Raw genomic sequence first — 72,089 nt, 5'->3', positions numbered from 1 at the left:
TGGGTGGAGTGGAAAACCCAGTCCGCGGAGGAAGTGGGGGAGAAATACTACCCTCTCATGGGGCCTTGGGGTGGGGAGAAGCTGCCCCTCTTCGGGAAGCCGGTGCGTGATGTCCTTGGACAGGTATCCGACCTTCCTTAGCTTCTTGACTTTACCCTCCGCGACGGAGGAGACCATCCACTTGCCTCCTGCTCCGGACATCGCTGGAGAATGTTGAGGTGGGAAGTGCGGGCTTGGGCGCTGGAGCTCGGGTGCGCATGAGATGGATAGGTAAAGGAGGAAGAAGGCGTAGGTAAAAAGGTGGATCCTTGTCCCGTTATATGGGCGGATGCGGTTGTGCGTCCCCACCTGCCTAGTAAAACTCGCTTGCCTCCCAAGCGCCGTGATAAGTGGCGCGGTTGGGTTACCCACGTCCGTATTGATGAGAATCCCGTAAATGGGGGGGGGGGGGTACACGATCTCTGCTTTGACAAGACGTGCCAAGGAAACCTCCTCGCAAAACACGCTGAGGTGGAAAAGTGAAAACGATTCGAGTGAAGGACTTGGTTGTAGTGTGATGACGCACTGCGGAATACGTCAGCAGATTTGATTTGTGTTAATATTATTCTCTCTATGGCAATGTGTGGAAGCTTATTTTGCAGAGCCGGACACTACTCTTGGTGTTTACAATCTTCTATGAAGGACTTGGAGGAGGAACCCGCCTTGGAATGCCGAAGACAATTTGCGCGCCGGACTCGTCGTCATTGAAGCCTGGTTCAGGAGCTACTGAGGGAGTCCTGGATTAGGGGGTGTTCGGTTAGCCGGGCTATACCTTCAGCCGAACTCCTGTACTATGAAGATACAAAATTGAAGACTTCGTCCTGTGTCCGGATGGGACTTTCCTTGGCGTGGAAGGCAAGCTTGGCGATGCAGATATTCAAGATCTCCTACCATTGTAACCAACTCTATGTAACCCTAACCCTATCCGGTGTCTATATAAACCGGAGGGTGGTAGTCCGTAAGCAATCAACTCCATATACAACAATCATACCATAGGTTAGCTTCTAGGGTTTAGCCTCCTTGATCTCGTGGTAGATCTACTCTTGTACTACCCATATCATCAATATTAATCAAGCAGGACGTAGGGTTTTACCTCCATCAAGAGGGCCCGAACCTAGGTAAAACATCGTGTTCCCTGTCTCCTGTTACCATCCGGCCTAGACGCACAGTTCGGGACCCACTACCCGAGATCCGCCGGTTTTGACACCGACAGCCACCTCTAAGGCTATCTTCCCCACTGGGTATGCGGACTTACCAGGCACCACACCATGAAAAACTGTATTTGACGGTTTAAGATTCTTATGTGTCAACCCCATTCGGCGGAATGTATCATAATACAGAATGTTGATACTACTTCCTCCATCCATGAGCACTTTAGTGAACTTATATCCCCCAACTTGAGGGGCCACCACTAGGGCCAAGTGACCCGGATTGTCAACCCGGGGTGGGTGATCCTCTTTGCTGCATAAAATGGGTTGGTCAGACTAGCGTAGATACTGAGGCACTGCCAGTTCAACAGAGTTTACTGCCCTCTTGTGAAGCTTCTGATCACGCTTACACAAGCTAGTAGTGAAGACATGATATTGCCCACTATTTAACTGCTTAGGATGGCTCTGATAACCTGACTGTTGCTGTTGCTGGTGGTACCCCTGATGGTTGTAACCTCCCTGGTTGCCTTGGTGCCCTTGATTGATGTGACCGGTTTGATTACCTTGAAATCTTGAACCAGAACTGCTACCTCCGTAACCCGGCCCGTGGAAACCACCTCCTGAACCGCTGGGCGGGCCATTATCATACTGGAACATATTGGATTTCTTAAAATCCCGCATGATGTAATAGTCCTTCCAAAGATGCGATGTTGGCTTCTCCTTTTATCCATGCTTTGGACAGGGCTGATTTAACAGGCGCTCCAAATTGGGGCCTGAACCTCCGCCCCTCTGGGGCTGCTTTCCCTTGCGGGGCTGGCCGTTCTCCTGAGCATTGGTGTTAGCGACAAAGTCCAAGCTGCTGTCGGCCTTGCGCTTACCATTGTTCCCATGGCCTGCCGGATTAGGCAGCTAACCCTTGGCGTTGTCGTTCTTCTTCCCTTTCCCCGGTTTGTCCTCCTGTGAGTCCAGGACCTTGGTATTATCTGAATCGGCGTACTTAACCAAAGCGGCCATGAGCGTTGACATATCATTGTAGTGACGTTTGAGCCTTCCTAACTTTTGTTTAAGCGGCAGAAAACGGTAATTGCCCTCTGACGTTAGTACTGCGGTATCTGCATTGATACGATCCGATGAATGCAAAATCGCTGAGACCCGCTTGACCCAATGGGTCGTGGACTCCCCCTCCTCCTGGACACAAGCGGCCAGATCCATGATTGACATGGGCTACTTACAAGTATCTTTGAAGTTCTGGATAAACCGGTGCTTCAACTCAGCCCATGATTCGACAGAATTAACTGGTAAGCTCTTTAACCAAGTACGAGTTGTTCCCTCCAACATCATGGTGAAGTATTTAGCACATACCGCTTCATCCACATCCAGCATCTCCATTGCCATCTCGTAACTTTCAACCCACGCCTCTGGTTGCAAATTGGCGGTGTAATTGGGCACCTTACGAGGCCCTTTGAAATCCTTAGGCAGCCTCACGTTACGCAAAGTGGGGGTGAGACACGGCACCCCTAAGGAACTGAACACCACCCCTGGTTCTACTGAGGAGGTAGGGTGAACCGGAGTATGTTGACTCGCCCCGTGTTGAGCTACTAACTCGGCCTCCCGACGCGCACAACCATGATCTACAACATCGTGTGCATTAGCACCTCCCCCTGTCGGGTTGTGTCCTCGCGGCGAATTACGGCGACGTGCGCTGCTTGACACAAATTGTTCATCCTCCACATGTCTGCTAGTTCCTTCTCGGATGAGGAGTGGAATGAATCCTCACACGACTGTGTGAGTATGCCTGCTGCTGATTTAGTGTCGTCTGATGGAGATCTCTGGCCCGACGTGCCTTAATCGCAACTGCTGTCTCGCCGTCGGTTGGGAGGGCTGCCAAGCGTGAAGCGGCGGCCACGATATTGTCCAACGGGTTGGAATAATGCCCGGGAGGTGTTGGTACATATTGTGGCACAACGTTGTTCTAACGAGGCGGGTCCATCATGCGCGGCTGAACCGGCGCTCCCGTTCCTGGTGCCTCCGCCCGGTTCAGTATTGGCTGGTGACTAGCTCCTGCTCCTGGTGTGTTGAAGAGATTTCGTGCCTCATAAACCGACGGGAGATGCGATCGGTACCTTCTTCTCATGACTTCTTCAGAAGCGTTCTGATATAGTCTAATCCGGTAGGCCTGTGCTTCCAGCTCGGCCCATTCTGTAGCCATCCTAGCGTTCTCTACCGCTAGGTCTGCTTTAGCCTGAGCTATTTGATCTTTCACCTTCACAATCTCCGCATTGTGCTGTTCCCGGGCTGCTGCATCCACCTCTACAGCCATCAATGTTGCCAAAGCGTCAAACAGGTCAGACATGACCTGAGCCAGTGGCGGCGCAGAGCCTCCTGCCCTTGCCGGCGTTGCTGTTGTTGAACCAGAGAGCATTGCTGCAGCAGTTGATGAGTGAGGCGCTGACTGTGTCCCGGCCATGAAGATAGCGGCACGTTTGGTAGATCAGGGGGGTTCGGAATACTGTTGCCCTTGGATCCCCCACCAATCCGGCCATCTTGTAACTGATAGAGCGATTCGGTCTCTCCAGAAGACTCGTCGTCGGAACAGACAACGGTTTCTCCATCGGATGCCGGTCTATCTTCATATTCTGCTCCATGGATGACACCTACGAAAACAAGCTTCGTCACGGGCTGAACCGGCGAAGAACTTGCACGCCGAGCCGTCTCGATGATGTCGGTGCAGATGCCCGGCTCAGGGGCCGGTTCGCCGATCTTGCTGATGAAGATGTGAATCCCACCAAAGGGGACACGGTACCCATATTCGATTGAATCGGCCTCGGGACCCCATCCTGTGTTGTCGATGTAGAGCTTGCCACGACGACTCTTCGTCATCCGGCCCACAGTGTATCCCTTGAGTCCATCAAAGCTGCCCTTCAAGAACTCGAAACCATTGTGTGATAGCCCCACGGTGGGCGCCAACTGTCATGGGTTTGTCACGGCAGATGTCCTTGTGAAAGGACTTAGTTGTAGAGCCATCGCAACGGGTTAACTTAAAGGGTTTAAACCGGACAAGGGGACACGGAGAGTTTATACTAGTTCAGCCCCTTCGATGAAGGTAAAAGCCTACGTCTAGTTGTGATTGGTATTTCTTAGGTTTCGAAGGCCAGGGAGTGAATCCGCTTTGTCTGGCTCTCGAGTTGTTGTCTGTCCCCTGAACCGCTGCCAGGTCGTCCCCTTATACACATGGGTGGCGCCCGTCGGTTTATAGAGTCCCGAAGCCGGATGATAAATGTTTCCGGTTCGATCTCTACACTTCCTATCTTACAAAGCAAATTACATGATTAAGTCGGTTTACATCTACAGGCCTTAACTCACTTCTGGGCCTTGGGCCTTCGTAAAGTGTCATCATCTTCACATCTTCATAAAGTTATTCCGGCTACTCCTGGACGGTTTACGTCCAATAGTAATATCCCCAATAGGGATTCTTCCTAGAGCTTCCATTGCCGTTTCCATTCTTTGATTCAGGACATTCGGTGGCGCAGTGTCCAGTCTTCCTGCACTTGAAACAAGTAATGTGACTTAGATCCTTCCTGGCAAGTGTTTCTCGGTTGGAATGGTTCTGTCTGTTGTTTCCTCCATTCCCATTCCCATTCTTAGGGCCACTATGGTTATGTGTGCTTTCTCCGTTATGAATATGGCCTCCATGGTTATGGGTGTAACCTCCCGAGTTAGGGGTAAAATGAGGCTTCTACTGAGCTCCAGAATTGTACTTCCCCTGTCCATACTTCCTTTTGCTACTTGCCTTCAATCATAAGTGCCCTATCTACCAATTCCTGGTAGTTATTGAATGTTGCCACCATCAACTGCATACTCAGCTCATCATTCAGCCCTTCCATAAACTTCTCCTGCGTCGCGGCATCTGTGGCCACATCATCTGGGGCATAGCAAGCTAACTTATTAAACTCATCCATGTACTTCCCCATAGTACGATTTCCTTGGCGTAAGTTGCGAAACTCACGCTTCTTCATACTCTTAGCTCTAGTTGAGACATGGGTTGTTTGGAAAGCTTGTTGAAACTGATCCCATGTGACATTGGCTATGGGAAAAGTGGCTGTGTAATTCTCCCACCCTGAGGTTGCGGGTCCATCCAATTGATGTGCAGCAAACGCACCTTCTCAGCATCTGTGCAACCTGCGGTGGTCAGTTCCCTTCCAATCCCGTGGAGCCAGTCATCAGCAACAATCGGCTCGGTGCTGCTAGAAAACACCGGCAGATTCAACCTCAGAAAACAGGATAAGTTGTCAACTGGCGGTGGTGGCGGTGGGTAGTTTTTGTTGCCCTGGTTCTGGACTATTAGCTACATCAAGGCATTCTGCTGTTGGATCAACTGAGTGAGCTCCGGTGGGAAGACAAATTCGGGGTCACGTCTCGGAGGCATTTGATAGGTTTCGAGGGGAGAGAATAGAATTGAGTGAGGTCTAAAGAGGAATCACTACCCATATGCACATGAGACAAACACATTCATGTCACACCACTCAATTTCAAACAAGGGCATACAATCGATCTAACTACCGTTACAAAATACTCGGACTACTACTATATACATAGGGGAAATACTACTGATAATTTGGTGGTCGACTAGAAATTTTGATCGGAAGAAGACTCCATGATATCTGCTCCAGCTTCGTCTTCATAATCATCATCACTGTCGGGGTCGGAGTCGGTGTCGTCGATGATGATGTAGTCTTCGGGGTGGTTGTCCTCTCCTGGTGCGGGGTCTCCCATGAATATTCCTAGCTTCTTCTTCAGGTCTTCATTCTTCTCCAGTAGTACTGCAATCTCCTCTTCATAACCATCGCGTGTAGACTTGAGTTCCTCTTCTAGCTCCATGTTCTAGGTCTTCACCTTCTTCATGTCTATCATGCTGGCGCACATCCTGTTCTCCCGATGATGAATGAGTTGGTTCAACTCCTGGATGTAGGATGCAATGGACTTGTCCCTCCTGGTGCAAATCATCTCCCATTGTTCATCTCGGCGTCCACATATCTGGTAGATGGTGTCCTTAAGATCCTTGTGGTAAACTTCGCCGATGCGTCCCATGGCGATGTGAGCCGCCATGTTATTTCCTCGACTCCAGGTTGGTGCATGAAAGCAAAACTCTATAGGCTCAGTAACTGGTGTGAATGTCCTTCCTGGAACATGTACTCGAATTGTCCAGCGCTCTTCTCCAGGTATAGTGGCGGTGTAGATCCCCGTGAAGCTTTGTAGTTCGATGCTCAGGTACTTAGTGGCTTCGTTCAAGTGTCGTCCGAAAGGGGTGTCTTCATCCGGTTGAGCAAACTTGTTCCTTGGGTCCACCATTTATAGAGTGGAAAGTAGAGATGAGTCAGAAATGAGTAGAGAAGAGGGTCCTATGGCTTATCTTAGTGGTCACGTCCTATAGTCAGCGTGTGCTCTGATACCATCTTGTAGCGATCCGACCTCAAATGATCAAGTCTGTTTCTAATTGTCATCCCTGGATCGGTAATGCTGACACGCACAATACTCGAGGATTTATAATAGAGTTCAATCACACACTTATTACATCGAGTGTCTCAAAAGAGAACTTATTACAATAATATGGCTGAAGGCCATCTAAATAAGATAAATGTGGAAGCTTGAAGGGTAAATGAGTCCATCAACTCCAACGGCATAGCTGAGTGCATGAAAACGGCCTAGCGCATCTTACTCTTCGTCTGAAAACTCTGCAACATAATACGTTGCATCCTATGTAGGTCAGCACATGGAATATGCTGGCAAAATAACACAGTAGAGCAATGAACATGTAACAACTATAACTATGTGCATATTTGGCTGGTGGAGGCTCTATGGTAATTTTTGTAGAAAGCAAGTTTTTCCCTACAACAAAGGAAAAGATTTTATTTAACTACAAAGTTTGTTGAACACATTGAGTAGGTTCCTCCAACTCAATCCCAAATTAATAATCATCAACCCAACAAATTAATTAAGTAGAGTGATGAGATCAAGTCAATAATTCAAGTACCAGACACTCAAGATGTCCATAGCCAGGGACACGACTAACCATGATTAGTTTATACACTCTGGAGAGGTTTGCGCACTTTTCCCCACAAGACTCGATCTCCTCCGTTGTATTTCTCGCACTGCTTGGTGTTTGAGAAACGGATGACCGAGACACAGTCTTTCAGAAGCATTCACTCTTTACTCTGGGTAGATAGTACCACCTACATCCCCTACATCTGCTAGCCTACCACTGAAAGAGGTCACAGAACTTACTCAACTATGCCAGAGCCCATAATGGCTTGTGTGATGAGGACATGACTACCTTGGATATGACCAAAAATATTGCATATATGCATATTTGTTAGGTGATTTCTAGTGCAAACTATTCAATAATCTATTTATGTTATCCAGAACAAAAATACTTCACACACTTTTGTGTTTTGTCTAATTGCAGGTGTATGGGACATTTGTACAATCCACATATGAAGATAAGGAAGAAAGAGATGTTTATTTGCTGTCCAAAAAGTTCTCTCACGTCACTTTTGGCCCAAGAGAAGATAGAGTCCAAGTCTCTCACGTTCTGGATTCAGATTCGGACTGCACAGACATACCTGACTCAAAACGCACACAAGTTTTTCATACGGACTCCGAATTGGGTGATTCTTTTTTTGTTGGAAACTAGATTTCGTGTACTTTCCAACCCAATTGGAATCACCTTCAAATTCGTCCGGAGCGTTGAGTTGAGAACGAAACAATCTGATGCTGCAGCAGAATCCGAGTCAAACTACAAGTCCAAAGGTGTTACATCACCTCCACTTGGGCCCATTGGCCTTGTACGACCTAGATTTAGTTTTAGGCTGCCTTGGGACGTCCTCCCACCTCCTTGGCCGCCACCCCTTGCTCCTATATAAGTAGATCCATCTAGTAGCTTTTCCTTGGGATTTGTTTAGTTAAAAGTTAGCCATTGCAACTTCGTGTACTTCGTTTGTGTCCAACGACCAGACCAAGACCGCTTACGGATCCCCACCTTTATCAATACTTCATATATATTCGCAATATTCAGATTGCTTTTATCATATTCTTGCTCGTTCTTCGATTGCTTGCAGGAATAGACCTTCGTGGTCAGGTTGATCGAGCTCCGGCGTGGTCAATAACCTCAGGAGATTGGTTTAGCGATTGCTAAGGCGCAACGTCGTGCATGTTTGTAGTCGGATCGTCAAAGTCGTCTCCACCAAATCGGTAGTATCATCTCATCGAAAGATCGGGACACCCCGCCTCTATCAAGTGGTATCAGTTTTCAGGTTGCTCGGTGAGAATTTCCAGTTTTCCTAGATTAGATTTATTTTCTTACCTATTGTCCAAGAAAAAGCCACAAAAAAGAGTTAGATCTATTCATCCTTGGTCCAAGCCAGTCTGAGCCTTTGCAATTTTCTTTTCATTGCTTGCATAGTTGAATTATCGGTTGCATCATCGTGTCGAGTTGCTGGTCTTAGTGTCTAGTTCCTTTAGAGTTTCGAGTTCTGTTCACATTAGTCACGCCGCCGCTGCATCATTATCCATTCCGCTGTCCACCATCCCATCTATTAATTTCCACCACGTGCTATGCACTGTTCATTGTCATAATCATAGTTGAGGTCATTCACATCTTCGCCTGATCCAATCTGCATCTTATCTAGTTTGTCTTGGAAAGAGGGAGAAAAAAAAGATAGAGAAAAAAAAGAGAAAAAAAGGAAAGAAAAAGAGAGAGAAGAAAAAAAAAAGCGTGAGAAAAAAAAGAGAAGAAAAAAATTGGATCTATCTAGAATCAATCTCGTACCTGAATTCGGATTGGAATCTGTTTTGCGCACTGTTCAGTAAAACAGGTGTATCTTCCTCGTACGAAGTCCATTTTGGCTCCGTGAGTACTCAAATTGAAGATAGCGACGAGCCGCATCTAAATAGTTGCAGAAGCTAGTTCAATATTTGACACCTCAAAATCGGCTTCTAAATAGGACTTTTTGCCCTCCGAAGTTCGTGAATACAGCTTGTTCCAATTTTTCAGGCCAGTTTTAGAATTCTTTGACTCCTCATATCAACTCGGAATTGAGTGATTCTTTTTGCATTGGAAAGCTTGATTTAGTAGCATTCTTTGAAAGAATTTATCAGAAAATTGTCTCAAACTTTTCAAGAGGAAAGTTGGAGAGAGAGTTGTTGTATATCCTGCTTGGCAGTTGTTTTTCATCATTATCTTCACTGCCGTTGTGATCTTCACTTATATCTTGCTGTCAAGAGCTACTTAGTATCCTTCATTGATGCTAGTTGTGCTACGCCGTGACCTCATTAGTGTTCTAGGCTCGCGTCTCTAGTCCGGTCTAGCCTAGGACCAGCACAGTACCGTCGTTGAGCGTTTATTCAACATTGCATCTTTGAGTTGATTATTGCTAATCTTTTGCTACCATATATAGCCAACCCAGCTCCACATATTTCTACACCGTGTATACGTACGCTCCCCTGGCAATCGCTTTACTCAATATTCGGAGTTACTTGACACCGCTGGTTGCCGATCACCGCCTGCTGCATGGTAAGAACGTGTAAGACATTGATATTTGCTTTACTGTGAGCGTTTTACCACCACATCCTAGTAGTTATAGGAACATTATTTTTGGGTTTTGTTTCTTGTTCTACTAATCATGACAGGATCCAGAGTCAATTCATGGGCTTCGTCGATCGCGGGAGACGTGCCACCACCTTTGCAAATACCACAACCGTCACGAGAGGTGCACAAATATCCAAATGCACATGATCAGGTTAATGTATCTATACCACCATTTAATGGCCGTTTTAAACCTGCTTTATATATTGAATGGGAGTTCGACATAAAAAATATATTTGCTTCCCATAATTTCAATGAACATAAAAAGGTTAAGGTTGCGGTTGGTTCTTTCACTGGTTATGCTTTGGTTTGGTGGAGTGAATATTGTCGGTTACACCCTGATTATATACCTACTACTTGGGATGATTTGAAACTTGCCATGCGACATACTTTCGTCCCTGCTTATTATACTCGTGACATGATTAAGAAGTTGCAACACTTAAAACAAGGTAGTGAAACTGTAACAAAATATTATGATGATTTACAAACTACCTTGTTGCATTCCTTTTTAGAAGAAAGTGAAGATGATTTTATGGATAGATTTTGGGGAGGATTAAACCGTGATATTCAAGAGATACTAATTCATGAAGAGTGTTATCCTATGGACCATTTGTTTCATCTTGCTTGCAAAGCTGAACAGGAAATAAAACGACGTGTTGGCCACGAGGAGAACAAGCGCACGGTGCACATTCCAAGAGTTGATATGATTGTTCCTTCAACTACTAGGCATACTATGACAACCACATCCGTTGTTGTCAGGACTACATCACCTCCACCATGTGACACATCGCCCCCGAGAGTGGCTACATCATCTGAGTTGATCATAAGAGGTAATGACAAAGGTACTGATCTTCCATCTCTACATGAGAATGATGAATGCTTTGTCAATTTGAATGCACCATCTGATGAGCTACCCACTACTTTGATCACACCACCTATTTTAGAGGACTACGTTGATAATTTGACTTTGCCATGTGATCAAACAACTGAAATACCAACAATTTTGAGTGCGCCCATTGAATTAACTATTGATGCAAAAGAACCAATGTTTAATCATTTTGATATGACCTCTAATCTTGGTGATGATTCTGTGTTGAATGACTTATTGCATGTTTGCTTATTTAAGCATGTTGTAGCATATAAATTTGATGCAAGTAAGGTTTATTCACCAATGTTGGGATGGTTTAATGATGAACATTGTCAATCTTTTGAAATGAATAAGAGCTTCACTTATATGTGCAAACTGAGTTGCAATATTTTCATGCCTTCTACTTCTTGTGCTAATTTATTGGCTTTAGATTTTATGAACTATGCAAGTTACTCATCTATTCATGTGTCATATATGCAAAAATCAAGGGAAGTAAAAATGGATGACATATACATATACAACATGTACACCTTGTCTCTTTTGTTAGCCACATTTCAGATTAAGCAACGCCGAGGACGACTTTATTTTCAAGAAGGGGAGGATGATGAGGACATGACTACCTTGGATATGACCAAAAATATTGCATATATGCATATTTGTCAGGTGATTTCTAGTGCAAACTATTCAATAATCTATTTATGTTATCCAGAACAAAAATACTTCACACACTTTTGTGTTTTGTCTAATTGCAGGTGTATGGGACATTTGTACAATCCACATATGAAGATAAGGAAGAAAGAGATGTTTATTTGCTGTCCAAAAAGTTCTCTCACGTAACTTTTGGCCCAAGAGAAGATAGAGTCCAAGTCTCTCACGTTCTGGATTCAGATTCGGACTGCACAGACACACCTGACTCAAAACAGACACAAGTTTTTCATACGGACTCCGAATTGGGTGATTCTTTTTTTGTTGGAAACTAGATTTCGTGCACTTTCCAACCCAATTGGAATCACCTTCAAATTCGTCCGGAGCGTTGAGTTGTGGACGAAACAATCTGATGCTGCAGCAGAATCCGAGTCAAACTACAAGTCCAAAGGTGTTACATCACCTCCACTTGGGCCCATTGGCCTTGTACGACCTAGATTTAGTTTTAGGCTGCCTTGGGACGTCCTCCCACCTCCTTGGCCGCCACCCCTTGCTCCTATATAAGTAGATCCATCTAGTAGCTTTTCCTTGGGATTTGTTTAGTTAAAAGTTAGCCATTGCAACTTCGTGTACTTCGTTTGTGTCCAACGACCAGACCAAGACCACTTACGGATCCCCACCATTATCAATACCTCATATATATTTGCAATATTCAGATTGCTTTATCATATTCTTGCTCGTTCTTCGATTGCTTGCAGGAATAGACCTTCGTGGTCAGGCTGACCGTGCTTCCGGCATCGTCAGTAACCTCAGGAGATTGGTTTAGCGATTGCTAAGGCGCAACGTCGTGCACGTTTGTAGTCGGATCGTCAAAGTCGTCTCCACCAAATCGATAGTTATCATCTCATCGAAAGATCGGGACACCCTCGCCTCTATCAGCAAAGCTGAACAGGAAATAAAACGACGTGTTGGCCACGAGGAGAACAAGCGCACGGTGCACATTCCAAGAGTTGATATGATTGTTCCTTCAACTACTAGGCATACTATGACAACCACATCCGTTGTTGTCAGGACTACATCACCTCCACCATGTGACACATCGCCTCCGAGAGTGGCTACATCATCTGAGTTGATCATAAGAGGTAATGACAAAGGTACTGATCTTCCATCTCTACATGAGAATGATGAATGCCTTATCAATTTGAGTGCACCATCTAATGAGCTACCCACTACTTTGATCACACCACCTATTTTAGAGGACTACGTTGATAATTTGACTTTGCCATGTGATCAAACAACTGAAATACCAACAATTTTGAGTACACCCATTGAATTAACTATTGATGCAAAAGAACCAATGTTAATCATTTTGATATGACCTCTAATCTTGGTGATGATTCTGTGTTGAATGACTTATTACATGTTTGCTTATTTAAGCATGTTGTAGCATGTAAATTTGATGCAAGTAAGGTTTATTCACCAATGTTGGGATGGTTTAATAATGAACATTGTCAATCTTTTGAAATGAATAAGAGCTTCACTTATATGTGCAAACTGAGTTGCAATAGTTTCATGCCTTCTACTTCTTGTGCTAATTTTTTGGCTTTAGATTTTATGAACTATGCAAGTTACTCATCTATTCATGTGTCATATATGCAAAAATCAAGGGAAGTAAAAATGGATGACATATACATATACAACATGTACACCTTGTCTCTTTTGTTAGCCACATTTCAGATTAAGCAACGCCGAGGACGGCTTTATTTTCAAGAAGGGGAGGATGATGAGGACATGACTACCTTGGATATGACCAAAAATATTGCATATATGCATATTTGTGAGGTGATTTCTAGTGCAAACTATTCAATAATCTATTTATGTTATCCAGAACAAAAATACTTCACACACTTTTGTGTTTTGTCTAATTGCAGGTGTATGGGACATTTGTACAATCCACATATGAAGATAAGGAAGAAAGAGATGTTTATTTGCTGTCCAAAAAGTTCTCTCACGTCACTTTTGGCCCAAGAGAAGATAGAGTCCAAGTCTCTCACGTTCTGGATTCAGATTCGGACTGCACAGACATACCTGACTCAAAACGCACACAAGTTTTTCATACGGACTCCGAATTGGGTGATTCTTTTTTTGTTGGAAACTAGATTTCGTGTACTTTCCAACCCAATTGGAATCACCTTCAAATTCGTCCGGAGCGTTGAGTTGAGAACGAAACAATCTGATGCTGCAGCAGAATCCGAGTCAAACTACAAGTCCAAAGGTGTTACATCACCTCCACTTGGGCCCATTGGCCTTGTACGACCTAGATTTAGTTTTAGGCTGCCTTGGGACGTCCTCCCACCTCCTTGGCCGCCACCCCTTGCTCCTATATAAGTAGATCCATCTAGTAGCTTTTCCTTGGGATTTGTTTAGTTAAAAGTTAGCCATTGCAACTTCGTGTACTTCGTTTGTGTCCAACGACCAGACCAAGACCGCTTACGGATCCCCACCTTTATCAATACTTCATATATATTCGCAATATTCAGATTGCTTTTATCATATTCTTGCTCGTTCTTCGATTGCTTGCAGGAATAGACCTTCGTGGTCAGGTTGATCGAGCTCCGGCGTGGTCAATAACCTCAGGAGATTGGTTTAGCGATTGCTAAGGCGCAACGTCGTGCATGTTTGTAGTCGGATCGTCAAAGTCGTCTCCACCAAATCGGTAGTATCATCTCATCGAAAGATCGGGACACCCCGCCTCTATCATTGTGGCTGCACACGGAAGTTTCCAGCATGAATAATCTTATGATCCCTTTGAGCTTGGGTGGAAAACCGTAGGATGATCAGACAGGTACACCGGGATATCCCAGTACAATGCTGGATTGCTCCAGGTGCCCAGACAACCACTGGGTGCTCCAGGGTGCCTCAACCAATCCACCCAGATGTGTATTTAAGTAGCCACCTTAAGGCTAACCATTAGTAAATGATAACTCTCACATCTGTCATGGATCTCTCAAACCCAAACCACGTATACGAGCATAGCATAGCAGTATATGCACAACGTAGAAGTAACTCCCAGGGTTTGAAATAAAGACAGTAGATTCTACCTCATCAACTACTCCTTCCCAGAACCCACATGTTAAACAGATCCTACTCATGCAATGTTTCAGGATTGAAATAATGCATAAAAACGGGGTAATAAGGGATATGATCAAAGTGTTACTTGCCTTGCTGACGATCTGAAAACCCTAGTGATTCGTAGTAGCACGCTTCGCACTCCGGAAACTCTATCGTAAAAAAACATTAGCATGCATAAGCACTCAAGCATAAGATACAAGGGTAAAACTCAAATGAAAATATCCAAACTGAAAGTTCAAATGAAGAGCTTCGGTTTGCAAAAAGAATCAATCGAATCAGAGCTATGAAACTCAAACTACGATCAAAAGAACTTTCAAATCAAATCTGCTTGAAACCAAATTTTAATTTATCAAAAGCATTTTCAAGTTGATTGTCTGGAAACGGGGGAAGAAGATGAAGATTTTGGCATTGGTTTCACTGGATTTGGACAAGCGAGCAAAAAGTTGCGAGGGTTTGAAGATCAGGGACTAATCTGTGCTAAAAGTAATGGCGCATAGGTCCCTGGCCAAAAAATAAAAATAAAACAAAAAACCTAACGAACGAACGCTCTGTAGCAGAACCAAATGAACAAACGTTGTTCGCTACTGCGGATTAAAGGACGAACGTCCGCAAATTAGATCCGATCGAAAAAACTAAGAAAAACCCTAACACAAAAAATAACCCGAGAGAAAAACCGAGCGAAAACCGGATCGGTTTTTACCGGTTAACCGGACTTGACCGGCGGCGGCAACGGCAAGGCAACAGTGTGGCGGCTCCGGCGAGACTACGGGGCAGGGCGGTTCGGGGCTGTGGGGCAGGGCGGCAGCAACGGCAAAGGCAGCGGCGTGGCGGCTCCGGAGAGACTACGGGGCAGGGCGGCGGCGAGGCGGCGGAGTGCGGCGGCGAGGCGGCGGTGGCTACTTGGCTCAGGGTCCCAAGGGGGCCCCATGGTCTCTATTTAAAGGGAGGGAGAGAGGCGGCGGGGTGCTTGCGGGAGGGGGCAGCGGTGCCCGTGTCCAGGCCGGACACGACAGCTGCGGCGGCAGGTGCGCTCGGGACTCCGGTCCCTATTCGAAGGAGGAGGGCGGCGGCCTGGTGGGACGGCTAGGCCTTCGGCCCTGTCGGTCCGAAACTTTCTTTTTAAATAAATAAATTTCACTCAAAATAAAAAACCTAATAAAATATAAAAAAATTCCCAAAAATACCATAAATGATTTTCACCGTCTAAGTCTAATATTTAGAACAAAGTACATAACAGTTTATCCTCACTCCTTTTATGCACTCGAAAAATTATAGGTCATTCCGAATGGTGCAAGATGGCTCGTCGGTGCGATCAACTTACCTTGAAAGTTGTATTCACGGACTTTCCCGCGATGTTGTATCCATAAATGGCCACAATTTTGCCATAAAAACTCCATTGGAGCTCCATCACCCGTCAACACAATCACAACCAAAAGTTGTATGCCCCCTTAACTCACTCGCGGGCTTCGACAACATTTCGGAGGCAAGATCCGGATTGTAAAATTGAGTTCCGGACGATTTTATGCTTAACGTATACTCTACCACCCTTCCGTAAGCTCACCTACGGACTGATATATGGACATTAACATATAGAACAATGCACAAACCTTCCATCACAAACTAGAAAGGCTGCATGTTCTGTCACGACACAAGGAGGAGGCTCTTCGTTGCATCAAAACCCAAGAATTCATGCTTTACATGGTCTATCACCCATCCCGCTACCACCCTCACGTTTTCACCAGCGGATGCATTATTCTTGGATCATAAGGCCAACTCCACCGGGCGACCCTATCCTGTTAGCCCCATCCGTTTGGGGTAAAACGGATAAACGAGGCAGCCCAGCGCGCGGGAGCAAACGGACTTTTGTCTGTTTTGTGTCCGCTTTCGACCCATCCGCGGCCCAAGTTTGCGCCGCTTTTGGGGTGAAACGAACACCACCCGGACGCACGGGCCATCTGCGCGTATCCTCCCCTGGCCCGCCCGTCGGTGGCACAGGGCGGGCCTTTTTCTATCCGCCCCCCTCCCTCCATCCGGCCGCATCCCCCTCCACTCTTCCCCACTCTTCCCCTCGCTACCGCCACCGCTGCCATTGCAGCCTTGCAGTTCGGACGTGCGCTCACCTAACCCCTTCCCCTCGGCGCCGCCGAGCTACCCAACCACGGCCACTTGGTTTGCACACCCGCCGGCCGGATTTGGGTCAGATCCGGTCGGTCTTGAGCTTGCCCGGATGTGGGAGGCCGGGCCGCGCCATGGACTGGCCGGGCACCTCGCCTGAAGGCCCTGGCAGGGCCGCAAGGCCACATGCAGGCAGTGGCTCCTCCTCTAGCCGCTCGGATCTGCACCGTCGGTGGTCCGTCGGCAGATACACGAATGGCGGTCGGCCGGGCTCGGTGCTTGCCCAAAAGCTCGCCGACGCACCATTGCCACTCATTAAGTGCGACCACTGCCTAAGGATGGTCGTGCGCCGCGTGTCTACAAAGCCGGAACACCCCAGATGGGTGTTCATCAAGTGCTTAAACGATGGGGTATGTGCTCTTTTTAGCTTCGGTTTTTGCTCTAGTTTTGATTAGTTGTGCTAACTACAAATTTTATTGTGTAGCATGGATGCAAGATTTGGTATTGGGAAGAAGAGTACATCGATATATTGATAGAGCGAAATTTAGTACATGTTCGTGCACTTTTAGCTAGCATAGAGGTTGTAGATGAGACTAGGTGTGAGGAAGCAACATCTACATCTGGCTTGAAGAAGAAAGGAGGATGCCAGATTGAGCCTCCTCCATAGATCAAAAATGAGTGCATCGAGAAGGCCCTAACCCAACTCAAGGGGGAAGTTATGGAAGTTGGGTATCTTCTAAAATGTATTCTTATTGTTCTTATTTTCTTTGGTATTTCTTTACTAGTCAAAATGTGATGATGTATTTTTTATGTACCGAAAATGAATGATGAAAAGAAGTTAAGGACTTGCAAAGAAAAATGTACGCGGACAGGATGCGGCCGGGATGCGTCCGCACGCTGGGCGCACGGCCACCGCATCCCAGGACAGGCCTGGACACGACCCCATCGCCCTACCCGAACGGACAGAATCCAGACAAAACGGATGTTCGTTTGGTGTCGCGCGGTGGAGTTGGCCTAAACTACATAACAGTTTATCCTCACTCCGTTTATGCACTCGAAAAATTATAGGTCATTACGAATGGTGCAAGATGGCTCGTCGGTGCGATCAACTTACCTTGAAAGTTGTAATCACGGTCTGTCCCGCGATGTTGTATCCATAAAACGGCCACAATTTTTCCGTAAAAACTACATTGGAGCTGCATGACCCGCCAACACAATCACAACCAAAATTTGTATGCGCCCTTAACTCACTCGCGGGCTTTGACAACATTACGGAGGAAAGACCCGGCTTGTAATATTGAGTTCTGGGCGATTTTATGCTTAAAGTATACTCTACCACCCTTCCGTGAGCACACCTACGTACTGATATATGGACAATAAAATATATAACAATGCACCATCCTTCCATCACAAACTAGAAAGACTACAGGTGCAGTCACGACACAAGAAGGAGGCTCTTTGTTGCATCGAAACCCAAGAATTCTTGCTTTACATGGTCTATCACCCATCTCGCTACCACCCTCACATTTTCACCAGCAGATGCACTATTCTTGGATCATAAAGTACATAATAGTTCATCCTCACTCCATGTATGCACTCAAAAAATTATATGCTATACCGAATGGTGCAAGATGGCTCCTCGGTGCAATCAACTTACCTTGAATATTGTATTCATGGCTTGTCCCGCAATGCGGTATCCATAAAATGGCCACAATTTTGCCATAAAAACTCCATTGGAGCTCCATGACCCGCCAACTCCATCACAACCAAAAGTTGTATGCGCCCTAAACCCACTCGCGGGCTTCGACAACTTTTGAGAGCCAAGATCCGACTTGTAAAATTGAGTTCCAGATGATTTTATGCACCATCCTTCATGACAACTAGAAAGACTACATGTTCAGTCATGACACAAGGAGGAGGCTCTTCATTGCATCGAAACCCAAGAATTCATGCTTTACATGGTCTATCATGCATCCCGCTACCACCCTCACCTTTTCACCAGCGAATGCATTATTCTTGGATCATAAAGTACATAATAGTTATTCCCTCACTCCATTTATGCACTCAAAAATTAAAAGGTCATTCCGAATGGTGCAAAATGGCTCGCCGGTACGATCAACTTACCTTGAAAGTTGTATTCACAGTCTGTCCTGCGATGTTGTATCCATAAAACGGCCATAATTTTTTTCCATAAAAACTCCATTGGAGCTCCATGATCCGCCAAAACAATCACAACCAAAAGTTGTATCCGCCTATAACCCACTCGTGGGCTTCGACAACATTTCAGAGGCAAGATCCGGCTAGTAGAATTGAGTTCCGGGCGATTTTATGTTTGAAGTATACTCTGCCACCATCTACAACCCTTCCGTGAGCTCACCTACGGACTAATATATGGACAATGACATATAGAACAATGCACCATCTTTCCATTACAAACTATAAAAACTACAAGTTCAGCCATGACACAAGGAGGAGGCTCTTCGTTGCACCGAAACCCAAGAATTCATGCTTTACATGGTCTATCACCCATCCTGCTACCACCCTCACCTTTTCACCAGTGGATGCATTATTCTTGGATCATAAAGTACATAATAGTTCATCCTCACTCTGTTTATGCACCCAAAAAATTATAGATCATTCCGAATTGTGCAAAATATCCTGTTGGTGCGATCAATTTACCTTGAAAGTTGTATTCACGGTCTATCCCGCGAAGTTGTATACATAAAACGGCCACAATTTTCCCATAAAAACTCCATTGGAGCTCCATGACCCACCAAAACAATCACAACCAGAATTTGGATGCGCCCGTAACCCACTTGCGGGCTTCGACAAAATTTCGGAGGCAAGATCTGGCTTGTATAATTGAGTTCCAGACGATTTTACGCTTAAAGTATACTCCACCACCCTTTCGTGAGCTCACCTACAGACTGATATATCGACAATAACATATTGAACAATGCACCATAATTCCATTACAAACTAGAAAGACTAGAGGTTCAGTCATGACACAAGGAGGAGGCTCTTCATTGCGTTGAAACCCAAGAATTCATGCTTTATGTGGTCTAATACCCACCCCGCTACCACCCTCCCGTTTTCACCAACGGATGCATTTTTCTTGGATCATAAGGTACATAACAATTCATCCTCACTCCGTTTATGAAATTGATGCGGAGCATCCCAAGATCATCCCCATGGACGCACCCACACCTCCAACGGCACCACTCGGACCAATGACACGAGCCCGAGCCAAAGCTATCGAAGATAAGGTGAACTCACTCCTCTCCGAACTTCCACTTTCTATCCATGAGACATGGCTACTACCTAATTCCGAGATGTTGTGCATGATTAGGTACCAAGAGGGTCCTCCCGAAGATACACAAGAAGACGGACAAGTCCCCAAGTCCACGGATGAGGAGAACCAACAGAAGGAGCCAAGAACATCTCCCAGGCCCCGGACATCCGGCCCCTTGAACGCCTTCCTCTACAGCTGCTCAACCACCAAGTACCTACAGGCCCCGGACATCTGGCCCAACAAGCCCGGACATCCGGCACTTCCCGAGGTCCCGGATATCCGGCCCCCTACCCGGAAATACGGACCCCCCCCCGAACCCGAGAGCAACATGGCCAGCTTCACCAGCCCAGACATCCGGCCTCCACAGCCCGGACATCCGGCCCTCCGCGAACGCCCGGACATCCGGCCCGGCGCCCAGACGTCCGGCCTCCCTGTCTGCCAACAGTAAAGGGCCGAGGCCCATGTACCCCTTCTACCCCCTAGACTATATATACTCTATCCCGTACAACTTTCTAGGGTTAGCGTTGGTTTAGCTCATACTTAGAGATAGAGCTTCTCTCATCCATCCGGATCTACTCCACGAGAGAGACCGCGGCCCCTCTTCGGAGAAGATCCAGTTGGATTCAAGACCTCCTCGCGGAGAAGATTCCCTTGTGGATTCAAGACCTCCTTGTGGAGAAGACCATCAAGACCTCCTCACGGAGAAGAACCGGCTACCCTTTGTATCGTCCCTAGTTGTCCGTGGATCGTGTATCTTACTTCATGTACTCGGGGATCTAGCGCATGTGCAACTTGTTCTTGTTGGTTGAGTGATTCTCTTGTGTTTCCCCTTGTGTTTCCCTCGTTTTCCCCTCGTGTTCCTCGTGTTCTTCGCGGGATCCGCTCCTTTCATGAAAGATCGGGCGATTAGGGTTCTACCCTACATCATCTTGGTATCTAGAGCCACGTTGATCACGATTTCGGAGCCTCCCCATTGTGTTTCTAGCCTTGTTTTGTTGTTTTTCGTCCTAATTCGAAACTTCCCCACCAAAAATAGCCCCATTTTTTGTGATTTGTTGGTGTGTTGAGATTTTGTTGGTTTGGATTCGTGGATTTGCTTTGTTTTGAGTGGATCTAGCTTCCCTTTCTTTTTCCCCCCAATTTTCATCCACAAATTCCCCCGAATTTCGCCCGGATTCAACCTCCCCACGCGGTGTTCATCCCGTTCTTCCCCGGATCCAGAGCCCGGACATCCGGCCCGTAGAGCCCGGACATCCGGCCCCTGGCAGCAACATCTCCATCCACCGCCCCGTTTTCCGCCCAATTTCCATGAAATTTTGTTCCGGTGCCCACCATATACCACATATACTTCCACATACCTCTACCACTTCCGCATAACACAACCATTTTTGGACCGCATCCTCAAATTTGCTGCTTGTTTGCTGCCGGGCCGGTGGCAGCGTTGGTGGCGGGTGACGGAGAATGATGGGGCGGTCTATCGACAGGGGCGGTCTGGGCAACACGGGTGGCGAGAGTGGCCTGGCGAGCCTCGACCATGAACTTGGCAGAGTGGTGAAGCATGGATTGATGAAGAGGAAAGCTTTGGCGCACGCCTACCTCACGCGCCAAATGTTGGATTTTGGGTTCCTGCAAAACCCTTGAGATTCGAACACTGGGGTGTGCACAAAGATCTCTCCCCCTCTCTAACATGCACACTCTACGATTTCACGGCCTAGATCGATGACCCCAAAGAACATGAGACACAAGATTTATACTGGTTCGGGCCACCATTCTGGTGTAATACCCTACTCCAGTGTGGTGTGGTGGATTGCCTCTTGGGCTGAGGATAAACAGTTACAAGGGAAGAACAACCTCGCGAGGAGAGGTGTTCTTGTGCTTGGTGAACTTGTCTGGTGGCCCAGGTGGAATGGATCTAGTCCAAGAAGAGATGGATCCCTATGGTGGTGGCTAGTCCTATTTATAGAGGCCATGGTCCTCTTCCCCAATATTGAGTGGGAAAGGATCCCACAACGGCCAAATTCGAAGGGAGACAACTAGTACAAGCTATCCTGACAAAAGTAGTCTTCGCCTGCCAAAGTCTCTGGTGGTGACGCCGTCTTGGGCTCCACGGTGACCTCCGTCTTGCCGTCCTCCTGGTCTTGATCTTGTTGCACCGATATGGAAACCTTTGCCTGATGCCTCGGGACTCCTTGTCTACGCTTTCCCCTTTAGCACCAAAGAGGAAACGAGGACACTGCGCTCGCTGGATCCCGCCTGGCACCCGCCTGACTCCAGTCGTCATGGCTTGCGTCACAGAAACCTTGCGAGTTGCCCCTCGCCTTGATCTCTGCGCCCGTCGCGAGCTAGCCTGGTGAGGTCGCCCCTGAGGAGGACTTGGGTCATCCGCCTCGCAAGGATTGGCCCCTCGCGAGGGTCTTGAATGTTTGCTGGTGAAGATGGGCTGTACAGGGCTGCTGGTGGAGCCACGCAACGGGCCGCAGGCAGGCAAGTCTGGGGACCCCCGTTCCCAGAACGCTGACATATACTCTACCACCCTTTCGTGAGCTCACTTATGGACTGATATATCGACAATAACATATAGAACAATGCACCATCCTTCATTACAAACTAGAAAGACTACAGGTTCGGTCATGACACAAGGAGGAGCCTCCTCGTTGCATCGAAACCCAGGAATTCATGCTTTACATGCTCTATCACCCATCCCGCTACCACCCTCACGTTTTCACTAGTGGATGCATTATTCTTCGATCATAAAGTACATAATAGTTCATCCTTACTCCGTTTGTGCACTCGAAAAATTATTGGTCATTCCGAATGGTGCAAGATGGATTGTCAGTGCGATCAACTTACCTTGAAAGTTGTATTCACAGTCTGTCCTGTGATGTTCTATCCATAAAACGGCCACAATTTTTCCATAAAAACTCCATTGGAGCTCCATGACCCACCAAAACAATCACAACCAAAAGTTTTATGCGCCCATAACCCACTCGCGGGCTTCGACAACATTTTGGAGGCAAGCTCCGGCTTGTAAAATTGAGTTCCGGATGATTTTATGCTTAAAGTATACTCTACCACCCTTCCGTGAGCTCACCTATAGACTGATATATGGACAATAAGATATAGAACAATGCACCATCCTTCCAATACAACTAGAAAGACTACAGGTTCAGTAACGACAAAAGGGGGCGTTGCATCGAAACCCAAGAATTCATGCTTTATGTGGTCTATCACCCATCCCGCTACCACCCTCCATGTTTTCACCAGCGGATGCATTATTCTTGGATCATAAAGTACATAACAGTTCATCCTCACTCCGTTTATGCACTCGAAAAATTATAGGTCATTCCGAATGGTGCAAGATGGCTCGTTGGTGCGATCAACTTACCTTGAAAGTTGTATTCACGGTTTGTCCCGTGATGTTGTATCCATAAAGCGGCCACAATTTTTCCATAAAAACTCTATTGGAGCTCCATGACCCGCCAACACAATCACAACCAAAAGTTGTATGCGCCCTTAACTCACTCGCCGGCTTCGACAACATTTCGGAGGCAAGATCCGGCTTGTAAAATTGACTTCCAGATGATTTAATGCTTAAAGTATACTCTACCACCCTTCCGTGAGCTCACCTACGGACTGATATATGAACAATAACATATAGAACATCTCAGCATCCTTCCATTATGAACTAGAAAGACTACAGGTTCAGTCACGACACAAGGAGGAGGCTATTCGTTGCATCGAAAACCAAGAATTCATGCTTTACATGGTTTATCACCCATACCGCTACCACCCTCATGTTTTCACCAGCGGATGCATTATTCTTGGATTATAAAGTACATAACAGTTCATCCTCACTCTGTTTATGCACTCAAAAAATTATAGGTCATTCCGACTGGTGCAAGATGGCTCATCGGTGCGATCAACTTACCGTGAAAGTTGTATTCATGGTTTGTCCCGTGATGCTGTATCCGTAAAATGGCCACAATTTTGCCAGAAAAACTCCATTGGAGCTCCATGACGCACCAACACAATCACAACCAAAAGTTGTATGCGACCTAAACCCACTCGCGGGCTTCGACAACTTTCCGGAGGCAAGATCCGACTTGTAAAATTGAGTTTCGGACAATTTTATGCCTAAAGTCTACTCTACCACCCTTCCATGAGCTCACCTATGGACTGATCTATGGATAATAACATATATAACAATGCACCATCCTTCATTACAAACTAGAAGGACTACTATTTCAGTCATGACACAAGGAGGAGCCTCCTCGTTGCATCGAAACCCAAGAATTCATGCTTTACATGGTCTATCACCCATCCTGCTACCACCCTCACGTTTTCAACAGCAGATGCATTATTCTTGGATCATAATGTACATAATAGTTCATCCTCGCAATGTTTATGCACTCGAAAAATTATTGGTCATTCCAAATGGTGCAAGATGGCTTGTCAGTTGTATTCACGGTCTCTCCCGTGATGTTGTATCCATAAAAGGGCCACAATTTTGCCGTAAAAACTCCATTGGAGCTCCATGACCCGCCAAAACAATCACAACCAAAAGTTTTATGTGCCCGTAACCCACTCGCGGGCTTCGACAACATTTTGGAGGTTAGATCTGGCTTGTAAAATTGAGTTCCGGACTATTTTATGCTTAAAGTATACTCTACCACCCTTCCGTGAGCTCACCTACGGACTGATATATGGACAATAACATATAGAACAATGCACTATTGATACGTCTCTGTCGTATCTACTTTTACAAACACTTTTGCCCTTGTTTTGGACTCTAACTTGCATGATTTGAATGGAACTAACCCGGACTAACGTTGTTTTCAGCAGAATTGCCATGGCATTATATCTGTGCAGAAATAAAAGTTCTTTGAATGAACTGAAAATCGACGAAGATTATTTTTGGAATATATAAAAATACTGGAGAAAAGATCCATGTCAAGGGCTCACACCCTGTCCACGAGGGTGGGGGCGCGCCCCCTGCCTTGTGGGCCCCATGATGCTCCACCAACGTCCATCTTGACTCCATATATTCACTTTCGGGGAGAAAAAAATCAGAGAGAAGGATTCATCGCATTTAACGAAAAGGAGCCGCTGCCAAACCCTAATCTCTCTTGGGAGGGTTGATCTGGAGTCCATTCAGGGCTCCGGAGAGGGGATCCGTTGCCATCGTCATCATCAACCTTCCTCCATCACCAACTTCATGATGCTCACCGCCGTGCGTGAGTAATTCCATCGTAGGCTTGCTGGACGGTGATGGGCTGGATGAGATTTATCATGTAATCGAGTTAGTTTTGTTAGGGTTTGATCTCTAGTATCCACTATGTTCTGGGATTGATGTTGCTATGACTTTGCTATGCTTAATGCTTGTCACTAGGGCCCGAGTGCCATGATTTCAGATCTGAACCTATTATGTTTTCCTGAATATATGAGAGTTCTTGATCCTATCTTGAAAGTCTATGGTCACCTATTATGTGTTATGTTCCGTTAACCCCGAAGTGACAATAATTGGGATACTTACCGGTGATGAGCATAGTTTGAGAAGTTCATGTATTCACTATGTGTTAATGCTTTGATCTGGTACTCTATTAAAAGGAGGCCTTAATATCCCTTAGTTTCCAATAGGACCCCTTGTCACGGGAGGGTAGGACAAAAGATGTCATGCAAGTTCTTTTCCATAAGCACGTATGACAATATTCGGAATACATGCCTACATTACATTGATGAACTGGAGCTAGTTCTGTGTCACCCTATGTTATAACTTTTGCATGATTGATTGCATCTGACATAATTCTCCATCACTGATCCAATGCCTATGAGCTTTTCATATATTGTTCTTCGCTTATTTACTTTTCCGTTGCTACTGTTACAATCACTATAAAACCAAAAATATTACTTCTGCTACCATTACCACTACTATCATATTACTTTGCTACTAAACACTTTGCTGCAGATATTAAGTTTCTAGGTGTGGTTGAATTGACAACTTAGCTGCTAATACTTGAGAATATTTTTTGGCTCCCCTTGTGTCGAATCAATAAATTTGGGTTGAATACTCTACCCTCGAAAACTGTTGCGATCCCCTATACTTGTGGGTTATCAAGACTATTTTCTAGCGCTGTTGCTGGGGAGCATAGCTCTATTATTTGAGTCACTTGGGATTTATATCTACTTATCACTATGAAGAACTTGAAAGATCAAAGAACCAAGATTTTTCCCTCAACTACGAGGGGAGGTAAGGAACTGCCATCTAGCTATGCACTTGATTCACCTACTATTTTGAGTAAACTTGCGACACCTACACCCGCTATTCATTCTGATATGTCGCATGTTATTGATGATGCCACTTCTCCTCTGCATGATACTTATGATGAAACTACTTCTATGCTTGATAATACTGTGCCACTAGGTGAATGTCTTGATGAACAACTTGCTAGGGTTGGAGAGAATGAAATTATTGAAACTGATAATGTTGATGAAAGTGATGATGAAGATTCTGCCCCTAGATATGAATTTCCTGTTGTTCCTGAGGGTTATGTTATGGATGAAGAAACTGCTAGAGACTTCTTAGCTTGCAATGATATATCTGATCTTAAGAAATTATTAGCTAAGCTTAAAGAAAAGTCTTTAAATGCTAGAATGAAATATGACCCTCCTTTTGCTACTTCACCTACCTTTATTACTGATAAGGATTATTATTTCTTTTTCGATCTTGAGTTAATTACTTTGGTTGAATCTGATCCTTTTTATGGCTGTGAATCTGAAACTATTGTGGCACATCTTACTAAATTAAATGAAATAGCCACCCTGTTTACTCATGATGAGAAAACTCGCTATTACTTTATCCTTAAGTTGTTTTCGTCCTCATTAAAGGGTGATGCTAAAACATGGTTTAATTCTCTTGATCTTGGTTGTGTGCGTAGTCCCAGGATATGATTTATTACTTCTCTGCTAAATATTTCCCCGCTCATAAGAAACAAGCTGCTTTAAGGGAAATATATAATTTTGTGCAAATTGAAGAAGAGAGTCTCCCACAAGCTTGGGGGAGGCTTCTCCAATTACTTAATGCTTTGCATGATCATCCTCTCAAGAAAAACGAAATACTTGATATGTTTTATAATGGACTAACCGATGCTTCCAGAGAATACCTGGATAGTTGTGCTGGTTGTGTTTTCAGGGAAACAACTGTTGATCAAGCTAAATTGCCATTGAATAATATGTTGACTAATGAAAATAATTGGACACTTCCTGAACCAACTCCTAAGCCAACTCCAAAGAAAAGGGGTATCCTATTTCTCAGTCCTGAATATATGCAAGAGGCAAAGAAATCTATGAAAGAAAAATGTATTAAAGCTGAAGATATTAAGAATTTACCACCTATTGAAGAAGTACATGGTCTTGATAACCCGACATGGGTAGTAAAGGTAAATTCTCTCTATAGATTTGATAAATGTGAAATGCCATTTACTAAGTTCGCTGGCCATGCTTGGATGAGTTTGATGACTTTATGGTTAAACAAGAAAACATCAATGCTTATGCTGGTAGACAATTGAAATGCAATGCTGATATGCTTGAACACATGAGTGATTATATGGCTCGTGTTAAAGGTGAACTTAAACTTATTAGTAAACATGCTTCTATGGTTACCACTCAAGTAGAACAAGTACTTAACGCTCGGAATGATTTGCTAAATGAATTAAATAATAATAAAAATGATAATGCTATTAGAGTTATGACTAGAGGGGGTAAAATGACTCAGCAACCTTTGTATCCTGAGGGCCACCCTAAGAGAATTGAGCAAGATTCTTAGAGAACTAATGTTGATGCACCTGGTCCTTCTAAGAAGAAGAAAAAGAAAAATGATAGGACTTTGCATGCTTCTAGTGAACCTGTTGTTGACACTCCTAAGAATCCCACTGATATTTCTATTTCTAATGCTGAAACACAATCTGGTAATGAACATGAACCTAGTGATAATGTTAATGATGATGTTCATGTTGATGCTCAACCTGGTAATGATAATGATGTAGAGATTGAACCTGCTGTTGATCTTGATAACCCACAATCAAAGAATCAACGTTATGATAAGAGAGACATTGTTGCTAGGAAAACCGGTAAAGAAAGAGAACCATGGGTTCAGAAACCCATGCCTTTTCCTCCTAAACCATCAAAGAAAAAGGATGATGAGGATTTTGAGCGCTTTGCTGAAATGATTAGACCTATCTTTTTGCGTATGTGTTTGATTGATATGCTTAAAATGAACCCTTATGCTAAATGCATGAAGGATATTGTTACAAATTAAAGAAAGATATCGGAAGCTGAAATTTCCACCATGCTTGCTAATTAAACTTTTAAGTGTGGAATACCAAAGAAACTTGGAGATCCAGGAGTACCAACTATACCATGCTCCATTAAAAGAAACTATGTTAAAACTACTTTATGTGATCTTGGAGTCGGTGTTAGTGTTATGCCGCTATCTTTATATCGTAGACTTGATTTGAATAAGTTGACACCTACTGAAATATCTTTGCAAATGGCCGATAAATCAGCTGCTATACCTGTCGGTATTTGTGAGGATGTGCCTGTTGTGGTTGCAAACATTACTATCTTAACGGACTTTGTTATTCTTGATATTCCCGAGGACGATAGTATGTCTATTATTCTTGGAAGACCCTTATTGAATACTGCAGGGGCTGTTATTGATTGCAACAAAAGCAATGTCACTTTTCATGTTAATGGTAATGAGCATACGGTACACTTTCCGAGGAAACAACCTCAAGTCCACAGTATCAATTCTATTGGAAAAATTTCAACGATTATTATTGGAGGTTTTGAATTTCCTCTTCCTACTGTCAAGAAGAAATATGATATTCTTATTGTTGGGATTGTGCATATCCCCGTTGAGATAACCTAGTGTTATTAGAAATTTCTCCAGTTTCATGTTATTCAAAATGAGTTTGTTGACAAGACCTGATCAACCTCGTTAGTGGATTCCTTTTGATGAGCATGAGATGGATGAAGTTAGAAGGCACAACTCTTTGTACCATCTTTTTACTTTCTGTTATTTATATTAAATAAAGAAAAATAGTATTTTCTGTCTATTTTCTGAATTATCCATGCAATAAAAAAATACCCCGAAAATAAAAGTTCTCCAAATGCCCTGAAAATGAAATATGATTTTTTCTAGAATATTTGAGGATTTTAGGCACTAAGAACACGACAAGGGAGCAGCCACGTGCCCATGAGGGTGGAGGGCGTGCCCAACCCCTGGACGCGCCCCCCTGCCTCGTGGACCCCACATGGCTCCCCTCCACTTATCCTTGCACCCACACACTTCGTCTTGCTCCAGAAAAAATCACCCACCAGCTCAAACCCGAGTTCTAGCTCATCTTGCTGCCATTTTCGATCTCCTTGCTCAAAGCTCCATTCAAAAACTGCTTGGGGGGATTGTTCTTTGGTATGTGACTCCTCCAATGGTCCAATTGGTTTTTGTTATATTTCTTTATTCATTGCAAATTTTTGCTGCTTAGGTGACCCTAGTCTTAAGCTTGCATGTCAAATTTATGTGGTCAAAAGTAGTTTTAATGCATGGTATAGCCTCTAGGCACTTGTAGGAGTAGTTGCTATCAATTTTGTTGAGTTTGGTTCACTTTTATTTTGAGTTACTAAAAATTTCAGAAATTTTTCAGAGGAGGAAATATGTTTAGGAAAATGTACTAAGGTGCTTCCTCAAGGAAGCAAGGACCCAGGATCGCAATACGCGAGCCGGACAATGAACTACCAAGGGATGCTCAAGTGCGGCCTTGTGAATGGCCGTCAGAGGACTTCATGGTTCAAGCAGGAATCAAGGAAGAATTTGACGCACATGTGCGTAACGCTGATCTGGAGAGCTTCAAGACAGATAAGTGCCGGCAGTACCTCTATTTAACTGATTCATTTGTGAGAAGGTTTAAATTTACATCATCACACAATTCTCAAACTGTCATGTTTGATCTTTATGATAAATGTTATACCATGGACATAGAAGATTTTAATGCTTCTTGCAAACTCCCGCAGTGGGGTAGTTTTAGTGAACCTCGCAAATCTGAATATAAAGACTTTCTTGCTAGTATAACTACGGGGGAATCTAGGGAAATAACACAAGCTACCATAGGGAGCATTCATTTTCCTGCCATACATGATTTTGCTCTCTTCATAGGTAGATGCATTACTGGTAAGGATGAGGCATGTCACATGTGTGTTCCTGATCTTAGTGTTCTCAAGAGTGCTGTATTAGGAGATAGACAATATAACTTGGGGGCCATTGTTGCACGTAGGTTGCATAATAATAGTATTAATGGAGATTTCTTTGGTGGAATTTATGCAACCCGTTTAGCTGATTTTCTTGAGATACCCATACGTGGAGATGATATTGAGTTGCCTCCTACTTATTTAGATTATAATGCTATGGTTCGTCATCAGTTTTTTGAGAGGAACGATCAGTCCCTCCAGTTCTGACTAATCTTTGACAGACGATGCACCTATCATGTCGCTCTCCCTGCTCCTACTTTCTTTGACTTTCTGGGAAAAAAGGAGATATGTTATAACCAGGGAGGAGGCGAACGAGTACGAGAGGAGGGCAGAGGCAGCTCTCCTCCAAGCTGCAATTCTTCAGGAAGTAGTTGATGCATCACAGTACGACCCTAGCTTTAACTTCGGATATCCACCAGGCCATCCATGGGCATAGACCAACTTAGGCCAAAAGCCTAAGCTTGGGGGAGTACGTATCTCTCACCGACTTTACATTCATGTTCACATACTCATGCCAATTGTCGGTGCTCATACTTTTTCTTTGTATTGTCCATGCTAGTTTATTTTCTTTTAAAGATTTCTTCTTGTGTGTTTGAAAAACCCTTAAGAAAAACCAAAAAAATTAGTTTTAGCTTTTAGTTAGTTTACTTTCCATGCCTGTAGTAGTAGTAACTAAAAGAAAATCCAAAAGATTTCTCATTCTTCTATTGCTTGTTGGGAGCTTTCCTGTGTAAATAGTTTTGTTTTATTTCTTTTCTTTGGGGTCGAGAGGAGAAGACCATAATGAAAATGTTGAGTGGCTCTCATATGCATTATTGTTGATTTAACGAGGAGCCCATATTACCTTGTCTTCTCCCATGTATTGAATGCTTCCAGATTCCAGCTTAGTCCAATGCACGTGTACTAGTATTATTATCCACACTATTCGGTCGTGCAAGTGAAAGGCAATAATGATGATATATGATGAACTGAATGAGATGAGAAAAGGTGGTATGAACTCGACCTCTCTTGTTTTTGTAAATATGATTAGTTCATCATTCCTGATTCATCCAATTATGAATGAAAAATGTTTGCAATGACAATTAGAGATTACAGTAGGTTATGCCATGCTTAATTTGCTAGGAGTTTATAGTGGTTTACCTCGCGTGTCAACATGCTATTAAAATGGTTGTGATGTGGTATGATAGGGTGGTATCCTCCTTTGGACGATTTGAGTGGCTTGACTTGGCACATGTTCACGCATGTAGTTGAAACAAAATCAACATAGCCTCTACGATATTTATGTTCATGGTGAATTATATCCTACTCATGCTTGCATTCGGTGTTGATTAATTTCAATGCATGTTCATGACTGTTATCGCTCTCTAGCTGGTCGCTTCCCAGTCTCTTTCTAGCCTTCACTAATACTAAGCGGGAATACTGCTTGTGCATCCAACTCCATAAACCCCAAAGTTATTCCATATGAGTCCACCATACCTTCCTATATACGCTATCTACCTGCCGTTCCATGTAAATTTGTATGTGCCAAACTCTAAACCTTCAAATAAACATTATGTTTTGTATGCTCGAATAGCTCGTGTATCAACTAGGGCTGTCTGTATCCTCCATGCTAGGCGGGTTATTCTGCTTGGGAACCGCCTATAATGTGTGTAGCATGGAAGATATCGAGATCTCTCGGTTGTTATGTTGACAATGAAAGTATACCGCTCAAAATATTATTCATCTCTATTTCAAAATCGAGCTCTGGCACCTCCACTAATCCCTGCTTCCCTCTATGAAGGGCATATCTATTTACTTTTATGCTGAGTCATCATCCTCTTATTAAAAAGCACCAGTTAGAGAGCAACGCTGTCATTTGTGTGTATTATTGTTAGTTTACATTGAGTATGACTTGACTGGATCTCTTTTACCATGAATTACAATGTCTAGCGAGTCCTTGATCTTTAAAGGTGCTCTGCATTTATGTTTTGCAGTCTCAGAAAGGGCTAGCGAGATACCATCTCGTTATATCATATTATGATTGTTTTGAGAAAGTGTTGTCATCCGAGATTTATTATTATTGCTCGCTAGTTGATTATGCCATTGATATGAGTAAACTGAGACCTAAATGTTATTGTGAATATGGTTAGTTCATAATCTTTGCTGAAAACTTGAATGGTGGCTTTACATATTTACAACAACAAGAGCAAACAGAGTTTGTAAAAGTTTTTCTTTATCACTTTTAGTTTATCAACTGAATTGCTTGAGGACAAGCAACGGTTTAACCTTGGGAGAGTTGATACGTCTCCGTCGTATCTACTTTTCCAAACACTTTTGCCCTTGTTTTGGACTCTAACTCGCATGATTTGAATGTAACTAACATGGACTGACGTTGTTTTCAGCATAATTGCCATGGTGTTATTTTTGTGCAGAAATAAAAGTTCTCGGAATGACCTGAATATCAACGGAGATTATTTTTGGAATATATAAAAAATACTGCGAAAAGATCCATGTCAGGGGCCCACACCCTATCCACAAGGGTGGGGGGCGCACCCCCTTGCCTCGTGGCCCCCCTGATGCTCCACCGATGTCCATCTTTACTCCATATATTCACTTTTGGGGAGAAAAATCAGAGAGAAGGATTCATCGTGTTTTACGATACAGAGCCGCCGCCAAGCCCTAATCTCTCTCGGGAGGGCTGATCTGGAGTCCGTTCGGGGCTCCGGAGAGGGGAATCCGTTGCCATTATCATCATCAACCTTCCTCCATCACCAATTTCATGATTCTCATCGCCGTGCGTGAGAAATTCCATCGTTGGCTTGCTGGACGGTGATGGGTTGGATGACATTTATCATGTAATCGAGTTAGTTTTGTTAGGGTTTGATCCCTAGTATCCACTATGTTCTGAGATTGATGTTGCTACGACTTTGCTATGCCTAATGCTTGTCACTAGGGCCCGAGTGCCATGATTTCAGATCTGAACCTATTATGTTTTCATGAATATATGAGAGTTCTTGATCCTATCTTCCAAGTCTATAGTTACCTATTATGTGTTATGATCCGTTAACCCCGAAGTGACAATAATCGGGATACTTACCGGTGATGACCGTAGTTTGAGGAGTTCATGTATTCACTATGTGTTAATGCTTTGATCTGGTACTCTATTAAAAGGAGGCCTTAATATTCCTTAGTTTCCAATAGGACCCCGCTGCCACGGGAGGGTAGGACAAAAGATGTCATGCAAGTTCTTTTCCATAAGCACGTATGACTATATTCAGAATACATGCCTACATTACATTGATGAACTAGAGCTAGTTCTGTGTCACCCTCTGTTATAACTATTGCATGATTGATTGCATCCGACATTATTCTCCATCACCGATCCAATACCTACGAGCTTTTCATATATTGTTCTTCGCTTATTTACTTTTCCGTTGCTGCTGTTACAATCACTATAAAACCAAAAATATTACTTTCGCTACCATTACCACTACTATCATATTATTTTCCTACTAAACACTTTGCTGTAGATATTAAGTTTCCAGGTGTGGTTGAATTGACAACTCAGCTGCTAATACTTGAGAATATTCTTTGGCTCCCATTGTGTCGAATCAATAAATTTGGGTTGAATACTCTACCCTCGAAAACTGTTGCGATCCCCTATACTTGTGGGTTATCAACCATCCTTTTAGTACAAACTAGAAACACTACAGGTTCAATCGCGACAGAAGGAGGAGGCTCTTCGTTGAATCGAAACCCAAGAATTCATACTTTACATGGTCTATCACCCATTCTGCTACCACCCTCACGTTTTCACCAGTGGATGCATTATTCTTGGATCATAAATTACATAACAGTTCATCCACACTTTGTTTATGCACTCGAAAAATTATAGGTCATTCCGAATGGTGCAAGATGGCTCGTCGGTGCGATCAACTTACCTTGAAAGTTGTATTCACGGTCTGTCCCGCAATGTTTTATCCATAAACGGCCACAATTTTATCGTAAAAACTCCATTGAAGCTCCATGACCCTCCAACACAATCACAACCCATAATTGTATGCACCCTTAACTCACTCGCGGGCTTCAACAACATTTCAGAGGCAAGATCCGGCTTGTAAAATTGAGGTCCGGACAATTTTATGCTTAAAGTACACACTACTACCCTTCCGTGAGCTCACCTACGGACCGATATATGGACAATAACATATAGAACAATGCACCATCCTTCATTACAAACTAGAAGGACAATAAGTTCAGTCATGACACAAGGAGGAGCCTCCTCGTTGCACCGAAACCCAAGAATTCATGCTTTACATGGTCTATCACCCATCCTGCTACTGTTGGGGAATCTAGCAATTTCAAAAAAATTCCTACACACACAAGATCATGGTGATGCATAGCAACGAGAGGGGAGAGTGTTGTCCTCGTACCCTCATAGACCGAAAGCGGAAGCATTAGCACAACGCGGTTGATGTAGTCGTACGTCTTAACGATCCGACCGATCATGTACCGAACGTACGGCACCTTTGAGTTTAGCACACATTCAGCCCGATGACGTCCCTCGAACTCCGATCCAGCCAAGTGTTGAGGCAGAGTTTCATCAGCACGATGGTGTGGTGAATATGATGCTATTCTACCGACGCAAGGCTTCTCCTAAGCACCGCTACCGTATTATCGAGGTGGACTATGGTGGAGGGGGGCACCGCACACGGCTAAAAGATCAAACAATCAATTGTTGTGTCTCTAGGGTGCCCCCTTGCCCCCGCATATAAAGGGGCAAGGGGGGAGGTGCGGCCGGCCAGGAGGGGCGCGCCAGGAGGAGTCCTACTCCCACAGGGAGTAGGACTCCCTCCCTTTTCCTTGTTGGATTAGGAGTGGAGGGGGAAAGAGGAGGGAGAGAGGAAGGAAAGGGGGCGCCGCCCCCCTCTCCTTGTCCTATTCGGACTAGGGGGAGGGGCGCGCGGCCCTGCCCTGGCCGCCTCTCCTCTTCTCCACAAAGGCCCACTATGGCCCATTAAGCCCCCGGGGGGTTCCGGTAACCCCTCGGTACTCCAATAAAATCCCGATTTGACCCGGAACACTTCCGATATCCAAATATAGCCTTCCAATATATCAATCTCCATGTCTCGACCATTTCGAGGCTCCTCGTCATGTCCGTGATCACATCCAGAACTCCGAACAACCTTTGGTACATCAAAACTCATAAACTCATAATATAACCGTCATCGAAACTTTAAGCGTGCGGACCCTACGGGTTCGAGAACTATGCAGACATGACCGAGACACGTCTCCGGTTAATAACCAATAGAGGAACCTGGATGATCATATTAGCTCCAACATATTCTACGTAGATCTTTATCAGTCAAACCGCATAACAACATATGTTGTTCCCATTGTCATCGGTATGTTACTTGCCCGAGATTCGATCGTCGGTATCTCAATACCTAGTTCAATATCGTTACCAGCAAGTCTCTTTACTCGTTCTGTAATACATCATCCTGCAAGTAACTCATTAGTTGCAATGCTTGCAAGGCTTAAGTGATGTGCATTACCGTGAGGGCCGAGAGATACCTCTCTGACAATCGGAGTGACAAATCCTAATCTCAAAATATGCCAACCCAACAAGTACCTTCGGAGACACCTGTAGAGCACCTTTATAATCACCCAGTTATGTTGTGACGTTTGGTAGCACACAAAGCGTTCCTCTGATAAACAGGAGTTGCATAATCTCATAGTCATAGGAACATGTATAAGTCATGAAGAAAGCAATAGCAATATACTAAACGATCGAGTGCTAAGCTAACAAAATGGGTCAAGTCAATCACATCATTCTCCTAATGATGTGATCCCGTTAATCAAATGACAACTCATGTCAATGGCTAGGAAACATAACCATCTTTGATCAATAGGATAGTCAAGTAGAGGCATACCAGTGACACTCTGTTTGTCTATGTATTCACACAAGTATTATGTTTCCGGTTAATAAAATTCTAGCATGAATAATAAACATTTATCATGGTATAAGGAAATAAATAATAACTTTATTATTGCCTCTAGGGCATATTTCCTTCAGTCTCCCACTTGCACTAGAGTCAATAATCTAGATTACACAGTAATGATTCAAACACCCATGGAGCCTTGGTGCTGATCATGTTTTGCTCGTGGAAGAGGCTTAGTCAACGGGTCTGCAAGATTCAGAACCGTATGTATCTTGCAAATTTCTATGTCTCCCACCTGGACTAGATCCCGGATGGAATTGAAGTGTCTCTTGATGTGCTTGGTTCTCTTGTGAAATCTGGATTCCTTCGCCAAGGAAATTGCACCAGTATTGTCACAAAAGATTTTCATTGGACCCGATGCACTAGGTATGACACCTAGATCAGATATGAACTCCTTCATCCAGACTCCTTCATTTGCTGCTTCTGAAGCAGCTATGTACTCCGCTTCACACGTAGATCCCGCCACGATGCTTTGTTTAGAACTGCACCAACTGACAGCTCCATTGTTCAATGTAAACATGTATCCGGTTTGCGATTTAGAATCATTCGGATCAGTGTCAAAGCTTGCATCGACGTAACCATTTACGACTAGCTCTTTGTCACCTCCATAAACGAGAAACATATCCTTAGTCCTTTTCAGGTATTTCAGGATGTTCTTGACCGCTGTCCAGTGATCCACTCCTGGATTACTTTGGTACCTCCCTGCTAAACTTATAGCAAGGCACACATCAGGTCTGGTACACAGCATTGCATACATGATAGAGCCTATGGCTGAAGCATAGGGAACATCTTTCATCTTCTCTCTATCTTCTGCAGTGGTCGGGCATTGAGTCTTACTCAACTTCACACCTTGTAACACATGCAAGAACCCTTTCTTTGCTAGTTCTATGTCACCCTCTGTTATAACTATTTCATGATCATCATCATTAGCTTCCTCACTAATTGGTGTAGGTGTCATAGGAACCAGTTTCTGTGATGAACTACTTTCCAATAAGGGAGCAGGTACAGTTACCTCATCAAGTTCTACTTTCCTCCCACTCACTTCTTTCGAGAGAAACTCCTTCTCTAGAAAGGATCAATTCTTAGCAATGAATGTCTTGCCTTCGGATCTGTGATAGAAGGTGTACCCAACAGTTTCCTTTGGGTATCCTATGAAGACACATTTCTCCGATTTGGGTTCGAGCTTATCAGGTTGAAGCTTTTTCACATAAGCATCACAGCCCCAAACTTTAAGAAACGACAACTTTGGTTTCTTGCCAAACCACAGTTCATAAGGCGTCGTCTCAATGGATTTTGATGGTGCCGTATTTAACATGAATGCAGCTGTCTCTGAATTATAACCCGAAAATGATAGCCGTAAATCAATAAGAGACATCATAGATCGTACCATATCTAGTAAAGTACGATTACGACGTTCGGACACACCATTACGCTGTGGTGTTCCGGGTGGCGTGAGTTGGGAAACTATTCCGCATTGTTTCAAATGTAGACCAAACTCGTAACTCAAATATTCTCCTCCACGATCAGATCGTAGATACTTTATTTTCTTGTTACGATGATTTTCAACTTCACTCTAAAATTCTTTGAACTTTTCAAATGTTTCAGACTTATGTTTCATTAAGTAGATATACCCATATCTGCTTAAATCATCTGTGAAGGTGATAAAATAACGATACCCGCCGTGAGCCTCAATATTCATTGCTCCACATACATCAGTATGTATGATCTCCAATAAATCAGTTGCTCGCTCCATAGTTCCAGAGAACGGCGTTTTAGTCATCTTGCCCTTGAGGCACGGTTCGGAAGTACCAAGTGATTCCAAAAGTCCATCAGTATGGAGTTTCTTCATGCGCTTTACACCGATATGAACTAAACGACAGTGCCACAAATGAGTTGCACTATCATTATCAACTCTGCATCTTTTGGCTTCAACATTATGAATATGTGTATCACTACTATCGAGATTCATCAAAAATAGACCACTCTTCAAGGGTGCATGACCATAAAAGATATTACTCATATAAATAGAACAACCATTATTTTCTGATTTAAATGAATAACCGTCTCACATCAAACGAGATCCAGATATAATGTTCATGCTCAACGCTTGCACCAAATAACAATTATTTAGGTCCAAAACTAATCCCGAAGGTAGATGTAGAGGTAGCATGCCGACGGCGATCACATCGACTTTGGAAACATTTCCCATGCGCATCGTCATCTCGTCCTTGGCCAGTGTTCGTTTAATCCGTATTCCTTGTTTTGAGTTGCAAATATTAGCAACAGAACCAGTATCAAATACCCAGGTGCTACTGCGAGCTATGGTAAGGTACACATCAATAACATGTATATCACATATACCTTTGTTCACCTTGCCATCCTTCTTATCCGCCAAACACTTGGGGCAGTTCCGCTTCCAGTGACCAGTCTGCTTGTAGTAGAAGCACTCAGTCTCAGGCTTAGGTCCAGACTTGGGTTTCTTCTCTTGAGCAGCAACTTGTTTGTTGTTCTTCTTGAAGTTCCCCCTTCTTCTTCCCTTTGCCCTTTTTCTTGAAACTGGTGGTCTTATTGACCATCAACACTTGATGCTCCTTCTTGATTTCTACCTCCGCAGCCTTTAGCATTGCGAAGAGCTCGGGAATCGTCTTATCCATCCCTTGCATGTTATAGTTCATCACGAAGCTTTTGTAGCTTGGTTGCGGTGATTGAAGAATTCTGTCAATGACGCTATCATCTGGAAGATTAACTCCCAGTTGAATCAAGTGATTGCGGTACCCAGACATCTTGAGTATATGCTCATTGACAGAACTATTCTCCTCCATCTTGCAGATGTATAACTTATTGGAGACTTCATATCTCTCAATCCGGGCATTCTTTTGAAATATTAACTTCAACTCCTAGAACATCTCATATGCTCCATGACGTTCAAAACGTTGTTGAAGTCCCTGTTCTAAGCCGTAAAGCATGGCACACTGAACTATTGAGTAGTGATCAGCTTTGCTCTGCCAGACGTTCATAACATCTGGGGTTGCTCCTGCAGCAGGTTTGGCACCTAGCGGTGCTTCCAGGACGTAATTCTTCTATGCAGCAATGAGGACAATCCTCAAGTTATGGACCCAGTCTGTGTAATTGCTACCATCATCTTTCAACTTTGCTTTCTCAAGGAACGCATTAAAATTCAACGGAACAACAACACGGGCCATCTATCTACAAACAACATAGACAAGCAAGATACTATAAGGTACTAAGTTCATGATAAATTTAAGTTCATTTAATCATATTACTTAAGAACTCCCACTTAGGTAGACATCTCTCTAATCCTCTAAGTGATCACGTGATCCATATCAACTAAACCATAACCGATCACCACGTGAAATGGAGTAGCTTTCAATGGTGAACATCACTATGTTGATCATATCTACTATATGATTCACGCTCGACCTTTTAGTCTCAGTGTGCAAAACTGGCTTGCACCCGTTGTAGATGGACGTAGAGCTTATCACACGCGATCATCATGTGGTGTCTGGGCACGACGAACTTTGGCAACAATGCATACTCAGGGAGAACACATTATCTTGAAATTTAATGAGAGATCATCTTATAATGCTACCGTCAATCAAAGCAAGATAAGATGCATAAAAGATAAACATCACATGCAATCAATGTAAGTGATATGATATGGCCATCATCATCTTGTGCTTGTGATCTCCATCTCCGAAGCACCGTCATGATCACCATCGTCACCAGCGCGACACCTTGATCTCCATCGTAGCATCGTTGTCATCTCGCCAATCTTATGCTTCTACGACTATCGCTACCGCTTAGTGATAAAGTAAAACATTACAGGGCGATTGCATTGCATACAATAAAGCAACAACCATATGGCTCCCACCAGTTGCCGATAACTTGGTTACAAAACATGATCATCTCATACAATAAAATTTAGCTTCATGCTTCGACCATATCACATCACAACATGCCTTGCAAAAATAAGTAACATGCCCTGCAGCGAACATAGTATGGATCCGACGTCCGAACACGACGATGCCGACTATAAACCTCATCAAACCCCCTCTGGGGAGGAAAACAGTCTGGACGAAGATGCACACATCATCCCGGAAACGCACCTGGAGCAAGAGAACCTCCGCAGAAGGCTTATTGCCACAGTGAGGAGTTTGAAGAAGCAGAAGCAAAGGATTAAGGCCGCACAAAATACACTCAACAGCAGGTGGAACAAAGTGCTCGACAACGAAGAAAAGTATGGTTGAAATTACCACACAAAGAGGTATCCAAAGCGCAAGCTGTTACCTGAATTCGACGACGAGGCCTTAGAGCCCACACAGCCAAAAAATGAAATAGCCAACCGTCCGGATCCACCACCTTGTGACCGCGATAGAGTGGGTAACAAATACGCACATAAGTCAACACACGATGTACGTGAGGACTTGCGCCAAAAATCCGGTACGACCAGATCCATCTATGGATCTAGGAAGCATGCTCCGGCACAAAATCAAAACCAAATACCACAACCGTCCAAACACCATGGTACATCCAAGTACACGGGTGCCACACACCCCCCCTATGTTTCACCGATGAGGTGCTGGACCACGAATTCCCAGAAGGATTCAAACAAGTGAACATAGAGGTGTACGACGGGACCTCAGACCCTGGGGTCTGGATTGAGGACTTTATCCTCCATATCCATATGCCTCGCGGAGACGATCTCCATGCCATTAAATACTTGCCTGTCAAGCTTAAAGGACCAGCTCGGCACTGGCTGAAAAGCCTCCCCGGAAACTCAATTGGAAGTTGGGAGGAGCTCGAGGACGCTTTTCGGGCTCATTTTCAAGGGACCTACGTCCAACCTCCGGATGCAGACGATTTAAGTCATATAATTCAACAGTCCGGAGAGTCCGCCCGAAAGCTTTGGAACAGGTTTCTCACCAAGAAGAACCAAATCATCGACTGTCCGGATGCCGAAGCCTTAGCAGCATTCAAACATAGCGTCCGAGACGAATGGCTCGCCAGACACCTCGGCCAAAAAAAACCGAGAACAATGGCAGCCCTAACAAGCCTCATGACCCGCTTTTGCACGGGTGAAGACAGCTGGTTAGCCCACAATAGCACCAGCGACCCAAGCACAACCGAAGTCAGGGATGGCAATGGAAAACCACGATGCAATTAAAACAAGCGTCGAAATAAATAAGATAGCCCAGATAATACAGCGGTAAACACTGGATTCAGGGGCTCTCGGCCAGGCCAGCGAGAAAAGCCTTTCAAAGCCAGCAAAGACGGACTCATCTGGCCTAAACAAGATTCTTGACAAACTATGTCAGATTCATGGCACCCCCGATAAACCTGCAAATCACACCCACAGAGAATGCTGGGTCTTCAAGCAGGCAGGTAAGCTAAACGCCGAACACAAGGGGGGGGAGACACCAAGCGAAGACGAGGACGAGCCTCGCCAGCAAAGCACTGGAGGACGGAAAAATTTCCCACCAGAGGTTAAAATAGTCAACATGATCCATGTGACGAAGAGGAGAAGACACATGCACTCTGAGACACACGCACCATAGAGCTCGTCACCCCTAGGTTCAACCCCTAGTTGGCTTGCCCGATCACTTTTGATCCCGAGGATGACGCGACAAGCATCCGGCACAAAGGATTGGCTGCCTTGGTGTTAGACCCAATAATAAACAGATACCATATCACACGAGTCCTCATGGACGGAGGCAGTGGTCTAAATCTGATATATCAGGACACAGTCTGCAAAATGGGGATAGACCCGACAAAAATAAGCCACCGTACTACTACCTTCAAGGGAGTAATACTAGGCCTAGAGGCCCGCTGCACGGGCTCTCTATTACTAGAGGTTGTATTCAATTCTTCCGACAACTTCCAAAGTGAAAGGTTAACTTTCTACATCGCTCCATTCTGAAATGGCTATCAGGAACTACTCGGAAGAGCGGCTTTCGCTCATTTTAATGCAATCCTGCATTACGCTTCTCTCAAGCTCAAGATGCCCGGTCCACGTGGCACCATCACAGTAAGCGGAAATACTGAGCGTGCTCTACGCGCGGAAGAATGTGCAGCGGCTTCAACCGCCGAGCACTAGACGGCCTCACCAACCAGAAAAAATGACAGGTCGTCAAGACCACGGACACGGTTAGACGAGTCCGGTGCACCACTACGTATACATGAGATTGGTTTGATGATCAAGCCCTCCTAGACGGTACCAGGGGCTTCCCGCGTGTAATCAGGGCTAGTCCGGCTCAACTTTACTTATCTTGAATTTTAATTGTTTATTGATAATAACCAATTTTCTGGCACGACAACTTTCACCTAAGTTCTTCTCTTTTATAGATGACAATCGTGCTACACCCGTCCAAGACATGACACAACGGAGACACAGGCGCAGACGTGCAGCAGGGACCCACTCAAAGGTTTCTTTTTAGATTAAGACCCTGCGTAAACCTTTTTTACTGTCTCTTGATGTTCACATCCTCTGGATACTCAATACAACTGAGAAGGATACCGACGTATTGGCATGTGGCCACGTCAAGATATTGCACGTACCTGGACACCTGGGGTTTATTATTAAGGGCATTGTTCAGCCCGGCATAGGTTATAAAGACCGAATACCTTAGGGAGTGTTCGGCGTCGCGAGTTTGGCCTTATATGCATCAGCTCCGAATCATGTCTTTGGTCAAATGTTGGGTTTGCCCGGCTCCCATGTTTTGGTACCTTACATTCCGCTATATGGCTAAGGTATCACTGGGAGAACTACTGCGATTGTGTCCTGGTTCATCCGGATGAGCACCTCAGTGGACAAAGCCGAAAACTGACTGTCATGATATAGCGCGAGATTGGTCAACCACTCGATGACTCAGCGGAATCTTTAGGATTCCTCTGCATTAACGAAGGGCTGTTTCCTGGTCATGTACGTACGCGCCCCATATTCGGACGAGCGCAGAAGTACCAGGGGCTATATAGTAGCCCCACCGTCAAACTCCTATGGCTAAGTGAAAGTGTTAAAGCAATATAGTCCGATTGCCTCGTTCGTTGCGCTACCACCTCTTTAATGGACCAAGACGTTGGATCAAGTGTGAATATGCGTTTTTTGAAAACACCCCCGCATTATATGCGTGGGGGCGGAAGCCGACAACTGCAAACTTTCAGGTTATATATATACATACACAGCCGCACAGGAGGCATCATAATACTTTCATGCAAAAGTATAAACATAGCCTTGACGACTCAATAAAACATTGTTCTTACAATGGGAGTACATGTCACTAGAACATAATATTCTTCGAGCACTGAGCCTCTATCGAACGAGCGCCTTCAAGAACTTCTTCAAAGTAGTGCTCGGCAGCCACTCGGCCCACGGCCGAACCCTGTGTTGCAATAGTGGTGGCCTCCATCTCTGACCAGTATGTCTTGACACGGGCAAAGGCCATCCGCGCACCCTATATGCACGCCGACCTCTTCATAGTGTTGATGTGCGGCACAACACCAAGGAATTGTTGCACTAAACTAAAGTAACTATTCGGCCATGGCCCTCCCGGCCACAGATGATCCACAACGGACCTCATGGTGAGTCTGGACAACCTATGGAGCTCGGCCCACTCGGCCATTCGCTCATTCAACAGCAGCGGACGCACACGAGTCTCAGGACCCCGATTCCAAAGTCACACCGATCTAGCATGTAACAGTTCATATCACTTTGCAGCCTCACGCACGGTATTCCCACGGGTGCCACCTTACCTGGCCCGGGACCGTTTGCGCCTTTTGGCTCACGTATATGATAATGTCGCTAGCATCCATATGACAGAGAACCCGGGCCGACAAGGCTAGTCGTGAACCCAAAGCGGCACCAACCTATGGGGACAGGCATACATGAATCACATCGAGCATGTTGGTCAGCAGCGTGTTAATCCGGGTTGTAGCACTGGGCTAACAGGACTCCAGGAACCTGGGCTGTAGCAGGCTAGGCAGGACTCCGGATGTCACCGCGTGACATTTCCCCGAAGGGACAGACATAGGAACGAAGTGAAACACATGCCGGCCAGTCAAGTTTCTTGAGCAGTAGTGCCGGGCTAGCAGGACTCCGGTGAACCGGGCTGTAGCGGACTACTATGGCTCATGGAAGCACTAGACTACATTTCCCCATAAGAGAGGCTGCCAAGGATAAATAACTAGATTGTCGGATCCCACACATACGAAGCATTTCAATCATACACACAATATGCTCGATATGTGTAAATACAACATGGCATCACAACATAACTCTACGACTCAAGTATTTATTTATTAGGCTCCGAGGAGCGAGATATTACAAACATGGGTCTCATGACCCAACAATCATAGCATACAAGTCAAAGCACATGCGGAAGCTTAACATGTCTGAGTACAGACATCTACAAATGAAAAAGGCTAAGGTATCCAGCACAAGATTGTAGCTGAGGTATCAAGCAAAACATCAAAGTCCACATGGAACTACTAACGAGACTGAAATCTCTCTGCAAAAACATAAATTAAGCAAACGTGAGTACAAATGTACCCAGCAAGACTTACATCAGAACTAGCTACATATGCATCAGTATCAAGAAAGGGGGAGTGGAGTTTAACTGCAGCAAGCCAGCTTTGACTCGGTGGCTATCCTGAACTACGACTACAAGCAACTCTTTTGAGGTGGCGCACACGAGTCCACATATTCACCATATCAATACACCACTATGGATCCGCTCCCATCTCCCTACGAGAAGGCCGTCCATAGCACTCACACTTATCTTGCGAGTTTTAGAGTATCCACTTTCACTTGTCTATGAACTGTTATAGGCAACCCAGAAGTCCTTTACCGCGGACACAGCTATTCGAATAGATAATTTATAACCCTGCAGGGGTGTACTTCTTCACACACGCTCTCGCCACTTACCACCATGTACACGTCGTGTATCTCGTCAACCTTCAAGCGGAAGCCTGGCGAGGGAGTCGGCCATGACCTGACTAACCACACAAGTCTCTAGTCCAGGTTTATCGCCTATTCGGGTTCCAAAGTGTCCTAGAAAAATGTGCACCATTTTTTGCAGAGGTTCTAGACCAATCCAAAGATGATGAACATTTTTGGGAAGGCATTTTGGGTTCATTGAAAATATTTTTATTTGAACCTAGTTGAATTCTTTCTGATGCTAGGGTTTGGTCAATCCCTATTTCAACTTAAATAGAATTTAAACATGATGCAACAAGATGCAAAACACCAGGCAGTACCATAAGCTAGGGATGTGACAGCTCACCCCCACTAAACAAGAATCTCGTCCTGAGATTCAAGACGTGAGGTAAGTAGACAGAGGGGATACAAAGCTAGCACGATCTTCATGATCCAAGTGCCCTCATCGAAGATGTTGATTCGTTCTACCACATGATCTTGACGTCTTGGCCTTCGAGATCTTTGTCCAACACGACATGAAGGAGAAAGGGAAACTCTAGAAGGATCGATCTTCTCGAAGATCGAACAACTCAGGATCAACTCAGAGAATGAGACGTAGGAATATCTCTTGAGCTAAGACACGAGACACTCATCGGGGTGATAGGAAATAGAAGTTGGTGGCTCGATTTGGTAGGAAACAATTCCACGCTTAAATAGATGGTGAGGGGGTTTCAAGGTAGCGAGGAGTTAAGTTACCCATGATACTATAACGAGACATCTTAGGGGAGATGACTCATAGTGTTATTCCCTTAAGTGGCAAAAAGAATTACTTTTGATACGGAGATCATTGAAACTCTCTATACCAGCATAAGGCAATTCACCTACAATCGTTTGGTGAAGTTCAGGGGAATGGCATACCCGGACTGGAATGGATGATGTGGACTACCTTGTTGAAGACAACGCAATGGATGATTTTTGCTTAACATCGGAAATGGATGGGACTCATGGTAAGTCCACTTTTGAAGATGATATTGGACAGCAACTATCGAGAAGGGAAGCCCATGGGGAATTGGCACAATGGTGGTGCAAGCTGGGAACAAAATGTAACTGTTGGGAATGTTCCAACCATCATATCTGCCTGAGATTCAGATCCGATTGGTGATAGGATACTTCAGACTCAGCATGTCTGAAAAGAAAGTTTGCAACACAAGTCGATGAGATGGCATTGCAAGATTCTCGGGAAATGAACTAAGATAGCAAGCTCCAAAAGATGAGCTAGTTCCGCTACAAACCTATGAACACGCTGTCCAAGACAAGAATGATCACATAGTAGTCTTACAATAAAACACTACCGGGTTCAGATGGGGAACCATCATTGAAATAACGAAGTCTTGTGCATGTCCGTCTGGGCCCTTCGGGAATAGCATTTAAACTTCTTATCCTTGAACAAATCAATCAGTGGCTTCGTGTGCTAGGGATACATATAGAATGAAGGTTGCAAGTCTCCAAGCCATAGAATACTTCGCACATGTGCATGACTGACTTGGGATGATTCCAGAGGAAGCAAAACTAACTTTCTTGAATTCACGACGGCAACTTTCACCAAATGCACGTGAATCAAAGGTAGTCATTTCTTTCATCCAAACATATGCTTCATGAATGAAACACGAAGAAATGCTTGCACAAGTTTCCAACACTAGCTTGATGTTCGACACGAGCCATGGAGAAGATAAGATGCTGCTGATGGGCTCAAGAACAAATCATAAAGATTTCCATGAAGATGGAATTCCCAACTATGTGAACAAAGCAATAGCATTGGTCAGAACAAATGATATAATGGTGTATGCTCGAGGATCAACCACGAGTAAGACAACACTACGAACATCATTGGTTCTGATTTGATTTGGTGATAGCCCATACTCAAATCAAAGTTTTGACAAGACAATAGGTCCAACAACTGATCGCGAGGACCAATCGATGAAGATATCATCTTTCTTCAACACACACACACACAAAAGATATCCCTTGACACGAACTAAGTCAGACAAGCTTTTATTTTGCAACTCTCCAAGTTGTTGTTTAGCTTAACCAACTAGCTCAGGGGTATCCAACACAGATTCTTGGAGAAAGGGTGGTTTAATGGAAAACCAACTTGATCACGAGCTCAACATAACAGTCAGGGGACAACCTGGTGATACTTCCGAGAAGATAATCGGTAAATCACGAACCACCGATATGTTATTAAGCTCGAGAACAATCTTGCTTTTCAAGGCAAGACGAAATGATCAAAAGAGCGAGGGATTGACATAATCCTAACTCATTGATCGAAGAATGCACCAGGAGATAAAGACTAGGTAGCACAATCAGTCTTAGAATGATGATTTAAGAACCAACGCGCTAAGAATGAAATTATTGTCCTTTAACTACCAAGCAACAAGGCTGCTAGGAGTATTGATTTCACACATCACGATTCACTTGTCGGCATTCCAGTTACAATAACATGGGAACCGAGGAATGAACAATGATGGCAAGAAGTATCACTGCGTCAAGAATTCATTTGAGGGTGTGTGCAATTCTCACAATACTCTTGTTATGAAAGAGGGTGATACTCCATGGTAGAACAGAACAAAAGTTGGACTGGCATTTTGATCTGCGGGACACAACTACTTTGACCCAATCCTAGATGTGGACGAGGTACTGGAGTTTGTTTCTCCTAGTCATTCCGGAATAGAATGGCTTGATGGATCACATGAATAATAGGCATCGATAACACCAATGCACAACTACTCTTGACCAACAATTGATGGACGAGGGGCAGAATACAACTAAAGAGGGACAACTCAAAGGAACATATAATTTTCTGAGTTATGGATGCATGGATTAGCATGTTATTTCTTCCGGATAACCCATGCAGAAATGTTGAACTAGCAGAGTCACAATATAGAATGGAGAACTCCTCAAGAGTACTCTGATTGTGATATTTTGGTTCAAGAGAACTCCTACCATATTGGTTCATGGTATTGGAAGAACGTTGTACCACGGACCTCGAGGACTATCGCAAAGGCTACTAATATCCTAAAGGAACTATCAAACACTATCAACATGGGGTAAGTAGGGTGAATCTTGGGTTCAAGAACCCATGAATAGAATACCTACCACTACATGGCATCACGGGATGCTTTCGAAAATAATGGCCAGAATCACACACTGGGGATACAAAACATGGCTAGATCACTAGGTGACTCCCTGAAACACCTAGGGCCATAATAATAACTCCAACATACACATCAAGGCAACAGAGTACCTCAACACACCGATTAGTGTGCTTAATCTGGCCCAAAAATACAACAGGAACATGGAGGAAAGATTTGCAAGTGCATCAGACTATTTAGAAACCTAGGATGACTCGGACAGCATAACGGCTGTAAATGCTCAAAATGATTTGAGACATCCTGCAAAATTGATGAGGACATCAATACAATTGTTACACCCACAGCCCCTGCTGCTATACATACTGGACCAATTACTAGAGCTCGTGCACGCCAACTAAATTACCAGGTACTTTCGTTTCTTGGTAATGATTCTAATGTTCATGAGAATATGATGCTGCCTAAATTGGATACATTTGTTTTGATTACAAATGAAGGGCCTAGCTTGGAGAAGGATGAACATTGGAGCAAGAACAAGCATGGAGATGATGGCATGCGCAAGGGGGACAAGAACGGAGTTACAAGTGATGATTTCAGGACTTTGAAGCCACCATAATGGGTGCATGAAGCCTTGGACGAAATATACAAGATGCCACTTCATAAATTTCGTCCCGAGGCTATTTTAGGTGCTGCGTCACCTTATTATTGGGCCAGGCCCATGTAATTTCGAAATACATAAGTATAGGCTATTTTTAGAGTCCGTATGTGTGGGGAAACAAGAGATAGGGTTGATTTCGGACCCCTCCACCAAGGGCCACGAAATTCCCCCCTCTTCCTCCATATATACAGCCCTTAGGGCATCGTTTAGACTTTGGGGTTTTGTTTAGATTAAAAGTTCGCCATAGCTGCAACTTCGCGTACTTCGTTTGTGTTCAACGACCAGACAAAGGCGTCACAGAACCCCACCTTGATCAATAAAGCTTTCATCTTATATTCGCAATATCCAGATTGCAATCTTAGTTTCTTGCTTGTTCTTCGTTTGCTCGCAGGAAACAGACCCTCGTGGTCAGGTTGATCGTGCCCCGGCGTGGTCAATAACCTCTCGGAGTTGGTTTAGCGATTGCTAAGGCGCGACGTCCTCGCACGTTCGTAGTCGGATCGTCAAAGTCGACTTCCACCAAAGCGAAATCCACCTTCTCATCGAAAGACGGGACACCTTTGCCTCTATCAAGTGGTATCAGAGTTCCAGGTTGCTCGGTGAGATTTTACAGTTTTTCGTAGTTTAGATCGAGTCTGTTCTTCATACCTACAGTCCACGAAAAAGCCACACAAAAAAAATCAGGGTTAGTTCATCATATCCGAACCAATCTGAGCCTTTGCATAATCTTTTTAGGGTTTTGCTTTGTTGAATTTGCGGTTGCATCGTCGGTCTAGTTGCTGGTCTTAGCGTCTAGTCTTTTAGAGTTTCGAGTTCTGGTCATAAGTTGTCACGCCGCCGCCGCACCATCATCATCGCCCCTGCCATCTACCACCACCGCTTATCCGCCACCGCTCCGAATCCGTATCCATATACCACCACCAATCCGTGCCCATATACCACCACCGATCCATATCCATATACTACCACCGCTACCACCACCGCTGCCATATACCACCACCATATATCCACCACCAATCCGATTTCCTTGCTTATTAGGTTTGTTTTCGAGATCCATCTAGTTTCCGATTCGTGTTTCCTTGCCGGAGTAGGTTTCGGGAAAAAAAAGAGTCGGGTAGCCACGCTCCGTTTAGGCCCAAAATTTTTCGAAAACGCATTTTTCGAAAAAAATTCTGGCTATCCTATTTTTAGGTGTTTCTGAGTGTTTTGAGACAGGTGCCATTATAGGAAGTTTTTTTGACCCGTTTCCAGTTTTTGGGTCCGGGCAGTCGAAAAAAAAATTGGTCGAAAAATTTCGTGCCCATCCTGTCAGTTTGAGCTAGGAAGAGTTTTGAGACACTCGCCATTATAGTGATTTTTCGCAAAAAAAAACAGCGCAAAAAAAAGAGCGCAACAAAAAAAAGAGCGAAAAAAAAAATTCAGAGTGTGCTTTTCCCTTGTTTACGTGCCGCGCCGTGATTTTGTTGGTGTTCTAGGCTCGCGTCTCTAGCATAGTCTAGCCTAGGACCAGCACAGTACCGTCGTTGAGCGTTTATTCAACTTTGCATCTCTGAATTGATTATTGCTGACCCTTTTTGCTACCATACTATAAGCCTTCCCAGCTCCACATACATCTACGTCGTGTGTTCGACTCTCCCTGGTAATCGCTCTATCCACGCTTTGAGAGTTTTTGACTACAACGGTTGCCGATCACCGCCTGCTGCTGGGTAAGAACTGGTAAGAATTTGAGATTTGCTTGACGGATTTGTGATACACCACCACCACTTCTTAGTAGTCTGTAGGATCATATTCTTGTGTGTTTCTATTGCTGCTAACCATGCCAGGATCACAAGCCGACGAGATTGACTGGGAGAACTTATCGAACAAGGAGCTTCATGATAAGTTTCAGCAAATGATGACTGAACAGGTACAAGATGTGCTGAACAATTTTGAAGAGGCCATGGAGAAGATCACTGGCCTTGAGAAGACGTTCGAAACAAAGCTCGATAACAGATTTAATGAACTGCTTGCGCGTCTTCCACCACCGGCTGCACCTGTCGCACCTCTGCAACAACAACAACTACGCCCCCTTCCGAATCAGTATGGACGAGCACAGCGTGTTCCTATTGAGACAGGACAAACTTCTGGTGCCGCTGCTACTGCTGTTGGTGTTTCTTTGGCTCCTGCTACTGCTCCTGCTGGTACCCAGGAGGATGATGAGTATGCGGGTGATTATGAGGATGAGGTTGATCAAAATCAGATCTACGAGCAGCCACCAGCACCACCACCAGCAGGTCGACCTCAGGTATATATTCATCATGGTAGGCCTGCACCACCACCTCAGGTACGAGATGATGTCCATATTCCTAAACTGAAATTGAATATTCCACCATTTGAGGGTAGATATGTTCCTGATATATATCTTACTTGGGAGTTAGAAACTGAACAACGATTTACATGTTTACAATATCCTGAGGAGAGACGAGTTGCTGCTGCTGTTTGTGCTTTCACTAGTTTTGCATGTGTATGGTGGTCTGAACATTGTAGATTATATCCTATTCCAACTACTTGGGCTGCTTTGAAAACTGCTATGCGTACGCATTGGGTTCCACCATATTATCAACGTGAATTGCTTCAAAAATTGCAGCGTTTAAGACAAGGAAAAAATTCTGTAGAAGAATATTATCAGGAATTACAAACTGGCATGATTAGATGTGGTATTGTTGAGGAGAATGAAGCTATGCTTGCACGTTTTCTGGGTGGATTAAATAGAGAGATTCAGACCATTCTAGACTATAAGGAGTATACTAATATCACTCGTTTATTCCATCTTGCTTGTAAAGCTGAACGTGAAGTGCAGGATCGACAAGCATTGGGGCGAACTAACTTTTCTGCAGGCCGACCTTCATCATGGACACCACGTGCATCTTCTACTTCAACTGCACCAGCACTTCCATCTGGTGCCACCTCCAGCTGTGATACAAGAAAACAGGCACAACCACCATTATCTGCCAAGAGCGCACCTGCGGGGCCTACACAGTGTTCTTCTTCTTCCATAGCATCAACAGGGCACACAAGTGATATTATTTGTCGTCGTTGTAAGGGAGGAGGTCATTATGCGAGAGAATGCAAATCTCCGCGTGTGATGATTGCTACCGCGGATGGTGGATATGAGTCCGCTAGTGACTATGATGAGGAGACATTAGCTCTTATTACACGTGAAGAACATGGTGGAGATGATTCTGATCATGAGACGCAATACATGGCTCCTGAAGACGCTGACAGGTATGAATGTTTAGTTGCTCAACGTGTTTTGAGTGTGCAGGTCACACAAGCTGAGCAAAATCAGAGGCACAATTTGTTCCATACCAAGGGAGTTGTGAAGGAACGTTCTGTGCGCGTCATAATAGACGGAGGGAGCTGCAACAACTTGGCTAGCATGGAGATGGTGGAGAAGCTTTCTCTCACCACAAGACCACATCCACATCCTTACTACATCCAATGGTTCAACAACAGCGGCAAGGTTAAGGTAACACGTACTGTTCGTGTGCATTTTAGTATCTCTACATATGCTGATTATGTTGATTGTGATGTGGTACCTATGCAAGCATGTTCCTTATTACTTGGTAGACCATGGCAATTTGATAAAAATTCTGTACACCATGGTAGAAACAATCACTATACTCTTGTTCATAAGGATAAAAATATTACTTTGCTTCCTATGACTCCTGATTCCATTTTGAAAGATGATATTAATAGAGCTAATAAAGCACAACAGGAGAAGAATAAGAGTGAAAATCAGATTGTGGCAAAAGAATTTGAGCAACAAATGAAGCATAATAATAAACCATCTAGTGTTGCTTCTGAAATTAAATTGAAAAGTGCATGTTTATTTGCCACCAAATCTGATATTGATGAGCTAGATTTCAGCAAATCTGTTTGCTATGCTTTTGTGTGCAAAGAGGCATTATTTTCATTCGAGGACGTGCCTTCCTCTTTGCCTCCTGCTGTCACTAACATTTTGCAGGAGTTCGCTGACGTTTTTCCACAAGACGTGCCACCGGGATTACCGCCTATTCGAGGGATTGAGCATCAGATTGACTTAATTCCCGGTGCTTCACTGCCAAACCGTGCACCATACCGTACCAATCCAGAGGAGACGAAGGAGATTATGCGTCAAGTACAAGAGCTTCTCGACAAAGGTTATATACGCGAATCCCTTAGTCCTTGTGCTGTTCCTATTATTCTAGTGCCGAAAAAGGATGGTACATCACGTATGTGTGTTGATTGTAGAGGCATTAATAATATTACTATTCGTTATCGTCATCCTATTCCTAGGCTAGATGATATGCTTGATGAATTGAGTGGCTCTACAATATTCTCCAAAGTTGATTTGCGTAGTGGCTACCATCAAATTCGTATGAAATTGGGAGATGAATGGAAAACAGCATTTAAAACTAAGTTTGGATTATATGAGTGGTTAGTCATGCCTTTTGGATTAACTAATGCACCTAGTACTTTCATGAGATTAATGAACGAAGTTTTACGTGCTTTCATTGGACGATTTGTGGTAGTTTACTTTGATGACATATTGATTTATAGCAGATCTTTGGAGGAACATTTGGAACATTTACGTGCTGTTTTTATTGCTCTACGTGATGCACGTTTGTTTGGTAACCTTGGGAAGTGCACCTTTTGCACCGACCGAGTATCTTTTCTTGGCTATGTTGTTACTCCACAGGGAATTGAAGTTGATAAAGCCAAGATTGAAGCTATTGAGAGTTGGCCGCAGCCCAAAACGGTCACACAAGTGAGGAGTTTTCTTGGCCTCGCTGGATTCTATAGGCGTTTTGTGAGAGATTTCAGCACCATTGCTGCACCTCTCAACGAGCTTACAAAGAAGGATGTGCCTTTTGTTTGGGGTACCGCACAGGAAGAAGCCTTCACGGTATTGAAAGATAAGTTGACACATGCTCCTTTACTCCAACTTCCTGATTTTAATAAGACTTTTGAGCTTGAATGTGATGCTAGTGGAATTGGATTAGGAGGTGTGTTATTACAAGATGGCAAACCTGTTGCATACTTTTCTGAAAAATTGAGTGGGCCTAGTCTGAATTATTCTACTTATGATAAAGAATTATATGCTCTTGTTCGGACTTTAGAAACATGGCAACATTATTTATGGCCCAAAGAATTTGTTATACATTCTGATCATGAATCTTTGAAACATATTAAAAGTCAAGCTAAACTGAATCGTAGACATGCTAAATGGGTTGAATTCATTGAGACTTTCCCTTATGTCATTAAACACAAGAAGGGAAAAGAAAATGTTATTGCTGATGCATTGTCTCGTCGCTATACTATGCTTTCACAACTTGACTTCAAAATATTTGGTTTGGAGACCATCAAAGATCAATATGTGCATGATGCTGATTTTAAAGATGTAATGCAGAATTGTAAAGAAGGAAGAATGTGGAACAAGTTTGTCGTTAACGATGGATTTGTGTTTCGTGCTAACAAGCTATGCATTCCAGCTAGCTCCGTTCGTCTTTTGTTGTTGCAGGAGGCGCATGGAGGAGGATTAATGGGACACTTTGGCGTGAAGAAGACGGAGGACGTACTTGCTACACATTTCTTTTGGCCAAAGATGAGACGGGATGTTGAGCGTTTTATTGCTCGATGCACTACATGTCAAAAAGCTAAGTCACGACTCAATCCTCATGGTTTATATATGCCTTTGCCTGTACCTAGTGTTCCTTGGGAGGATATATCTATGGACTTTGTTTTAGGTTTACCTCGAACAAAGAAGGGGAGGGATAGCATATTTGTTGTCGTGGATAGATTCTCGAAAATGGCACACTTTATACCATGTCATAAAAGCGATGATGCTGTTAATGTTGCTGATTTGTTCTTTCGTGAAATTATTCGCTTGCATGGTGTGCCAAATACTATTGTTTCAGATCGTGATACTAAATTTCTTAGCCACTTTTGGAGATGTTTATGGGCTAAGTTGGGGACTAAACTGCTTTTTAGTACTACTTGTCACCCCCAAACTGATGGACAAACTGAAGTAGTCAATAGAACGTTGTCTACTATGCTTAGGGCTGTTTTGAAGAATAATAAGAAAATGTGGGAGGAATGCTTGCCTCATATTGAATTTGCTTATAATCGTTCATTGCATTCTACTACTAAGATGTGCCCTTTTGAAGTTGTGTATGGTTTCCTACCTCGTGCACCTATTGATTTGTTGCCTCTTCCATCTTCGGAGAAGGTTAATTTTGATGCTAAACAACGTGCTGAATTGATTTTAAAAATGCATGAGTTAACTAAGGAAAACATTGAGCGTATGAATGCTAAATATAAACTTGCTGGAGATAAGGGTAGAAAACATGTTGTGTTTGCACCTGGAGATCTTGTTTGGTTACATTTGCGTAAGGATAGATTTCCTGATTTGCGCAAATCAAAGCTAATGCCACGTGCTGATGGTCCCTTTAAGGTGTTAGAGAAAATAAATGATAATGCATATAAACTTGAGCTGCCTGCAGATTTTGGGGTTAGTCCCACTTTTAACATTGCAGATTTGAAGCCTTATTTGGGTGAGGAAGATGAACTTCCGTCGAGGACGACTTCATTTCAAGAAGGGGAGGATGATGAGGACATCAATACAATTGTTACACCCACAGCCCCTGCTGCTATACATACTGGACCAATTACTAGAGCTCGTGCACGCCAACTAAATTACCAGGTACTTTCGTTTCTTGGTAATGATTCTAATGTTCATGAGAATATGATGCTGCCTAAATTGGATACATTTGTTTTGCTTACAAATGAAGGGCCTAGCTTGGAGAAGGATGAACATTGGAGCAAGAACAAGCATGGAGATGATGGCATGCGCAAGGGGAACAAGAACGGAGTTACAAGTGATGATTTCAGGACTTTGAAGCCACCATAATGGGTGCATGAAGCCTTGGACGAAATATACAAGATGCCACTTCATAAATTTCGTCCCGAGGCTATTTTAGGTGCTGCGTCACCTTATTATTGGGCCAGGCCCATGTAATTTCGAAATACATAAGTATAGGCTATTTTTAGAGTCCGTATGTGTGGGGAAACAAGAGATAGGGTTGATTTCGGACCCCTCCACCAAGGGCCACGAAATTCCCCCCTCTTCCTCCATATATACAGCCCTTAGGGCATCGTTTAGACTTTGGGGTTTTGTTTAGATTAAAAGTTCGCCATAGCTGCAACTTCGCGTACTTCGTTTGTGTTCAACGACCAGACAAAGGCGTCACAGAACCCCACCTTAATCAATAAAGCTTTCATCTTATATTCGCAATATCCAGATTGCAATCTTAGTTTCTTGCTTGTTCTTCGTTTGCTCGCAGGAAACAGACCCTCGTGGTCAGGTTGATCGTGCCCCGGCGTGGTCAATAACCTCTCGGAGTTGGTTTAGCAATTGCTAAGGCGCGACGTCCTCGCACGTTCGTAGTTGGATCGTCAAAGTCGACTTCCACCAAAGCAAAATCCACCTTCTCATCGAAAGACGGGACACCTTTGCCTCTATCAAAAATGGTGGCATAACCACTTAACATCACAATAGCAAAGTTTCGAGATCAACTGTCAACACACAGAAATAGTAGGAACTGAACTAAGAATTGAATCCATCAATCCTGTAAGTCTATGGATTAGTAACACGTCATCCTGATAGATAGATGAGAAGGCCTAATTCTTAAACCCCGTAGAAGAGAAGAGGATGACTCAGATCAGAAGGCTATAAGGTAAAGGACTAAAAAGAGCCTTACATTCCCTTCCACAATCAATTCCCCTACATAACTAAAGCATTTATAGACACAACTGCGACCAGTTTGGCTTGGTAATCCTACAGGCAGACAGGCTCTGATACCAACGCTGTCAGGACCCCGATTCCAATGTCACACCGATCTAGCATGTAACACTTCATATCACTTTGCGGCCTCACGCACGGTATTCCCACGGGTGCCACCTTACCTGGCCCGGGACCGCTTGTGCCTTTTGGCTCACGTATATGATAATGTCGCAACCATCCATATGACAGAGAACCCGGGCCAACAAGGCTAGTCGTGAACCCAAAGCGGCACCAACCTATGGGGACAGGCATACATGAATCACATCGAGCATGTCGGTCAGCAGCGTGTGAATCCAGGCTGTAGCACTGGGCTAACAGGACTCTGGGAACCCAAGCTGTAGCAGGCTAGGCAGGACTCCGGATGTCACTGCGTGACATTTCCCCGAAGGGACAGACACAGGAACAAAGTGAAACTGATAGAGGCGGGGGTGTCCCGATCTTTCGATGAGATGGTAACTATCGATTTGGTGGAGACGACTTTGACGATCCGACTACAAACGTGCACGACGTTGCGCCTTAGCAATCGCTAAACCAATCTCCAGAGGTTATTGACCACGCCGGTGCATGATCAACCTGACCACGAAGGTCTATTCCTGCAAGCAATCGAAGAACGAGCAAGAATATGATAAAGCAATCTGAATATTGCAAATATATATGAAGTATTGATAATGGTGGGGATCCGGAAGCGGTCTTGGTCTGGTCGTTGGACACAAACGAAGTACACGAAGTTGCAATGGCTAACTTTTAACTAAACAAATCCCAAGGAAAAGCTACTAGATGGATCTACTTATATAGGAGCAAGGGGTGGCGGCCAAGGAGGTGGGAGGACGTCCCAAGGCAGCCTAAAACTAAATCTAGGTCGTACAAGGCCAATGGGCCCAAGTGGAGGTGATGTAACACCTTTGGACTTGTAGTTTGACTCGGATTCTGCTGCAGCATCAGATTGTTTCGTCCACAACTCAACGCTCCGGACGAATTTGAAGGTGATTCCAATTGGGTTGGAAAGTGCACGAAATCTAGTTTCCAACAAAAAAAGAATCACCCAATTCGGAGTCCGTATGAAAAACTTGTGTGCGTTTTGAGTCAGGTATGTCTGTGCAGTCCGAATCTGAATCCAGAACGTGAGAGACTTGGACTCTATCTTCTCTTGGGCCAAAAGTGACGTGAGAGAACTTTTTGGACAGCAAATAAACATCTCTTTCTTCCTTATCTTCATATGTGGATTGTACAAATGTCCCATACACCTGCAATTAGACAAAACACAAAAGTGTGTGAAGTATTTTTGTTCTGGATAACATAAATAGATTATTGAATAGTTTGCACTAGAAATCACCTGACAAATATGCATATATGCAATATTTTTGGTCATATCCAAGGTAGTCATGTCCTCATCATCCTCCCCTTCTTGAAAATAAAGCCGTCCTCGGCGTTGCTTAATCTGAAATGTGGCTAACAAAAGAGACAAGGTGTACATGTTGTATATGTATATGTCATCCATTTTTACTTCCCTTGATTTTTGCATATATGACACATGAATAGATGAGTAACTTGCATAGTTCATAAAATCTAAAGCCAAAAAATTAGCACAAGAAGTAGAAGGCATGAAAATATTGCAACTCAGTTTGCACATATAAGTGAAGCTCTTATTCATTTCAAAAGATTGACAATGTTCATCATTAAACCATCCCAACATTGGTGAATAAACCTTACTTGCATCAAATTTACATGCTACAACATGCTTAAATAAGCAAACATGCAATAAGTCATTCAACACAGAATCATCACCAAGATTAGAGGTCATATCAAAATGATTAAACATTGGTTCTTTTGCATCAATAGTTAATTCAATGGGTGCACTCAAAATTGTTGGTATTTCAGTTGTTTGATCACATGGCAAAGTCAAATTATCAACGTAGTCCTCTAAAATAGGTGGTGTGATCAAAGTAGTGGGTAGCTCATCAGATGGTGCATTCAAATTGACAAGGCATTCATCATTCTCATGTAGAGATGGAAGATCAGTACCTTTGTCATTACCTCTTATGATCAACTCAGATGATGTAGCCACTCTCGGGGGCGATGTGTCACATGGTGGAGGTGATGTAGTCCTGACAACAACGGATGTGGTTGTCATAGTATGCCTAGTAGTTGAAGGAACAATCATATCAACTCTTGGAATGTGCACCGTGCGCTTGTTCTCCTCGTGGCCAACACGTCGTTTTATTTCCTGTTCAGCTTTGCAAGCAAGATGAAACAAATGGTCCATAGGATAACACTCTTCATGAATTAGTATCTCTTGAATATCACGGTTTAATCCTCCCCAAAATCTATCCATAAAATCATCTTCACTTTCTTCTAAAGAGGAATGCAACAAGGTAGTTTGTAAATCATCATAATATTTTGTTACAGTTTCACTACCTTGTTTTAAGTGTTGCAACTTCTTAATCATGTCACGAGTATAATAAGCAGGGACGAAAGTATGTCGCATGGCAAGTTTCAAATCATCCCAAGTAGTAGGTATATAATCAGGGTGTAACCGACAATATTCACTCCACCAAACCAAAGCATAACCAGTGAAAGAACCAACCGCAACCTTAACCTTTTTATGTTCATCGAAATTATGGGAAGCAAATATATTTTTTATGTCGAACTCCCATTCAATATATAAAGCAGGTTTAAAACGGCCATTAAATGGTGGTATAGATACATTAACCTGATCATGTGCATTTGGATGTTTGTGCACCTCTCGTGACGGTTGTGGTATTTGCAAAGGTGGTGGCACGTCTCCCGCGATCGACAAAGCCCATGAATTGACTCTGGATCCTGTCATGATTAGTAGAACAAGAAACAAAACCCAAAAATAATGTTCCTATAACTACTAGGATGTGGTGGTAAAACGCTCACAGTAAAGCAAATATCAATGTCTTACAAGTTCTTACCATGCAGCAGGCGGTGATCGGCAACCAGCGGTGTCAAGTAACTCCGAATATTGAGTAAAGCGATTGCCAGGGGAGCGTACGTATACACGGTGTAGAAATATGTGGAGCTGGGTTGGCTATATATGGTAGCAAAAGATTAGCAATAATCAATTCAAAGATGCAATGTTGAATAAACGCTCAACGACGGTACTGTGCTGGTCCTAGGCTAGACCGGACTAGAGACGCGAGCCTAGAACACTAATGAGGTCACGGCGTAGCACAACTAGCATCAATGAAGGATACTAAGTAGCTCTTGACAGCAAGATATAAGTGAAGATCACAACGGCAGTGAAGATAATGATGAAAAACAACTGCCAAGCAGGATATACAACAACTCTCTCTCCAACTTTCCTCTTGAAAAGTTTGAGACAATTTTCTGATAAATTCTTTCAAAGAATGCTACTAACTCAAGCTTTCCAATGCAAAAAGAATCACTCAATTCCGAGTTGATATGAGGAGTCAAAGAATTCTAAAACTGGCCTGAAAAATTGGAACAAGCTGTGTTCACGAACTTCGGAGGGCAAAAAGACCTATTTAGAAGCCGATTTTGAGGTGTCAAATATTGAACTAGCTTCTGCAACTATTTAGATGCGGCTCGTCGCTATCTTCAATTTGAGTACTCACGGAGCCAAAACGGACTTCGTATGAGGAAGATACACCTGTTTTACTGAACAGTGCGCAAAACAGATTCCAATCCGAATTCAGGTACGAGATTGATTCTAGATAGATCCAATTTTTTTTCTTCTCTCTTTTTTTCTCACGCTTTTTTTTCTTTTTCTTCTCCCTCTTTTTCTTTTTTTTCTTTCCTTTTTTCTCTCTTTTTTTCTTTATCTTCTTTTTCTCCCTCTTTCCAAGACAAACTAGATAAGATGCAGATTCGATCAGGCGAAGATGTGAGTGACCTCAACTATGATTATGACAATAAACAGTGCGTAGCACGTGGTGGAAATTAGTGGATTGGATGGTGGACAGCGGATGGGATAATGATGCAGCGGCTGCGTGACCAATGTGAACAGAACTCGAAACTCTAAAGGAACTAGACACTAAGACCAGCAACTCGACACGACGATGCAATCGATAATTCAACTATGCAAGCAATGAAAAGAAAATTGCAAAGGCTCAGACTGGCTTGGACCAAGGATGAATAGATATAACTCTTTTTTGTGGCTTTTTCTTGGAAAATAGGTAAGAAAATAAATCTAATCTAGGAAAACTGGAAATTCTCACCGAGCAACCTGAAAACTGATACCACTTGATAGAGGCGGGGTGTCCCGATCTTTCGATGAGATGGTAACTATCGATTTGGTGGAGACGACTTTGACGATCCGACTACAAACGTGCACGACGTTGCGCCTTAGCAATCGCTAAACCAATCTCCAGAGGTTATTGACCACGCCGGTGCATGATCAACCTGACCACGAAGGTCTATTCCTGCAAGCAATCGAAGAACGAGCAAGAATATGATAAAGCAATCTGAATATTGCAAATATATATGAAGTATTGATAATGGTGGGGATCCGGAAGCGGTCTTGGTCTGGTCGTTGGACACAAACGAAGTACACGAAGTTGCAATGGCTAACTTTTAACTAAACAAATCCCAAGGAAAAGCTACTAGATGGGTCTACTTATATAGGAGCAAGGGGTGGCTGCCAAGGAGGTGGGAGGACGTCCCAAGGCAGCCTAAAACTAAATCTAGGTCGTACAAGGCCAATGGGCCCAAGTGGAGGTGATGTAACACCTTTGGACTTGTAGTTTGACTCGGATTCTGCTGCAGCATCAGATTGTTTCATCCACAACTCAACGCTCCGGACGAATTTGAAGGTGATTCGAATTGGGTTGGAAAGTGCACGAAATCTAGTTTCCAACAAAAAAAGAATCACCCAATTCGGAGTCCGTATGAGAAACTTGTGTGCGTTTTGAGTCAGGTATGTCTGTGCAGTCCGAATCTGAATCCAGAACGTGAGAGACTTGGACTCTATCTTCTCTTGGGCCAAAAGTGACGTGAGAGAACTTTTTGGACAACAAATAAACATCTCTTTCTTCCTTATCTTCATATGTGGATTGTACAAATGTCCCATACACCTACAATTAGACAAAACACAAAAGTGTGTGAAGTATTTTTGTTCTGGATAACATAAATAGATTATTGAATAGTTTGCACTAGAAATCACCTGACAAATATGCATATATGCAATATTTTTGGTCATATCCAAGGTAGTCATGTCCTCATCAGAAACACATGCCGGCCAGTCAAGTGTCTTGAGCAGTAGTGCTGGGCTAGCAGGACTCCGGTGAACTGGGCTGTAGCGGACTACTATGGCTCATGGAAGCACTAGACTACATTTCCCCATAAGAGAGGCTGCCAAGGATAAACAACTAGATTGTCGGATCCCACACATACCAAGAATTTCAATCATACACACAATATGCTCGATATGTGTAAATACAACATGGCATCACAACATAACTCTACGGCTCAAGTATTTATTTATTAGGCTCCGAGGAGCGAGATATTACAAACATGGGTCTCATGACCCAACAATCATAGCATACAAATCAAAGCACATGCGGAAGCTTAACATGTCTGAGTACAGACATCTACAAATGAAAAAGGCTAAGAAGCCTAACTATCTACCAGATCCTGCCGAGGGCACAAGATCGTAGCTGAGGTATCAAGCTAATCGTCAAAGTCCACACAGAACTACTAGTGAGACTGAGATCTCTCTGCAAAAACATAAATTAAGCAAACGTGAGTACAAATGTACCCAGCAAGACTTACATCAGAACTAGCTACATATGCATCAGTATCAAGAAAGGGGGAGTGGAGTTTAACTGCAGCAAGCCAACTTTGACTCGGTGGCTATCCTGAACTACGACTACAAGCAACTCTTTTGAGGTGGCGCACACGAGTCCACATATTCAGCATATCAATACACCACTATGGATCCGCTCCCATCTCCCTAGGAGAAGGCCATCCATAGCACTACCACTTATCTTGCGAGTTTTAGAGTATCCACTTTCACTTGTCTATGAACTGTTATAGGCAACCCAGAAGTCCTTTACCGCGGACATAGCTATTCGAATAGATAATTTATTACCCTGCAGGGGTGTACTTCTTCACACACGCTCTCGCCACTTACCACCATGTACACGTCGTGTATCTCGACAACCTTCAAGCGGAAGCCTGGCGAGGGAGTCGGCCATGACCTGACTAACCACACAAGTCTCTAGTCCAGGTTTATCGCCTATTCGGGTTCCATCCACGAGGAGATCCGTCCGGAGTTTTGCTCACAGCCCCAAACGATGTGTGCAGGGTTCCCGAGACACCAAACGGGCGCCCGGTACACCGTGCCACGGTGTATCTACCGCATCATAGCCCACCCCTAGGGGCAGCGCTATGCACGGCCGCCAACACATATCCTACAAACACCAGAAACTAGTTGCAACTCCTGGACAGAGGACAAGGGCAGTTAATAAGTCGAGAGGGTCCATTGGTTTCCGGCCCAATGCGTGGTAGTAGCTGTTCATGGATCACAAACACAGAACTCAGTTCCTAAGAACGGTTTCAATGAGACAACCCACCATGTACTCCTACATGGCCTCTCACTGCTACCTTTACCAAATCGTGTTCGCACACTTAGCTCACATAGAGTAGGACAAGTTCATCACTGTTCCAGTTCATCCCCGATGAATCAGACCTGACTCAACTCTAAGCAGTAGCAGGCATGACAAACAAGCATGAATGAGTAGGCACATCAGGGCTCAAACAACTCCTACTCATGCTAGTGGGTTTCACCTATTTACTGTGGCAATGATAGGTCATGCAGAGGATAAGGGGTTCAACTACCGCAACAAGTAACAGATGAATCATTGTTGTCCTAATGTAGTAAAAGAGAGCAGGAGCGAGAGAGTGGGATTGTATCGGAATGAACAAGGGAGTTTTGCTTGCCTGACACTTCTGAAGATAGCATTGGGTCTTCATGAGTGTCAACGATCACATCGTCGAAGCAACGTCTACTGAGAGGGGACAAATACCGGCAACAGAGAGAAAACACAATCAATGCAATGCAATAATATGATGCATGAATATGCTATGGCAAAATGAGTGGGTTGGGCTAATGCATCTACAACTAGGGTGGTTTGAGCTCATTTGAATCAAAGATTCGAATACAAACTCAAGTTATGCGCTTATAAAGTGCATTAACTTGTTTGAGCTAAAGAGCAAGTTTAAGTTGCTCTAACATGCATGAAACCAGTACAGATGGATAGATTGGATTTTTCTGATCATTTTTCACATATAATTTATCTTATTTGGAGTTATAGATAATTTTCTATGATTTTTAGAAGTTTTGGGAATTTTCTGGAATTTCCTGAATAAACTTAAATCCAGAAAATGATTTATAGCGTCAGCATGACGACTGCACGACGTTAGCAGGTCAACAATGCCAGTCCAGGTCAAACCTAACGGCTAGGACCCACACGTCAGTGTCTCAGGGCTGCTTTGGGTGGATGACAGGTGGGCCAGGTCAACGCTGACTGGGCCATGGTCAGAGCTGACACGTGGGGTCCACGGCATTAGCACTAATCTAACAGAAAAATTAGATTAACCTAATTAGGCTCAGGGGCCCACATGGCAGTGGCTCAAGGGGGTGTTTAGAGTGGTCATTAGCAGTTAATGAGACTGCCACGGCAGCATCGCCGGAGCTCAACACCGGCGACCAGGGAACGTGGCGGTGATGATCGGGATGGCGGCTTCAGCGACCAAATCGATGGCCGAGCCCATCTATGAGGAGCTGGGGCTCGTGCGAATCCAAGGGTGGCAGGGGGAGGGCACGAGGTGGCTGGAGTTGACGACGGCGAGCACTTGGGCGGCGGCCGGAGATCGGGCGTCAGCGGAAACGATGCTACAGCGAATGGCAAGATGGGTGGGGGTTTTGGGATTTTGGCATCGCGCTGAGCATGGTGGTATGCTCAGACACGGCGTGCATGAGCTCTAGCCACACCGGCGACACGGCCGGCAGCGACGGGTTCTCGGGATTGACAGAGGCGACGGCTGCGCGGCGAAATCGAGCACGGGGAGCGAGAGGGGAGGCGTAGGAGCTCACAATGGAGAGGAAGAGGTGGTCAGCGAGCTCGGAGGCGACCGGAGTTCAACGAATCGGGCGACGGTGACCGTCGGGTCCGAGGTAGGAGACGAGCTCGAAGGTGTCTCTTCAAGGCGTCCGGGCTCGTGGGACTGGGCGTAGAGGTGCACCGCAGCGAGGCGGTGCTCGTGGGCTAGCTAGCTTGGCGTGGGAAGGTCGATGGCCACGACGAACGACGACGGTGGTGACGCCTCCATTCGGTGGTGCTGCGGGAGAGAGCAGAGGAGGGGGAGGGGGTCCAGGGAGAGAGCGAGGGGCTCGAGAGGGAGTGCGTGGCATTAGGAGGGAGTCCAGGGCGACGAGGGGGCAGCCAGGCAGGCAGCTACCGGCATGGCACACCGCGGCGCCGTGGCTGTCTTCTCCTTTGCCTTCTGGCAGGAGGAAGAAGACACCCCTGCCCTCGGTGGGCCGGCCAGGTGGCTGGGCTGCCAGGTGGGCTGGCCTGCAGGTAACACAGGTAGTCTCTCTCTCTCTCTCTCTTTTATTTCTGTTTTTTTCTATTTTCTGTTGTTGTTTTTGACTTAGTAAAAATACTAAACCACTTCGTAAAACCAAAAATAATTTTAGGCACCTTTGAAATATTTCCCAACAGCCCTCAGGTACTTTCAGGATTATTTGGACAATTAAAAATATTTATAAGATTTAAATGTCCAATTTCAAATACTAATGGATTAATTCAAAAATCCAAAGTGTCCTAGTAAAATGTGCACCATTTTTTGCAGAGGTTCTAGACCAATCCAAAGTTGATGAACATTTTTGGGAAGGCATTTTGGGTTCATTGAAAATATTTTTATTTGAACCTAGTTGAATTCTTTCTGATGCTAGGGTTTGGTCAATCCCTATTTCAACTTAAATAGAATTTAAACATGATGCAACAAGATGCAAAACACCAGGCAGTACCATAAGCTAGGGATGTGACCGCTCACCCCCACTAAACAGGAATCTCGTCCCGAGATTCAAGACGTGAGGTAAGAAGACAGAGGGGATACAAAGCTATCACGATCTTCATGATCCAAGTGCCCTCATCGAAGATGTTGATTCGTTCTACCACATGATCTTGACGTCTTGGCCTTCGAGATCTTTGTCCAACACGACATGAAGGAGAAAGGGAAACTCTAGAAGGATCGATCTTCTCGAAGATCGAACAACTCAGGATCAACTCACGGAATGAGACGTAGGAATATCTCTTAAGCTAAGACACGAGACACTCATCGGGGTGATAGGAAATAGAAGGTGGTGGCTCGATTTGGTTGGAAACAATTCCACGCTTAAATAGATGGTGAGGGGGTTTCAAGGTAGCGAGGAGTTAAGTTACCCATGAAACTATAACGAGACATCTTAGGGTGATGACTCATAGAGTTATTCCCTTAAGTGGCAAAAAGAATTACTTTTGATACGGAGATCATTGAAACTCTCTATACCAGCCTAAGGCAATTCACCTACAATCGTTTGGTGAAGTTCAGGGGAATGGCATACCCGGACTGGAATGGATGATGTGGACTACCTTGTTGAAGACAACGCAATGGATGATTTTTGCTTAACATCGGAAATGGATGGGACTCATGGTAAGTCCACTTTTGAAGATGATATTGGACAGCAACTACCGAGAAGGGCAGCCTATGGGGAATTGGCACAATGGTGGTGCAAGCTGGGAACAAAATGTAACTGTTGGGAATGTTCCAACCATCATATCTGCCTGAGATTCAGATCCGATTGGTGATAGGATACTTCAGACTCAGCATGTCTGAAAAGAAAGTTTGCAACACAAGTCGATGAGATGGCATTGCAAGATTCTCGGGAAATGAACTACGATAGCAAGCTCCAAAACATGAGCTAGTTCCGCTACAAACCTATGAACACGCTGTCCAAGACAAGCATGATCACATAGTAGTCTTACAATAAAACACTACCGGGTTCAGATGGGGAACCATCATTGAAATAACGAAGTCTTGTGCATGTCCGTCTGGGCCCTTCGGGAATAGCATTTAAACTTCTTATCCTTGAACAAATCAAATAGTGGCTTCGTGTGCTAGGGATACATATAGAATGAAGGTTGCAAGTCTCCAAGCCATAGAATACTTCGCACATGTGCATGACTGACTTGGAATGATTCCAGAGGAAGCAAAACTAACTTTCTTGAATTCACGACGGCAACTTTCACCAAATGCACGTGAATCAAAGGTAGTCATTTCTTTCATCCAAACATATGCTTCATGAACGAAACACGAACAAATGCTTGCACAAGTTTCCAACACTAGCTTGATGTTCGACACGAGCCATGGAGAAGATAAGATGCTGCTGATGGGCTCAAGAACAAATCATAAAGATTTCCATGAAGATGGAATTCCCAACTATGTGAACAAAGCAATAGCATTGGTCAGAACAAATGATATAATGGTGTATGCTCGAGGATCAACCACGAGTAAGACAACACTACGAACATCATTGGTTCTGATTTGATTTGGTGATAGCCCATACTCAAATCAAAGTTTGGACAAGACAATAGGTCCAACAACTGATCGCGAGGACCAATCGATGAAGATATCATCTTTCTTCAACACACACACACACAAAAGATATCCCTTGACACGAACTAAGTCAGACAAGCTTTTATCTTCCAACTCTCCAAGTTGTTGTTTAGCTTAACCAACTAGCTCAGGGGTATCCAACACAGATTCTTGGAGAAAGGGTGGTTTAATGGAAAACCAACTTGATCACAAGCTCAACATAACAGTCAGGGGACAACCTGGTGATACTTCCGAGAAGATAATCGGTAAATCACGAACCACTGATATGTTATTAAGCTCGAGAACAATCTTGCTTTTCAAGGCAAGATTAAATGATCAAAAGAGCAAGGGATTGACATAATCCTAACTCATTGATTGAAGAATGCACCAGGAGATAAAGACTAGGTAGCACAATCAGTCTTAGAATGATGATTTAAGAACCAACACGCTAAGAATGAAATTATTGTCCTTTAACTACCAAGCAACAAGGCTGCTAGGAGTATTGATTTCACACATCACGACTCACTTGTCGGCATTCTAGTTACAATAACATGGGAACCGAGGAATGAACAATGATGGCAAGAAGTATCACTGCATCAAGAATTCATTTGAGGGTGTGTGCAATTCTCACAATACTCTTGTTATGAAAGAGGGTGATACTCCGTGGTAGAACAGAACAAAAGTTGGACTGGCATTTTGATCTGCGGGATACAACTACTTTGACCCAATCCTAGATGTGGACGAGGTACTGGAGTTTGTTTCTCCTAGTCATTCCGGAATAGAATGGCTTGACGGATCACATGAATAATAGGCATCGATAACACCAATGCACAACTACTCTTGACCAACAATTGATGGACGAGGGGCATAATACAACTAAAGAGGGACAACTCAAAGGAACATATAATTTTCTGAGTTATGGATGCATGGATTAGCATGTTATTTCTTCCGGATAACCCATGCAGAAATGTTGAACTGGCAGAGTCACAATATAGAATGGAGAACTCCTCAAGAGTACTCTGATTGTGATATTTTGGTTCAAGAGAACTCCTGCCATATTGGTTCATGGTATTGGAAGAACGTTGTACCACGGGCCTCGAGGACTATCGCAAAGGCTACTAATATCCTAAAGGAACTATCAAACACTATCAACATGGGGTAAGTAGGGTGAATCTCGAACCCATGAATAGAATACCTACCACTACATGGCATCACGGGATGCTTTCGAGAATAATGGCCAGAATCACACACTAGGGATACAAAACATGGCTAGATCACTAGGTGACTCCCTGAAACACCTAGGGCCATAATAATAACTCCAACATACACATCAAGGAAACAGAGTACCTCAACACACCGATTAGTGTGCTTAATCTGGCCCAAAAATACAACGGGAACATGGAGGAAAGATTTGCAAGTGCATCAGACTATTTAGAAACCTAGGATGACTCGGACAGCATAACGGCTGTAAATGCTCAAAATGATTTGAGACATCCTGCAAAATGGTGGCATAACCACTTAACATCACAATAGCAAAGTTCCGAGATCAACTGCCAACACACAGAAATAGTAGGAACTGAACTAAGAATTGAATCCATCAATCCTGTAAGTCTATGGATTAGTAACACATCATCCTGATAGATAGATGAGAAGGCCTAATTCTTAAACCCCGTAGAAGAGAAGAGGATGACTCAGATCAGAAGGCTATAAGGTAAAGGACTAAAAAGAGCCTTACATTCCCTTCCACAATCAATTCCCCTACATAACTAAAGCATTTATAGACACAACTGCGACCAGTTTGGCTTGGTAATCCTACAGGCAGACAGGCTCTGATACCAACGCTGTCAGGACCCCGATTCCAATGTCACACCGATCTAGCATGTAACACTTCATATCACTTTGCGGCCTCACGCACGGTATTCCCACGGGTGCCACCTTACCTGGCCCGGGACCGCTTGTGCCTTTTGGCTCACGTATATGATAATGTCGCTACCATCCATATGACAGAGAACCCGGGCGAACAAGGCTAGTCGTGAACCCAAAGCGGCACCAACCTATGGGGACAGGCATACATGAATCACATCGAGCATGTCGGTCAGCAGCGTGTGAATCCAGGCTGTAGCACTGGGCTAACAGGACTCTGGGAGCCCAAGCTGTAGCAGGCTAGGCAAGACTCCGGATGTCACCGCGTGACATTTCCCCGAAGGGACAGACACAGGAACGAAGTGAAACACATGCCGGCCAGTCAAGTGTCTTGAGCAGTAGTGCTGGGCTAGCAGGACTCCGGTGAACTGGGCTGTAGCGGACTACTATGGCTCATGGAAGCACTGGACTACATTTCCCCATAAGAGAGGCTGCCAAGGATAAACAACTAGATTGTCGGATCCCACACATACCAAGAATTTCAATCATACACACAATATGCTCGATATGTGTAAATACAACATGGCATCACAACATAACTCTATGGCTCAAGTATTTATTTATTAGGCTCCGAGGAGCGAGATATTACAAACATGGGTCTCATGACCCAACAATCATAGCATACAAATCAAAGCACATGCGGAAGCTTAACATGTCTGAGTACAGACATCTACAAATGAAAAAGGCTAAGAAGCCTAACTATCTACCAGATCCTGCCGAGGGCACAAGATCGTAGCTGAGGTATCAAGCTAAATTTCAAAGTCCACATAGAACTACTAGTGAGACTGAGATCTCTCTGCAAAAACATAAATTAAGCAAACGTGAGTACAAATGTACCCAGCAAGACTTACATCAGAACTAGCTACATATGCATCAGTATCAAGAAAGGGGGAGTGGAGTTTAACTGCAGCAAGCCAACTTTGACTCGGTGGCTATCCTGAACTACGACTACAAGCAACTCTTTTGAGGTGGCGCACACGAGTCCACATATTCAGCATATCAATACACCACTATGGATCCGCTCCCATCTCCCTACGAGAAGGCCATCCATAGCACTACCACTTATCTTGCGAGTTTTAGAGTATCCACTTTCACTTGTCTATGAACTGTTATAGGCAACCCAGAAGTCCTTTACCGCGGACATAGCTATTCGAATAGATAATTTATAACCCTGCAGGGGTGTACTTCTTCACACACACTCTCGCCACTTACCACCATGTACACGTCGTGTATCTCGACAACCTTCAAGCGGAAGCCTGGCGAGGGAGTCGGCCATGACCTGACTAACCACACAAGACTCTAGTCCAGGTTTATCGCCTATTCGGGTTCCATCCACGAGGAGATCTGTCCGGAGTTTTGCTCACAGCCCCAAACGATGTGTGCAGGGTTCCCGAGACACCAAACGGGCGCCCGGTACACCGTGCCACGGTGTATCTACCGCATCATAGCCCACCCCTAGGGGCAGCGCTATGCACGGCCGCCAACACATATCCTACAAACACCAAAAACTACTTGCAACTCCTGGACAGAGGACAAGGGCAGTTAATAAGTCAAGAGGGTCCATTGGTTTCGGGCCCAATGCGTGGTAGTAGCTGTTCATGGATCACAAACACAGAACTCAGTTCCTAAGAACGGTTTCAATGAGACAACCCACCATGTACTCCTACATGGCCTCTCACTGCTACCTTTACCAAATCGTGTTCACACACTTAGCTCACATAGAGTAGGACAAGTTCATCACTGTTCCAATTCATCCCCGATGAATCAGACCTGACTCAACTCTAAGCAGTAGCAGGCATGACAAACAAGCATGAATGAGTAGGCACATCAGGGCTCAAACAACTCCTACTCATGCTAGTGGGTTTCATCTATTTACTGTGGCAATGATAGGTCATGCAGAGGATAAGGGGTTCAACTACCGCAACAAGTAACAGATGAATCGTTGTTGTCCTAATGTAGTAAAAGAGAGCAGGAGCGAGAGAGTGGGATTGTATCGGAATGAACAAGGGAGTTTTGCTTGCCTGACACTTCTGAAGATAGCATTGGGTCTTCATGAGTGTCAACGATCACATCGTCGAAGCAACGTCTACTGAGAGGGGACAAATACCGGCAACAGAGAGAAAACACAATCAATGCAATGCAATAATATGATGCATGAATATGCTATGGCAAAATGAGTGGGTTGGGCTAATGCATCTACAACTAGGGTGGTTTGAGCTCATTTGAATCAAAGATTCGAATACAAACTCAAGTTATGGGCTTATAAAGTGCATTAACTTGTTTGAGCTAAAGAGCAAGTTTAAGTTGCTCTAACATGCATGAAACAAGTACAGATGGATAGATTGGATTTTTCTGATCATTTTTCACATATAATTTATCTTATTTGGAGTTATAGATAATTTTCTATGATTTTTAGAAGTTTTGGGAATTTTCTGGAATTTCCTGAATAAACTTAAATCCAGAAAATGATTTATACCGTCAGCATGACGACTGCACGACGTTAGCAGGTCAACAATGCCAGTCCAGGTCAAACCTAACGGCTAGGACCCACACGTCAGTGTCTCAGGGCTGCTTTGGGTGGATGACAGGTGGGCCAGGTCAACGCTGACTGGGCCATGGTCAGAGCTGACACGTGGGGTCCACGGCATTAGCACTAATCTAACAGAAAAATTAGATTAACCTAATTAGGCTCAGGGGCCCACATGGCAGTGGCTCAAGGGGGTGTTTAGAGTGGTCATTAGCAGTTAATGAGACTGCCACGGCAGCATCGCCGGAGC

Source organism: Triticum aestivum, chromosome 4A, assembly GCF_018294505.1.
Source record: "Triticum aestivum cultivar Chinese Spring chromosome 4A, IWGSC CS RefSeq v2.1, whole genome shotgun sequence".
NCBI classification, from domain to species: Eukaryota; Viridiplantae; Streptophyta; class Magnoliopsida; order Poales; family Poaceae; genus Triticum; species Triticum aestivum.
The sequence above is the reverse complement of the archived record's forward strand: the minus strand, read 5'-3'. Positions refer to the sequence as shown.